The sequence below is a fragment of the Anomaloglossus baeobatrachus genome, chromosome 4, assembly GCF_048569485.1.
Source record: "Anomaloglossus baeobatrachus isolate aAnoBae1 chromosome 4, aAnoBae1.hap1, whole genome shotgun sequence".
Taxonomy (NCBI): Eukaryota; Metazoa; Chordata; class Amphibia; order Anura; family Aromobatidae; genus Anomaloglossus; species Anomaloglossus baeobatrachus.
The window spans coordinates 646,196,101-646,265,836 of NC_134356.1; the positions used below are offsets into that span (position 1 = coordinate 646,196,101).

At 40.3% G+C, this 69,736-nt stretch overlaps 20 non-coding genes across 20 annotated transcripts; all 20 read left to right on the forward strand.

Moving 5' to 3' along the window:
• Positions 1-227: 227 nt before the first annotated feature.
• On the forward strand, positions 228-299 carry TRNAE-CUC (transfer RNA glutamic acid (anticodon CUC)). Its single transcript has one exon. It is a non-coding gene; the product is annotated as a tRNA-Glu (tRNA).
• An 855-nt stretch (positions 300-1,154) lies between these two features.
• On the forward strand, positions 1,155-1,226 carry TRNAE-CUC (transfer RNA glutamic acid (anticodon CUC)). Its single transcript has one exon. It is a non-coding gene; the product is annotated as a tRNA-Glu (tRNA).
• Positions 1,227-2,089: 863 nt separating this feature from the next.
• Positions 2,090-2,161, forward strand: TRNAE-CUC (transfer RNA glutamic acid (anticodon CUC)). The gene has a single exon. It is a non-coding gene; the product is annotated as a tRNA-Glu (tRNA).
• Positions 2,162-3,015: 854 nt separating this feature from the next.
• On the forward strand, positions 3,016-3,087 carry TRNAE-CUC (transfer RNA glutamic acid (anticodon CUC)). Its single transcript has one exon. It is a non-coding gene; the product is annotated as a tRNA-Glu (tRNA).
• Positions 3,088-3,948: 861 nt separating this feature from the next.
• TRNAE-CUC (transfer RNA glutamic acid (anticodon CUC)) lies at positions 3,949-4,020 on the forward strand. Its single transcript has one exon. It is a non-coding gene; the product is annotated as a tRNA-Glu (tRNA).
• Positions 4,021-4,887: 867 nt separating this feature from the next.
• TRNAE-CUC (transfer RNA glutamic acid (anticodon CUC)) lies at positions 4,888-4,959 on the forward strand. The gene has a single exon. It is a non-coding gene; the product is annotated as a tRNA-Glu (tRNA).
• An 861-nt stretch (positions 4,960-5,820) lies between these two features.
• Positions 5,821-5,892, forward strand: TRNAE-CUC (transfer RNA glutamic acid (anticodon CUC)). The gene has a single exon. It is a non-coding gene; the product is annotated as a tRNA-Glu (tRNA).
• An 861-nt stretch (positions 5,893-6,753) lies between these two features.
• On the forward strand, positions 6,754-6,825 carry TRNAE-CUC (transfer RNA glutamic acid (anticodon CUC)). Its single transcript has one exon. It is a non-coding gene; the product is annotated as a tRNA-Glu (tRNA).
• An 854-nt stretch (positions 6,826-7,679) lies between these two features.
• Positions 7,680-7,751, forward strand: TRNAE-CUC (transfer RNA glutamic acid (anticodon CUC)). Its single transcript has one exon. It is a non-coding gene; the product is annotated as a tRNA-Glu (tRNA).
• A 1,794-nt stretch (positions 7,752-9,545) lies between these two features.
• Positions 9,546-9,617, forward strand: TRNAE-CUC (transfer RNA glutamic acid (anticodon CUC)). Its single transcript has one exon. It is a non-coding gene; the product is annotated as a tRNA-Glu (tRNA).
• A 5,532-nt stretch (positions 9,618-15,149) lies between these two features.
• TRNAE-CUC (transfer RNA glutamic acid (anticodon CUC)) lies at positions 15,150-15,221 on the forward strand. The gene has a single exon. It is a non-coding gene; the product is annotated as a tRNA-Glu (tRNA).
• Positions 15,222-18,884: 3,663 nt separating this feature from the next.
• On the forward strand, positions 18,885-18,956 carry TRNAE-CUC (transfer RNA glutamic acid (anticodon CUC)). Its single transcript has one exon. It is a non-coding gene; the product is annotated as a tRNA-Glu (tRNA).
• A 3,654-nt stretch (positions 18,957-22,610) lies between these two features.
• On the forward strand, positions 22,611-22,682 carry TRNAE-CUC (transfer RNA glutamic acid (anticodon CUC)). Its single transcript has one exon. It is a non-coding gene; the product is annotated as a tRNA-Glu (tRNA).
• A 1,799-nt stretch (positions 22,683-24,481) lies between these two features.
• TRNAE-CUC (transfer RNA glutamic acid (anticodon CUC)) lies at positions 24,482-24,553 on the forward strand. Its single transcript has one exon. It is a non-coding gene; the product is annotated as a tRNA-Glu (tRNA).
• Positions 24,554-27,282: 2,729 nt separating this feature from the next.
• TRNAE-CUC (transfer RNA glutamic acid (anticodon CUC)) lies at positions 27,283-27,354 on the forward strand. Its single transcript has one exon. It is a non-coding gene; the product is annotated as a tRNA-Glu (tRNA).
• A 5,515-nt stretch (positions 27,355-32,869) lies between these two features.
• On the forward strand, positions 32,870-32,941 carry TRNAE-CUC (transfer RNA glutamic acid (anticodon CUC)). The gene has a single exon. It is a non-coding gene; the product is annotated as a tRNA-Glu (tRNA).
• An 862-nt stretch (positions 32,942-33,803) lies between these two features.
• Positions 33,804-33,875, forward strand: TRNAE-CUC (transfer RNA glutamic acid (anticodon CUC)). The gene has a single exon. It is a non-coding gene; the product is annotated as a tRNA-Glu (tRNA).
• Positions 33,876-34,741: 866 nt separating this feature from the next.
• TRNAE-CUC (transfer RNA glutamic acid (anticodon CUC)) lies at positions 34,742-34,813 on the forward strand. Its single transcript has one exon. It is a non-coding gene; the product is annotated as a tRNA-Glu (tRNA).
• An 868-nt stretch (positions 34,814-35,681) lies between these two features.
• Positions 35,682-35,753, forward strand: TRNAE-CUC (transfer RNA glutamic acid (anticodon CUC)). Its single transcript has one exon. It is a non-coding gene; the product is annotated as a tRNA-Glu (tRNA).
• A 26,530-nt stretch (positions 35,754-62,283) lies between these two features.
• On the forward strand, positions 62,284-62,355 carry TRNAE-CUC (transfer RNA glutamic acid (anticodon CUC)). Its single transcript has one exon. It is a non-coding gene; the product is annotated as a tRNA-Glu (tRNA).
• The last annotated feature ends 7,381 nt before the right edge of the window (positions 62,356-69,736 follow it).

Here is a 69,736-nt window from a genome sequence, read left to right on the forward strand (position 1 = left end):
TTTTGATACTCAGTGGAAACAAATGTGGCTCTCTAGACAAGATGGAGACAAAATCTCCAAAGAAAAGTGCCACATGTGAGGATCACAATTATGACCTTAAGAGTTTGAGATTGACGCGCCACCTATTGTGCTAACAAGGAAAGCTTCTGTTGCAAACGTGCAGAAGTTGCTTACTCAAAGAATTAAAGTTCTTTTTTTCCACATCATCGACTACACAGCACAACATTTCCCATATGGTCTAGCGGTTAGGATTCCTGGTTCTCACCCAGGCGGCCCGGGTTCGACTCCCGGTATGGGAATGCAAATTTTTCTGTGCTTGTTTCGACATTCAAAGGCCGACGCAATTGGTTGGCCATTGTGGCCTGTCATTTGACCTAAAATTTCCTTACTTATCCATAGAATATTGGAACTGAATGGTAAAGTTTCTAGGCTCTCCTGCCAAAGATAATGAGTAAACTACATACCGTCTGAGGAAAAAACTTACAATCTTCAGTATATTGAATTGACCTGTTAACTCCAGCTCAAATGAGGCAGGATTCAACTACTAAAATGAAAAACAGCTTTTTAGTGAGGGCAACACTCTTTTTTTTTTTTAAACCCTATATGTTTTCTACAACTCTGTGGAATATCCCATATTAATTAGCAAGCAGTTTTCTTAGTTTACTGGTTCAATTCCCGATAGGGGAGTGCCACTTTTTTCTGCAATAGTTCCTGCATTCAAAGGTCGACACATACCTTGCAGACAAAGTTAGTTAAGATTAAAATTGCTCTTTGTAGCGAAAAATGCTGACCACAAGAGCTTTTAGCCATTCATTCCATTCTTTTGCACAAAAAGCCATTTGAGCTCATATCGGAAATCATTCTTACCTTCGACTTCCAAATACTTGGTGTCAAGAGACTCAAACCCCTCAATATATTATTGTTGATTTTTGATACTCAGTGGAAACAAATGTGGCTCTCTAGACAAGATGGAGACAAAATCTCCAAAGAAAAGTGCCACATGTGAGGATCACAATCATGACCTTAAGAGTTTGAGATTGATGCGCCACCTATTGTGCTAACAAGGAAAGCTTCTGTTGCAAACATGCAGAAGTTGCTTACTCAAAGAAATAAAGTTCTTTTTTTCCACATCATCGACTACACAGCACAACATTTCCCATATGGTCTAGCGGTTAGGATTCCTGGTTCTCACCCAGGCGGCCCGGGTTCGACTCCCGGTATGGGAATGCAAATTTTTCTGTGCTTGTTTCGACATTCAAAGGCCGACGCAATTGGTTGGCCATTGTGGCCTGTCATTTGACCTAAAATTTCCTTACTTATCCATAGAATATTGGAACTGAATGGTAAAGTTTCTAGGCTCTCCTGCCAAAATAATGAGTAAACTACATACCGTCTGAGGAAAAAACTTACAATCTTCAGTATATTGAATTGACCTGTTAACTCCAGCTCAAATGAGGCAGGATTCAACTACTAAAATGAAAAACAGCTTTTTAGTGAAGGCAACACTCTTTTTTTTTTTTTTTTTTTTAAAACCCTATATGTTTTCTGCAACTCTGTGGAATATCCCATATTAATTAGCAAGCAGTTTTCTTAGTTTACTGGTTCAATTCCTGATAGGGGAGTGCCACTTTTTTCTGCAATAGTTTCTGCATTCAAAGGTCGACACATACCTTGCAGACAAAGTTAGTTTAGATTAAAATTGCTCTTTGCAGCGAAAAATGCTGACCACAAGAGCTTTTAGCCATTCATTCCATTCTGTTGCACAAAAAGCCATTTGAGCTCATATCGGAAATCATTCTTACCTTCGACTTCCAAATACTTGGTGTCAAGAGACTCAAACCCCTCAATATATTATTGTTGATTTTTGATACTCAGTGGAAACAAATGTGGCTCTCTAGACAAGATGGAGACAAAATCTCCAAAGAAAAGTGCCACATGTGAGGATCACAATTATGACCTTAAGAGTTTGAGATTGACGCGCCACCTATTGTGCTAACAAGGAAAGCTTCTGTTGCAAACGTGCAGAAGTTGCTTACTCAAAGAATTAAAGTTCTTTTTTTCCACATCATCGACTACACAGCACAACATTTCCCATATGGTCTAGCGGTTAGGATTCCTGGTTCTCACCCAGGCGGCCCGGGTTCGATTCCCGGTATGGGAATGCAAATTTTTCTGTGCTTGTTTCGACATTCAAAGGCCGACGCAATTGGTTGGCCATTGTGGCCTGTCATTTGACCTAAAATTTACTTACTTATCCATAGAATATTGGAACTGAATGGTAAAGTTTCTAGGCTCTCCTGCCAAAGATAATGAGTAAACTACATACCGTCTGAGGAAAAAACTTACAATCTTCAGTATATTGAATTGACCTGTTAACTCCAGCTCAAATGAGTCAGGATTCAACTACTAAAATGAAAAACAGCTTTTTAGTGAAGGCAACACTCTTTTTTTTTTTAAACCCTATATGTTTTCTACAACTCTGTGGAATATCCCATTTTAATTAGCAAGCAGTTTTCTTAGTTTACTGGTTCAATTCCCGATAGGGGAGTGCCACTTTTTTCTGCAATAGTTCCTGCATTCAAAGGTCGACACATACCTTGCAGACAAAGTTAGTTTAGATTAAAATTGCTCTTTGCAGCGAAAAATGCTGACCACAAGAGCTTTTAGCCATTCATTCCATTCTTTTGCACAAAAAGCCCTTTGAGCTCATATCGGAAATCATTCTTACCTTCGACTTCCAAATACTTGGTGTCAAGAGACTCAAACCCCTCAATATATTATTGTTGATTTTTGATACTCAGTGGAAACAAATGTGGCTCTCTAGACAAGATGGAGACAAAATCTCCAAAGAAAAGTGCCACATGTGAGGATCACAATCATGACCTTAAGAGTTTGAGATTGACGCGCCACCTATTGTGCTAACAAGGAAAGCTTCTGTTGCAAACATGCAGAAGTTGCTTACTCAAAGAAATAAAGTTCTTTTTTTCCACATCATCGACTACACAGCACAACATTTCCCATATGGTCTAGCGGTTAGGATTCCTGGTTCTCACCCAGGCGGCCCGGGTTCGACTCCCGGTATGGGAATGCAAATTTTTCTGTGCTTGTTTCGACATTCAAAGGCCGACGCAATTGGTTGGCCATTGTGGCCTGTCATTTGACCTAAAATTTCCTTACTTATCCATAGAATATTGGAACTGAATGGTAAAGTTTCTAGGCTCTCCTTCCAAAATAATGAGTAAACTACATACTGTCTGAGGAAAAAACTTACAATCTTCAGTATATTGAATTGACCTGTTAACTCCAGCTCAAATGAGGCAGGATTCAACTACTAAAATGAAAAACAGCTTTTTAGTGAAGGCAACACTCTTTTTTTTTTTTTTTTTTTAAACCCTATATGTTTTCTGCAACTCTGTGGAATATCCCATATTAATTAGCAAGCAGTTTTCTTAGTTTACTGGTTCAATTCCCGATAGGGGAGTGCCACTTTTTTCTGCAATAGTTCCTGCATTCAAAGGTCGATACATACCTTGCAGACAAAGTTAGTTTAGATTAAAATTGTTCTTTGCAGCAAAAAATGCTGACCACAAGAGCTTTTAGCCATTCATTCCATTCTTTTGCACAAAAAGCCATTTGAGCTCATATCGGAAATCATTCTTACCTTCGACTTCCAAATACTTGGTGTCAAGAGACTCAAACCCCTCAATATATTATTGTTGATTTTTGATACTCAGTGGAAACAAATGTGGCTCTCTAGACAAGATGGAGACAAAATCTCCAAAGAAAAATGCCACATGTGAGGATCACAATCATGACCTTAAGAGTTTGAGATTGACGCGCCACCTATTGTGCTAACAAGGAAAGCTTCTGTTGCAAATGTGCAGAAGTTGCTTACTCAAAGAATTAAAGTTCTTTTTTTCCACATCATCGACTACACAGCACAACATTTCCCATATGGTCTAGCGGTTAGGATTCCTGGTTCTCACCCAGGCGGCCCGGGTTCGACTCCCGGTATGGGAATGCAAATTTTTCTGTGCTTGTTTCGACATTCAAAGGCCGACGCAATTGGTTGGCCATTGTGGCCTGTCATTTGACCTAAAATTTCCTTACTTATCCATAGAATATTGGAACTGAATGGTAAAATTTCTAGGCTCTCCTGCCAAAGATAATGAGTAAACTACATACCGTCTGAGGAAAAAACTTACAATCTTCAGTATATTGAATTGACCTGTTAACTCCAGCTCAAATGAGGCAGGATTCAACTACTAAAATGAAAAAAAGCTTTTTAGTGAAGGCAGCACTCTTTTTTTTTTTTTTCTTTTTTTTTAAACCCTATATGTTTTCTGCAACTCTGTGGAATATCCCATATTAATTAGCAAGCAGTTTTCTTAGTTTACTGGTTCAATTCCCGATAGGGGAGTGCCACTTTTTTCTGCAATAGTTCCTGCATTCAAAGGTCGACACATACCTTGCAGACAAAGTTAGTTTAGATTAAAATTGCTCTTTGCAGCGAAAAATGCTGACCACAAGAGCTTTTAGCCATTCATTCCATTCTTTTGCACAAAAAGCCATTTGAGCTCATATCGGAAATCATTCTTACCTTCGACTTCCAAATACTTGGTGTCAAGAGACTCAAACCCCTCAATATATTATTGTTGATTTTTGATACTCAGTGGAAACAAATGTGGCTCTCTAGACAAGATGGAGACACAATCTCCAAAGAAAAGTGCCACATGTGAGGATCACAATCATGACCTTAAGAGTTTGAGATTGACGCGCCACCTATTATGCTAACAAGGAAAGCTTCTGTTGCAAACGTGCAGAAGTTGCTTACTCAAAGAAATAAAGTTCTTTTTTTCCACATCATCGACTACACAGCACAACATTTCCCATATGGTCTAGCGGTTAGGATTCCTGGTTCTCACCCAGGCGGCCCGGGTTCGACTCCCGGTATGGGAATGCAAATTTTTCTGTGCTTGTTTCGACATTCAAAGGCCGACGCAATTGGTTGGCCATTGTGGCCTGTCATTTGACCTAAAATTTCCTTACTTATCCATAGAATATTGGAACTGAATGGTAAAGTTTCTAGGCTCTCCTGCCAAAATAATGAGTAAACTACATACCGTCTGAGGAAAAAACTTACAATCTTCAGTATATTGAATTGACCTGTTAACTCCAGCTCAAATGAGGCAGGATTCAACTACTAAAATGAAAAACAGCTTTTTAGTGAAGGCAACACTCTATTTTTTTTTTTTTTTAAAAACCCTATATGTTTTCTGCAACTCTGTGGAATATCCCATATTAATTAGCAAGCAGTTTTCTTAGTTTACTGGTTCAATTCCCGATAGGGGAGTGCCACCTTTTTCTGCAATAGTTCCTGCATTCAAAGGTCGACACATACCTTGCAGACAAAGTTAGTTTAGATTAAAATTGCTCTTTGCAGCGAAAAATGCTGACCACAAGAGCTTTTAGCCATTCATTCCATTCTTTTGCACAAAAAGCCATTTGAGCTCATATCGGAAATCATTCTTACCTTCGACTTCCAAATACTTGGTGTCAAGAGACTCAAACCCCTCAATATATTATTGTTGATTTTTGATACTCAGTGGAAACAAATGTGGCTCTCTAGACAAGATGGAGACACAATCTCCAAAGAAAAGTGCCACATGTGAGGATCACAATCATGACCTTAAGAGTTTGAGATTGACGCGCCACCTATTATGCTAACAAGGAAAGCTTCTGTTGCAAACGTGCAGAAGTTGCTTACTCAAAGAAATAAAGTTCTTTTTTTCCACATCATCGACTACACAGCGCAACATTTCCCATATGGTCTAGCGGTTAGGATTCCTGGTTCTCACCCAGGCGGCCCGGGTTCGACTCCCGGTATGGGAATGCAAATTTTTCTGTGCTTGTTTCGACATTCAAAGGCCGACGCAATTGGTTGGCCATTGTGGCCTGTCATTTGACCTAAAATTTCCTTACTTATCCATAGAATATTGGAACTGAATGGTAAAGTTTCTAGGCTCTCCTGCCAAAATAATGAGTAAACTACATACCGTCTGAGGAAAAAACTTACAATCTTCAGTATATTGAATTGACCTGTTAACTCCAGCTCAAATGAGGCAGGATTCAACTACTAAAATGAAAAACAGCTTTTTAGTGAAGGCAACACTCTTTTTTTTTTTTTTTTTAAAAACCCTATATGTTTTCTGCAACTCTGTGGAATATCCCATATTAATTAGCAAGCAGTTTTCTTAGTTTACTGGTTCAATTCCCGATAGGGGAGTGCCACTTTTTTCTGCAATAGTTCCTGCATTCAAAGGTCGACACATACCTTGCAGACAAAGTTAGTTTAGATTAAAATTGCTCTTTGCAGCGAAAAATGCTGACCACAAGAGCTTTTAGCCATTCATTCCATTCTTTTGCACAAAAAGCCATTTGAGCTCATATCGGAAATCATTCTTACCTTCGACTTCCAAATACTTGGTGTCAAGAGACTCAAACCCCTCAATATATTATTGTTGATTTTTGATACTCAGTGGAAACAAATGTGGCTCTCTAGACAAGATGGAGACAAAATCTCCAAAGAAAAGTGCCACATGTGAGGATCACAATTATGACCTTAAGAGTTTGAGATTGACGCGCCACCTATTGTGCTAACAAGGAAAGCTTCTGTTGCAAACGTGCAGAAGTTGCTTACTCAAAGAATTAAAGTTCTTTTTTTCCACATCATCGACTACACAGCACAACATTTCCCATATGGTCTAGCGGTTAGGATTCCTGGTTCTCACCCAGGCGGCCCGGGTTCGATTCCCGGTATGGGAATGCAAATTTTTCTGTGCTTGTTTCGACATTCAAAGGCCGACGCAATTGGTTGGCCATTGTGGCCTGTCATTTGACCTAAAATTTACTTACTTATCCATAGAATATTGGAACTGAATGGTAAAGTTTCTAGGCTCTCCTGCCAAAGATAATGAGTAAACTACATACCGTCTGAGGAAAAAACTTACAATCTTCAGTATATTGAATTGACCTGTTAACTCCAGCTCAAATGAGTCAGGATTCAACTACTAAAATGAAAAACAGCTTTTTAGTGAAGGCAACACTCTTTTTTTTTTTAAACCCTATATGTTTTCTACAACTCTGTGGAATATCCCATTTTAATTAGCAAGCAGTTTTCTTAGTTTACTGGTTCAATTCCCGATAGGGGAGTGCCACTTTTTTCTGCAATAGTTCCTGCATTCAAAGGTCGACACATACCTTGCAGACAAAGTTAGTTTAGATTAAAATTGCTCTTTGCAGCGAAAAATGCTGACCACAAGAGCTTTTAGCCATTCATTCCATTCTTTTGCACAAAAAGCCCTTTGAGCTCATATCGGAAATCATTCTTACCTTCGACTTCCAAATACTTGGTGTCAAGAGACTCAAACCCCTCAATATATTATTGTTGATTTTTGATACTCAGTGGAAACAAATGTGGCTCTCTAGACAAGATGGAGACAAAATCTCCAAAGAAAAGTGCCACATGTGAGGATCACAATCATGACCTTAAGAGTTTGAGATTGACGCGCCACCTATTGTGCTAACAAGGAAAGCTTCTGTTGCAAACATGCAGAAGTTGCTTACTCAAAGAAATAAAGTTCTTTTTTTCCACATCATCGACTACACAGCACAACATTTCCCATATGGTCTAGCGGTTAGGATTCCTGGTTCTCACCCAGGCGGCCCGGGTTCGACTCCCGGTATGGGAATGCAAATTTTTCTGTGCTTGTTTCGACATTCAAAGGCCGACGCAATTGGTTGGCCATTGTGGCCTGTCATTTGACCTAAAATTTCCTTACTTATCCATAGAATATTGGAACTGAATGGTAAAGTTTCTAGGCTCTCCTGCCAAAATAATGAGTAAACTACATACTGTCTGAGGAAAAAACTTACAATCTTCAGTATATTGAATTGACCTGTTAACTCCAGCTCAAATGAGGCAGGATTCAACTACTAAAATGAAAAACAGCTTTTTAGTGAAGGCAACACTCTTTTTTTTTTTTTTTTTTTTAAACCCTATATGTTTTCTGCAACTCTGTGGAATATCCCATATTAATTAGCAAGCAGTTTTCTTAGTTTACTGGTTCAATTCCCGATAGGGGAGTGCCACTTTTTTCTGCAATAGTTTCTGCATTCAAAGGTCGACACATACCTTGCAGACAAAGTTAGTTTAGATTAAAATTGCTCTTTGCAGCGAAAAATGCTGACCACAAGAGCTTTTAGCCATTCATTCCATTCTGTTGCACAAAAAGCCATTTGAGCTCATATCGGAAATCATTCTTACCTTCGACTTCCAAATACTTGGTGTCAAGAGACTCAAACCCCTCAATATATTATTGTTGATTTTTGATACTCAGTGGAAACAAATGTGGCTCTCTAGACAAGATGGAGACAAAATCTCCAAAGAAAAATGCCACATGTGAGGATCACAATCATGACCTTAAGAGTTTGAGATTGACGCGCCACCTATTGTGTTAACAAGGAAAGCTTCTGTTGCAAACGTGCAGAAGTTGCTTACTCAAAGAAATAAAGTTCTTTTTTTCCACATCATCGACTACACAGCACAACATTTCCCATATGGTCTAGCGGTTAGGATTCCTGGTTCTCACCCAGGCGGCCCGGGTTCGACTCCCAGTAAGGGAATGCAAATTTTTCTGTGCTTGTTTCGACATTCAAAGGCCGACGCAATTGGTTGGCCATTGTGGCCTGTCATTTGACCTAAAATTTCCTTACTTATCCATAGAATATTGGAACTGAATGGTAAAGTTTCTAGGCTCTCCTGCCAAAATAATGAGTAAACTACATACCGTCTGATGAAAAAACTTACAATCTTCAGTATATTGAATTGACCTGTTAACTCCAGCTCAAATGAGGCAGGATTCAACTACTAAAATGAAAAACAGCTTTTTAGTGAAGGCAACACTCTTTTTTTTTTTTTTTTTAAAAACCTATATGTTTTCTGCAACTCTGTGGAATATCCCATATTAATTAGCAAGCAGTTTTCTTAGTTTACTGGTTCAATTCCCGATAGGGGAGTGCCACTTTTTTCTGCAATAGTTTCTGCATTCAAAGGTCGACACATACCTTGCAGACAAAATTAGTTTAGATTAAAATTGCTCTTTGCAGCGAAAAATGCTGACCACAAGAGCTTTTAGCCATTCATTCCATTCTGTTGCACAAAAAGCCATTTGAGCTCATATCGGAAATCATTCTTACCTTCGACTTCCAAATACTTGGTGTCAAGAGACTCAAACCCCTCAATATATTATTGTTGATTTTTGATACTCAGTGGAAACAAATGTGGCTCTCTAGACAAGATGGAGACAAAATCTCCAAAGAAAAGTGCCACATGTGAGGATCACAATTATGACCTTAAGAGTTTGAGATTGACGCGCCACCTATTGTGCTAACAAGGAAAGCTTCTGTTGCAAACGTGCAGAAGTTGCTTACTCAAAGAATTAAAGTTCTTTTTTTCCACATCATCGACTACACAGCACAACATTTCCCATATGGTCTAGCGGTTAGGATTCCTGGTTCTCACCCAGGCGGCCCGGGTTCGACTCCCGGTATGGGAATGCAAATTTTTCTGTGCTTGTTTCGACATTCAAAGGCCGACGCAATTGGTTGGCCATTGTGGCCTGTCATTTGACCTAAAATTTCCTTACTTATCCATAGAATATTGGAACTGAATGGTAAAGTTTCTAGGCTCTCCTGCCAAAGGTAATGAGTAAACTACATACCGTCTGAGGAAAAAACTTACAATCTTCAGAAATATTGAATTGACCTGTTAACTCCAGCTCAAATGAGGCAGGATTCAACTACTAAAATGAAAAACAGCTTTTTAGTGAAGGCAACACTCTTTTTTTTTTTTTAAACCCTATATGTTTTCTGCAACTCTGTGGAATATCCCATATTAATTAGCAAGCAGTTTTCTTAGTTTACTGGTTCAATTCCCGATAGGGGAGTGCCACTTTTTTCTGCAATAGTTCCTGCATTCAAAGGTCGACACATACCTTGCAGACAAAGTTAGTTTAGATTAAAATTGCTCTTTGCAGCGAAAAATGCTGACCACAAGAGCTTTTAGCCATTCATTCCATTCTTTTGCACAAAAAGCCATTTGAGCTCATATCGGAAATCATTCTTACCTTCGACTTCCAAATACTTGGTGTCAAGAGACTCAAACCCCTCAATATATTATTGTTGATTTTTGATACTCAGTGGAAACAAATGTGGCTCTCTAGACAAGATGGAGACAAAATCTCCAAAGAAAAGTGCCACATGTGAGGATCACAATCATGACCTTAAAAGTTTGAGATTGACGCGCCACCTATTATGCTAACAAGGAAAGCTTCTGTTGCAAACGTGCAGAAGTTGCTTACTCAAAGAAATAAAGTTCTTTTTTTCCACATCATCGACTACACAGAACAACATTTCCCATATGGTCTAGCGGTTAGGATTCCTGGTTCTCACCCAGGCGGCCCGGGTTCGACTCCCGTTATGGGAATGCAAATTTTTCTGTGCTTGTTTCGACATTCAAAGGCCGACGCAATTGGTTGGCCATTGTGGCCTGTCATTTGACCTAAAATTTCCTTACTTATCCATAGAATATTGGAACTGAATGGTAAAGTTTCTAGGCTCTCCTGCCAAAGATAATGAGTAAACTACATACCGTCTGAGGAAAAAACTTACAATCTTCAGTATATTGAATTGACCTGTTAACTCCAGCTCAAATGAGGCAGGATTCAACTACTAAAATGAAAAACAGCTTTTTAGTGAAGGCAACACTCTTTTTTTTTTTTTTTTTTTTTTAAAACCCTATATGTTTTCTGCAACTCTGTGGAATATCCCATATTAATTAGCAAGCAGTTTTCTTAGTTTACTGGTTCAATTCCCGATAGGGGAGTGCCACTTTTTTCTGCAATAGTTCCTGCATTCAAAGGTCGACACATACCTTGCAGACAAAGTTAGTTTAGATTAAAATTGCTCTTTGCAGCGAAAAATGCTGACCACAAGAGCTTTTAGCCATTCATTCCATTCTTTTGCACAAAAAGCCATTTGAGCTCATATCGGAAATCATTCTTACCTTCGACTTCCAAATACTTGGTGTCAAGAGACTCAAACCCCTCAATATATTATTGTTGATTTTTGATACTCAGTGGAAACAAATGTGGCTCTCTAGACAAGATGGAGACAAAATCTCCAAAGAAAAGTGCCACATGTGAGGATCACAATCATGACCTTAAGAGTTTGAGATTGACGCGCCACCTATTATGCTAACAAGGAAAGCTTCTGTTGCAAACGTGCAGAAGTTGCTTACTCAAAGAAATAAAGTTCTTTTTTTCCACATCATCGACTACACAGAACAACATTTCCCATATGGTCTAGCGGTTAGGATTCCTGGTTCTCACCCAGGCGGCCCGGGTTCGACTCCCGTTATGGGAATGCAAATTTTTCTGTGCTTGTTTCGACATTCAAAGGCCGACGCAATTGGTTGGCCATTGTGGCCTGTCATTTGACCTAAAATTTCCTTACTTATCCATAGAATATTGGAACTGAATAGTAAAGTTTCTAGGCTCTCCTGCCAAAATAATGAGTAAACTACATACCGTCTGAGGAAAAAACTTACAATCTTCAGTATATTGAATTGACCTGTTAACTCCAGCTCAAATGAGGCAGGATTCAACTACTAAAATGAAAAACAGCTTTTTAGTGAAGGCAACACTCTTTTTTTTTTTTTTTTTAAAAACCTATATGTTTTCTGCAACTCTGTGGAATATCCCATATTAATTAGCAAGCAGTTTTCTTAGTTTACTGGTTCAATTCCCGATAGGGGAGTGCCACTTTTTTCTGCAATAGTTTCTGCATTCAAAGGTCGACACATACCTTGCAGACAAAATTAGTTTAGATTAAAATTGCTCTTTGCAGCGAAAAATGCTGACCACAAGAGCTTTTAGCCATTCATTCCATTCTGTTGCACAAAAAGCCATTTGAGCTCATATCGGAAATCATTCTTACCTTCGACTTCCAAATACTTGGTGTCAAGAGACTCAAACCCCTCAATATATTATTGTTGATTTTTGATACTCAGTGGAAACAAATGTGGCTCTCTAGACAAGATGGAGACAAAATCTCCAAAGAAAAGTGCCACATGTGAGGATCACAATTATGACCTTAAGAGTTTGAGATTGACGCGCCACCTATTGTGCTAACAAGGAAAGCTTCTGTTGCAAACGTGCAGAAGTTGCTTACTCAAAGAATTAAAGTTCTTTTTTTCCACATCATCGACTACACAGCACAACATTTCCCATATGGTCTAGCGGTTAGGATTCCTGGTTCTCACCCAGGCGGCCCGGGTTTGACTCCCGGTATGGGAATGCAAATTTTTCTGTGCTTGTTTCGACATTCAAAGGCCGACGCAATTGGTTGGCCATTGTGGCCTGTCATTTGACCTAAAATTTCCTTACTTATCCATAGAATATTGGAACTGAATGGTAAAGTTTCTAGGCTCTCCTGCCAAAGGTAATGAGTAAACTACATACCGTCTGAGGAAAAAACTTACAATCTTCAGAAATATTGAATTGACCTGTTAACTCCAGCTCAAATGAGGCAGGATTCAACTACTAAAATGAAAAACAGCTTTTTAGTGAAGGCAACACTCTTTTTTTTTTTTTAAACCCTATATGTTTTCTGCAACTCTGTGGAATATCCCATATTAATTAGCAAGCAGTTTTCTTAGTTTACTGGTTCAATTCCCGATAGGGGAGTGCCACTTTTTTCTGCAATAGTTCCTGCATTCAAAGGTCGACACATACCTTGCAGACAAAGTTAGTTTAGATTAAAATTGCTCTTTGCAGCGAAAAATGCTGACCACAAGAGCTTTTAGCCATTCATTCCATTCTTTTGCACAAAAAGCCATTTGAGCTCATATCGGAAATCATTCTTACCTTCGACTTCCAAATACTTGGTGTCAAGAGACTCAAACCCCTCAATATATTATTGTTGATTTTTGATACTCAGTGGAAACAAATGTGGCTCTCTAGACAAGATGGAGACAAAATCTCCAAAGAAAAGTGCCACATGTGAGGATCACAATCATGACCTTAAAAGTTTGAGATTGACGCGCCACCTATTATGCTAACAAGGAAAGCTTCTGTTGCAAACGTGCAGAAGTTGCTTACTCAAAGAAATAAAGTTCTTTTTTTCCACATCATCGACTACACAGAACAACATTTCCCATATGGTCTAGCGGTTAGGATTCCTGGTTCTCACCCAGGCGGCCCGGGTTCGACTCCCGTTATGGGAATGCAAATTTTTCTGTGCTTGTTTCGACATTCAAAGGCCGACGCAATTGGTTGGCCATTGTGGCCTGTCATTTGACCTAAAATTTCCTTACTTATCCATAGAATATTGGAACTGAATGGTAAAGTTTCTAGGCTCTCCTGCCAAAGATAATGAGTAAACTACATACCGTCTGAGGAAAAAACTTACAATCTTCAGTATATTGAATTGACCTGTTAACTCCAGCTCAAATGAGGCAGGATTCAACTACTAAAATGAAAAACAGCTTTTTAGTGAAGGCAACACTCTTTTTTTTTTTTTTTTTTTTTTAAAACCCTATATGTTTTCTGCAACTCTGTGGAATATCCCATATTAATTAGCAAGCAGTTTTCTTAGTTTACTGGTTCAATTCCCGATAGGGGAGTGCCACTTTTTTCTGCAATAGTTCCTGCATTCAAAGGTCGACACATACCTTGCAGACAAAGTTAGTTTAGATTAAAATTGCTCTTTGCAGCGAAAAATGCTGACCACAAGAGCTTTTAGCCATTCATTCCATTCTTTTGCACAAAAAGCCATTTGAGCTCATATCGGAAATCATTCTTACCTTCGACTTCCAAATACTTGGTGTCAAGAGACTCAAACCCCTCAATATATTATTGTTGATTTTTGATACTCAGTGGAAACAAATGTGGCTCTCTAGACAAGATGGAGACAAAATCTCCAAAGAAAAGTGCCACATGTGAGGATCACAATCATGACCTTAAGAGTTTGAGATTGACGCGCCACCTATTATGCTAACAAGGAAAGCTTCTGTTGCAAACGTGCAGAAGTTGCTTACTCAAAGAAATAAAGTTCTTTTTTTCCACATCATCGACTACACAGAACAACATTTCCCATATGGTCTAGCGGTTAGGATTCCTGGTTCTCACCCAGGCGGCCCGGGTTCGACTCCCGTTATGGGAATGCAAATTTTTCTGTGCTTGTTTCGACATTCAAAGGCCGACGCAATTGGTTGGCCATTGTGGCCTGTCATTTGACCTAAAATTTCCTTACTTATCCATAGAATATTGGAACTGAATAGTAAAGTTTCTAGGCTCTCCTGCCAAAATAATGAGTAAACTACATACCGTCTGAGGAAAAAACTTACAATCTTCAGTATATTGAATTGACCTGTTAACTCCAGCTCAAATGAGGCAGGATTCAACTACTAAAATGAAAAACAGCTTTTTAGTGAAGGCAACACTCTTTTTTTTTTTTTTTTTTTTTTTAAAACCCTATATGTTTTCTGCAACTCTGTGGAATATCCCATATTAATTAGCAAGCAGTTTTCTTAGTTTACTGGTTCAATTCCCGATAGGGGAGTGCCACTTTTTTCTGCAATAGTTTCTGCATTCAAAGGTCGACACATACCTTGCAGACAAAGTTAGTTTAGATTAAAATTGCTCTTTGCAGCGAAAAATGCTGACCACAAGAGCTTTTAGCCATTCATTCCATTCTGTTGCACAAAAAGCCATTTGAGCTCATATCGGAAATCATTCTTACCTTCGACTTCCAAATACTTGGTGTCAAGAGACTCAAACCCCTCAATATATTATTGTTGATTTTTGATACTCAGTGGAAACAAATGTGGCTCTCTAGACAAGATGGAGACAAAATCTCCAAAGAAAAGTGCCACATGTGAGGATCACAATTATGACCTTAAGAGTTTGAGATTGACGCGCCACCTATTGTGCTAACAAGGAAAGCTTCTGTTGCAAACGTGCAGAAGTTGCTTACTCAAAGAATTAAAGTTCTTTTTTTCCACATCATCGACTACACAGCACAACATTTCCCATATGGTCTAGCGGTTAGGATTCCTGGTTCTCACCCAGGCGGCCCGGGTTCGACTCCCGGTATGGGAATGCAAATTTTTCTGTGCTTGTTTCGACATTCAAAGGCCGACGCAATTGGTTGGCCATTGTGGCCTGTCATTTGACCTAAAATTTCCTTACTTATCCATAGAATATTGGAACTGAATGGTAAAGTTTCTAGGCTCTCCTGCCAAAGGTAATGAGTAAACTACATACCGTCTGAGGAAAAAACTTACAATCTTCAGAAATATTGAATTGACCTGTTAACTCCAGCTCAAATGAGGCAGGATTCAACTACTAAAATGAAAAACAGCTTTTTAGTGAAGGCAACACTCTTTTTTTTTTTTTAAACCCTATATGTTTTCTGCAACTCTGTGGAATATCCCATATTAATTAGCAAGCAGTTTTCTTAGTTTACTGGTTCAATTCCCGATAGGGGAGTGCCACTTTTTTCAGCAATAGTTCCTGCATTCAAAGGTCAACACATACCTTGCAGACAAAGTTAGTTTAGATTAAAATTGCTCTTTGCAGCGAAAAATGCTGACCACAAGAGCTTTTAGCCATTCATTCCATTCTTTTGCACAAAAAGCCATTTGAGCTCATATCGGAAATCATTCTTACCTTCGACTTCCAAATACTTGGTGTCAAGAGACTCAAACCCCTCAATATATTATTGTTGATTTTTGATACTCAGTGGAAACAAATGTGGCTCTCTAGACAAGATGGAGACAAAATCTCCAAAGAAAAGTGCCACATGTGAGGATCACAATCATGACCTTAAAAGTTTGAGATTGACGCGCCACCTATTATGCTAACAAGGAAAGCTTCTGTTGCAAACGTGCAGAAGTTGCTTACTCAAAGAAATAAAGTTCTTTTTTTCCACATCATCGACTACACAGAACAACATTTCCCATATGGTCTAGCGGTTAGGATTCCTGGTTCTCACCCAGGCGGCCCGGGTTCGACTCCCGTTATGGGAATGCAAATTTTTCTGTGCTTGTTTCGACATTCAAAGGCCGACGCAATTGGTTGGCCATTGTGGCCTGTCATTTGACCTAAAATTTCCTTACTTATCCATAGAATATTGGAACTGAATGGTAAAGTTTCTAGGCTCTCCTGCCAAAGATAATGAGTAAACTACATACCGTCTGAGGAAAAAACTTACAATCTTCAGTATATTGAATTGACCTGTTAACTCCAGCTCAAATGAGGCAGGATTCAACTACTAAAATGAAAAACAGCTTTTTAGTGAAGGCAACACTCTTTTTTTTTTTTTTTTTTTTTTTTTAAACCCTATATGTTTTCTGCAACTCTGTGGAATATCCCATATTATTTAGCAAGCAGTTTTCTTAGTTTACTGGTTCAATTCCCGATAGGGGAGTGCCACTTTTTTCTGCAATAGTTCCTGCATTCAAAGGTCGACACATACCTTGCAGACAAAGTTAGTTTAGATTAAAATTGCTCTTTGCAGCGAAAAATGCTGACCACAAGAGCTTTTAGCCATTCATTCCATTCTTTTGCACAAAAAGCCATTTGAGCTCATATCGGAAATCATTCTTACCTTCGACTTCCAAATACTTGGTGTCAAGAGACTCAAACCCCTCAATATATTATTGTTGATTTTTGATACTCAGTGGAAACAAATGTGGCTCTCTAGACAAGATGGAGACAAAATCTCCAAAGAAAAGTGCCACATGTGAGGATCACAATCATGACCTTAAGAGTTTGAGATTGACGCGCCACCTATTATGCTAACAAGGAAAGCTTCTGTTGCAAACGTGCAGAAGTTGCTTACTCAAAGAAATAAAGTTCTTTTTTTCCACATCATCGACTACACAGAACAACATTTCCCATATGGTCTAGCGGTTAGGATTCCTGGTTCTCACCCAGGCGGCCCGGGTTCGACTCCCGTTATGGGAATGCAAATTTTTCTGTGCTTGTTTCGACATTCAAAGGCCGACGCAATTGGTTGGCCATTGTGGCCTGTCATTTGACCTAAAATTTCCTTACTTATCCATAGAATATTGGAACTGAATAGTAAAGTTTCTAGGCTCTCCTACCAAAATAATGAGTAAACTACATACCGTCTGAGGAAAAAACTTACAATCTTCAGTATATTGAATTGACCTGTTAACTCCAGCTCAAATGAGGCAGGATTCAACTACTAAAATGAAAAACAGCTTTTTAGTGAAGGCAACACTCTTTTTTTTTTTTTTTTTTAAAACCCTATATGTTTTCTGCAACTCTGTGGAATATCCCATATTAATTAGCAAGCAGTTTTCTTAGTTTACTGGTTCAATTCCCGATAGGGGAGTGCACTTTTTTCTGCAATAGTTCCTGCATTCAAAGGTCGACACATACCTTGCAGACAAAGTTAGTTTAGATTAAAATTGCTCTTTGCAGCGAAAAATGCTGACCACAAGAGCTTTTAGCCATTCATTCCATTCTTTTGCACAAAAAGCCATTTGAGCTCATATCGGAAATCATTCTTACCTTCGACTTCCAAATACTTGGTGTCAAGAGACTCAAACCCCTCAATATATTATTGTTGATTTTTGATACTCAGTGGAAACAAATGTGGCTCTCTAGACAAGATGGAGACAAAATCTCCAAAGAAAAGTGCCACATGTGAGGATCACAATCATGACCTTAAGAGTTTGAGATTGACGCGCCACCTATTATGCTAACAAGGAAAGCTTCTGTTGCAAACGTGCAGAAGTTGCTTACTCAAAGAAATAAAGTTCTTTTTTTCCACATCATCGACTACACAGAACAACATTTCCCATATGGTCTAGCGGTTAGGATTCCTGGTTCTCACCCAGGCGGCCCGGGTTCGACTCCCGTTATGGGAATGCAAATTTTTCTGTGCTTGTTTCGACATTCAAAGGCCGAAGCAATTGGTTGGCCATTGTGGCCTGTCATTTGACCTAAAATTTCCTTACTTATCCATAGAATATTGGAACTGAATAGTAAAGTTTCTAGGCTCTCCTGCCAAAATAATGAGTAAACTACATACCGTCTGAGGAAAAAACTTACAATCTTCAGTATATTGAATTGACCTGTTAACTCCAGCTCAAATGAGGCAGGATTCAACTACTAAAATGAAAAACAGCTTTTTAGTGAAGGCAACACTCTTTTTTTTTTTTTTTTTTTAAAACCCTATATGTTTTCTGCAACTCTGTGGAATATCCCATATTAATTAGCAAGCAGTTTTCTTAGTTTACTGGTTCAATTCCCGATAGGGGAGTGCCACTTTTTTCTGCAATAGTTTCTGCATTCAAAGGTCGACACATACCTTGCAGACAAAGTTAGTTTAGATTAAAATTGCTCTTTGCAGCGAAAAATCCTGACCACAAGAGCTTTTAGCCATTCATTCCATTCTGTTGCACAAAAAGCCATTTGAGCTCATATCGGAAATCATTCTTACCTTCGACTTCCAAATACTTGGTGTCAAGAGACTCAAACCCCTCAATATATTATTGTTGATTTTTGATACTCAGTGGAAACAAATGTGGCTCTCTAGACAAGATGGAGACAAAATCTCCAAAGAAAAGTGCCACATGTGAGGATCACAATTATGACCTTAAGAGTTTGAGATTGACGCGCCACCTATTGTGCTAACAAGGAAAGCTTCTGTTGCAAACGTGCAGAAGTTGCTTACTCAAAGAATTAAAGTTCTTTTTTTCCACATCATCGACTACACAGCACAACATTTCCCATATGGTCTAGCGGTTAGGATTCCTGGTTCTCACCCAGGCGGCCCGGGTTCGACTCCCGGTATGGGAATGCAAGTTTTTCTGTGCTTGTTTCGACATTCAAAGGCCGACGCAATTGGTTGGCCATTGTGGCCTGTCATTTGACCTAAAATTTCCTTACTTATCCATAGAATATTGGAACTGAATGGTAAAGTTTCTAGGCTCTCCTGCCAAAGGTAATGAGTAAACTACATACCGTCTGAGGAAAAAACTTACAATCTTCAGTATATTGAATTGACCTGTTAACTCCAGCTCAAATGAGGCAGGATTCAACTACTAAAATGAAAAACAGCTTTTTAGTGAAGGCAACACTCTTTTTTTTTTTTTAAACCCTATATGTTTTCTGCAACTCTGTGGAATATCCCATATTAATTAGCAAGCAGTTTTCTTAGTTTACTGGTTCAATTCCCGATAGGGGAGTGCCACTTTTTTCTGCAATAGTTCCTGCATTCAAAGGTCGACACATACCTTGCAGACAAAGTTAGTTTAGATTAAAATTGCTCTTTGCAGCGAAAAATGCTGACCACAAGAGCTTTTAGCCATTCATTCCATTCTTTTGCACAAAAAGCCATTTGAGCTCATATCGGAAATCATTCTTACCTTCGACTTCCAAATACTTGGTGTCAAGAGACTCAAACCCCTCAATATATTATTGTTGATTTTTGATACTCAGTGGAAACAAATGTGGCTCTCTAGACAAGATGGAGACAAAATCTCCAAAGAAAAGTGCCACATGTGAGGATCACAATCATGACCTTAAGAGTTTGAGATTGACGCGCCACCTATTATGCTAACAAGGAAAGCTTCTGTTGCAAACGTGCAGAAGTTGCTTACTCAAAGAAATAAAGTTCTTTTTTTCCACATCATCGACTACACAGAACAACATTTCCCATATGGTCTAGCGGTTAGGATTCCTGGTTCTCACCCAGGCGGCCCGGGTTCGACTCCCGTTATGGGAATGCAAATTTTTCTGTGCTTGTTTCGACATTCAAAGGCCGACGCAATTGGTTGGCCATTGTGGCCTGTCATTTGACCTAAAATTTCCTTACTTATCCATAGAATATTGGAACTGAATAGTAAAGTTTCTAGGCTCTCCTGCCAAAATAATGAGTAAACTACATACCGTCTGAGGAAAAAACTTACAATCTTCAGTATATTGAATTGACCTGTTAACTCCAGCTCAAATGAGGCAGGATTCAACTACTAAAATGAAAAACAGCTTTTTAGTGAAGGCAACACTCTTTTTTTTTTTTTTTTTTTAAAACCCTATATGTTTTCTGCAACTCTGTGGAATATCCCATATTAATTAGCAAGCAGTTTTCTTAGTTTACTGGTTCAATTCCCGATAGGGGAGTGCCACTTTTTTCTGCAATAGTTTCTGCATTCAAAGGTCGACACATACCTTGCAGACAAAGTTAGTTTAGATTAAAATTGCTCTTTGCAGCGAAAAATGCTGACCACAAGAGCTTTTAGCCATTCATTCCATTCTGTTGCACAAAAAGCCATTTGAGCTCATATCGGAAATCATTCTTACCTTCGACTTCCAAATACTTGGTGTCAAGAGACTCAAACCCCTCAATATATTATTGTTGATTTTTGATACTCAGTGGAAACAAATGTGGCTCTCTAGACAAGATGGAGACAAAATCTCCAAAGAAAAGTGCCACATGTGAGGATCACAATCATGACCTTAAGAGTTTGAGATTGACGCGCCACCTATTATGCTAACAAGGAAAGCTTCTGTTGCAAACGTGCAGAAGTTGCTTACTCAAAGAAATAAAGTTCTTTTTTTCCACATCATCGACTACACAGAACAACATTTCCCATATGGTCTAGCGGTTAGGATTCCTGGTTCTCACCCAGGCGGCCCGGGTTCGACTCCCGTTATGGGAATGCAAATTTTTCTGTGCTTGTTTCGACATTCAAAGGCCGACGCAATTGGTTGGCCATTGTGGCCTGTCATTTGACCTAAAATTTCCTTACTTATCCATAGAATATTGGAACTGAATAGTAAAGTTTCTAGGCTCTCCTGCCAAAATAATGAGTAAACTACATACCGTCTGAGGAAAAAACTTACAATCTTCAGTATATTGAATTGACCTGTTAACTCCAGCTCAAATGAGGCAGGATTCAACTACTAAAATGAAAAACAGCTTTTTAGTGAAGGCAACACTCTTTTTTTTTTTTTTTTTTTTTTAAAACCCTATATGTTTTCTGCAACTCTGTGGAATATCCCATATTAATTAGCAAGCAGTTTTCTTAGTTTACTGGTTCAATTCCCGATAGGGGAGTGCCACTTTTTTCTGCAATAGTTTCTGCATTCAAAGGTCGACACATACCTTGCAGACAAAGTTAGTTTAGATTAAAATTGCTCTTTGCAGCGAAAAATGCTGACCACAAGAGCTTTTAGCCATTCATTCCATTCTTTTGCACAAAAAGCCATTTGAGCTCATATCGGAAATCATTCTTACCTTCGACTTCCAAATACTTGGTGTCAAGAGACTCAAACCCCTCAATATATTATTGTTGATTTTTGATACTCAGTGGAAACAAATGTGGCTCTCTAGACAAGATGGAGACAAAATCTCCAAAGAAAAGTGCCACATGTGAGGATCACAATCATGACCTTAAGAGTTTGAGATTGACGCGCCACCTATTATGCTAACAAGGAAAGCTTCTGTTGCAAACGTGCAGAAGTTGCTTACTCAAAGAAATAAAGTTCTTTTTTTCCACATCATCGACTACACAGAACAACATTTCCCATTTGGTCTAGCGGTTAGGATTCCTGGTTCTCACCCAGGCGGCCCGGGTTCGACTCCCGTTATTTTTCTGTGCTTGTTTCGACATTCAAAGGCCGACGCAATTGGTTGGCCATTGTGGCCTGTCATTTGACCTAAAATTTCCTTACTTATCCATAGAATATTGGAACTGAATAGTAAAGTTTCTAGGCTCTCCTGCCAAAATAATGAGTAAACTACATACCGTCTGAGGAAAAAACTTACAATCTTCAGTATATTGAATTGACCTGTTAACTCCAGCTCAAATGAGGCAGGATTCAACTACTAAAATGAAAAACAGCTTTTTAGTGAAGGCAACACTCTTTTTTTTTTTTTTTTTTTTTTTTAAAACCCTATATGTTTTCTGCAACTCTGTGGAATATCCCATATTAATTAGCAAGCAGTTTTCTTAGTTTACTGGTTCAATTCCCGATAGGGGAGTGCCTCTTTTTTCTGCAATAGTTTCTGCATTCAAAGGTCGACACATACCTTGCAGACAAAGTTAGTTTAGATTAAAATTGCTCTTTGCAGCGAAAAATGCTGACCACAAGAGCTTTTAGCCATTCATTCCATTCTGTTGCACAAAAAGCCATTTGAGCTCATATCGGAAATCATTCTTACCTTCGACTTCCAAATACTTGGTGTCAAGAGACTCAAACCCCTCAATATATTATTGTTGATTTTTGATACTCAGTGGAAACAAATGTGGCTCTCTAGACAAGATGGAGACAAAATCTCCAAAGAAAAGTGCCACATGTGAGGATCACAATCATGACCTTAAGAGTTTGAGATTGACGCGCCACCTATTATGCTAACAAGGAAAGCTTCTGTTGCAAACGTGCAGAAGTTGCTTACTCAAAGAATTAAAGTTCTTTTTTTCCACATCATCGACTACACAGCACAACATTTCCCATATGGTCTAGCGGTTAGGATTCCTGGTTCTCACCCAGGCGGCCCGGGTTCGACTCCCGGTATGGGAATGCAAATTTTTCTGTGCTTGTTTCGACATTCAAAGGCCGACGCAATTGGTTGGCCATTGTGGCCTGTCATTTGACCTAAAATTTCCTTACTTATCCATAGAATATTGGAACTGAATGGTAAAGTTTCTAGGCTCTCCTGCCAAAGGTAATGAGTAAACTACATACCGTCTGAGGAAAATACTTACAATCTTCAGTATATTGAATTGACCTGTTAACTCCAGCTCAAATGAGGCAGGATTCAACTACTAAAATGAAAAACAGCTTTTTAGTGAAGGCAACACTCTTTTTTTTTTTTTTTTTTAAAACCCTATATGTTTTCTGCAACTCTGTGGAATATCCCATATTAATTAGCAAGCAGTTTTCTTAGTTTACTGGTTCAATTCCCGATAGGGGAGTGCCACTTTTTTCTGCAATAGTTCCTGCATTCAAAGGTCGACACATACCTTGCAGACAAAGTTAGTTTAGATTAAAATTGCTCTTTGCAGCGAAAAATGCTGACCACAAGAGCTTTTAGCCATTCATTCCATTCTTTTGCACAAAAAGCCATTTGAGCTCATATCGGAAATCATTCTTACCTTCGACTTCCAAATACTTGGTGTCAAGAGACTCAAACCCCTCAATATATTATTGTTGATTTTTGATACTCAGTGGAAACAAATGTGGCTCTCTAGACAAGATGGAGACAAAATCTCCAAAGAAAAGTGCCACATGTGAGGATCACAATCATGACCTTAAGAGTTTGAGATTGACGCGCCACCTATTATGCTAACAAGGAAAGCTTCTGTTGCAAACGTGCAGAAGTTGCTTACTCAAAGAAATAAAGTTCTTTTTTTCCACATCATCGACTACACAGAACAACATTTCCCATATGGTCTAGCGGTTAGGATTCCTGGTTCTCACCCAGGCGGCCCGGGTTCGACTCCCGTTATGGGAATGCAAATTTTTCTGTGCTTGTTTCGACATTCAAAGGCCGACGCAATTGGTTGGCCATTGTGGCCTGTCATTTGACCTAAAATTTCCTTACTTATCCATAGAATATTGGAACTGAATAGTTAAGTTTCTAGGCTCTCCTGCCAAAATAATGAGTAAACTACATACCGTCTGAGGAAAAAACTTACAATCTTCAGTATATTGAATTGACCTGCTAACTCCAGCTCAAATGAGGCAGGATTCAACTACTAAAATGAAAAACAGCTTTTTAGTGAAGGCAACACTCTTTTTTTTTTTTTTTGTTTTTTAAAACACTATATGTTTTCTGCAACTCTGTGGAATATCCCATATTAATTAGCAAGCAGTTTTCTTAGTTTACTGGTTCAATTCCCGATAGGGGAGTGCCACTTTTTTCTGCAATAGTTTCTGCATTCAAAGGTCGACACATACCTTGCAGACAAAGTTAGTTTAGATTAAAATTGCTCTTTGCAGCGAAAAATGCTGACCACAAGAGCTTTTAGCCATTCATTCCATTCTGTTGCACAAAAAGCCATTTGAGCTCATATCGGAAATCATTCTTACCTTCGACTTCCAAATACTTGGTGTCAAGAGACTCAAACCCCTCAATATATTATTGTTGATTTTTGATACTCAGTGGAAACAAATGTGGCTCTCTAGACAAGATGGAGACAAAATCTCCAAAGAAAAGTGCCACATGTGAGGATCACAATTATGACCTTAAGAGTTTGAGATTGACGCGCCACCTATTGTGCTAACAAGGAAAGCTTCTGTTGCAAACGTGCAGAAGTTGCTTACTCAAAGAATTAAAGTTCTTTTTTTCCACATCATCGACTACACAGCACAACATTTCCCATATGGTCTAGCGGTTAGGATTCCTGGTTCTCACCCAGGCGGCCCGGGTTCGACTCCCGGTATGGGAATGCAAATTTTTCTGTGCTTGTTTCGACATTCAAAGGCCGACGCAATTGGTTGGCCATTGTGGCCTGTCATTTGACCTAAAATTTCCTTACTTATCCATAGAATATTGGAACTGAATGGTAAAGTTTCTAGGCTCTCCTGCCAAAGGTAATGAGTAAACTACATACCGTCTGAGGAAAAAACTTACAATCTTCAGTATATTGAATTGACCTGTTAACTCCAGCTCAAATGAGGCAGGATTCAACTACTAAAATGAAAAACAGCTTTTTAGTGAAGGCAACACTCTTTTTTTTTTTTTAAACCCTATATGTTTTCTGCAACTCTGTGGAATATCCCATATTAATTAGCAAGCAGTTTTCTTAGTTTACTGGTTCAATTCCCGATAGGGGAGTGCCACTTTTTTCTGCAATAGTTCCTGCATTCAAAGGTCGACACATACCTTGCAGACAAAGTTAGTTTAGATTAAAATTGCTCTTTGCAGCGAAAAATGCTGACCACAAGAGCTTTTAGCCATTCATTCCATTCTTTTGCACAAAAAGCCATTTGAGCTCATATCGGAAATCATTCTTACCTTCGACTTCCAAATACTTGGTGTCAAGAGACTCAAACCCCTCAATATATTATTGTTGATTTTTGATACTCAGTGGAAACAAATGTGGCTCTCTAGACAAGATGGAGACAAAATCTCCAAAGAAAAGTGCCACATGTGAGGATCACAATCATGACCTTAAAAGTTTGAGATTGACGCGCCACCTATTATGCTAACAAGGAAAGCTTCTGTTGCAAACGTGCAGAAGTTGCTTACTCAAAGAAATAAAGTTCTTTTTTTCCACATCATCGACTACACAGAACAACATTTCCCATATGGTCTAGCGGTTAGGATTCCTGGTTCTCACCCAGGCGGCCCGGGTTCGACTCCCGTTATGGGAATGCAAATTTTTCTGTGCTTGTTTCGACATTCAAAGGCCGAAGCAATTGGTTGGCCATTGTGGCCTGTCATTTGACCTAAAATTTCCTTACTTATCCATAGAATATTGGAACTGAATGGTAAAGTTTCTAGGCTCTCCTGCCAAAGATAATGAGTAAACTACATACCGTCTGAGGAAAAAACTTACAATCTTCAGTATATTGAATTGACCTGTTAACTCCAGCTCAAATGAGGCAGGATTCAACTACTAAAATGAAAAACAGCTTTTTAGTGAAGGCAACACTCTTTTTTTTTTTTTTTTTTTTTTTTAAACCCTATATGTTTTCTGCAACTCTGTGGAATATCCCATATTATTTAGCAAGCAGTTTTCTTAGTTTACTGGTTCAATTCCCGATAGGGGAGTGCCACTTTTTTCTGCAATAGTTCCTGCATTCAAAGGTCGACACATACCTTGCAGACAAAGTTAGTTTAGATTAAAATTGCTCTTTGCAGCGAAAAATGCTGACCACAAGAGCTTTTAGCCATTCATTCCATTCTTTTGCACAAAAAGCCATTTGAGCTCATATCGGAAATCATTCTTACCTTCGACTTCCAAATACTTGGTGTCAAGAGACTCAAACCCCTCAATATATTATTGTTGATTTTTGATACTCAGTGGAAACAAATGTGGCTCTCTAGACAAGATGGAGACAAAATCTCCAAAGAAAAGTGCCACATGTGAGGATCACAATCATGACCTTAAGAGTTTGAGATTGACGCGCCACCTATTATGCTAACAAGGAAAGCTTCTGTTGCAAACGTGCAGAAGTTGCTTACTCAAAGAAATAAAGTTCTTTTTTTCCACATCATCGACTACACAGAACAACATTTCCCATATGGTCTAGCGGTTAGGATTCCTGGTTCTCACCCAGGCGGCCCGGGTTCGACTCCCGTTATGGGAATGCAAATTTTTCTGTGCTTGTTTCGACATTCAAAGGCCGACGCAATTGGTTGGCCATTGTGGCCTGTCATTTGACCTAAAATTTCCTTACTTATCCATAGAATATTGGAACTGAATAGTAAAGTTTCTAGGCTCTCCTGCCAAAATAATGAGTAAACTACATACCGTCTGAGGAAAAAACTTACAATCTTCAGTATATTGAATTGACCTGTTAACTCCAGCTCAAATGAGGCAGGATTCAACTACTAAAATGAAAAACAGCTTTTTAGTGAAGGCAACACTCTTTTTTTTTTTTTTTTTTTAAAACCCTATATGTTTTCTGCAACTCTGTGGAATATCCCATATTAATTAGCAAGCAGTTTTCTTAGTTTACTGGTTCAATTCCCGATAGGGGAGTGCCACTTTTTTCTGCAATAGTTTCTGCATTCAAAGGTCGACACATACCTTGCAGACAAAGTTAGTTTAGATTAAAATTGCTCTTTGCAGCGAAAAATGCTGACCACAAGAGCTTTTAGCCATTCATTCCATTCTGTTGCACAAAAAGCCATTTGAGCTCATATCGGAAATCATTCTTACCTTCGACTTCCAAATACTTGGTGTCAAGAGACTCAAACCCCTCAATATATTATTGTTGATTTTTGATACTCAGTGGAAACAAATGTGGCTCTCTAGACAAGATGGAGACAAAATCTCCAAAGAAAAGTGCCACATGTGAGGATCACAATTATGACCTTAAGAGTTTGAGATTGACGTGCCACCTATTGTGCTAACAAGGAAAGCTTCTGTTGCAAACGTGCAGAAGTTGCTTACTCAAAGAATTAAAGTTCTTTTTTTCCACATCATCGACTACACAGCACAACATTTCCCATATGGTCTAGCGGTTAGGATTCCTGGTTCTCACCCAGGCGGCCCGGGTTCGACTCCCGGTATGGGAATGCAAATTTTTCTGTGCTTGTTTCGACATTCAAAGGCCGACGCAATTGGTTGGCCATTGTGGCCTGTCATTTGACCTAAAATTTCCTTACTTATCCATAGAATATTGGAACTGAATGGTAAAGTTTCTAGGCTCTCCTGCCAAAGGTAATGAGTAAACTACATACCGTCTGAGGAAAAAACTTACAATCTTCAGTATATTGAATTGACCTGTTAACTCCAGCTCAAATGAGGCAGGATTCAACTACTAAAATGAAAAACAGCTTTTTAGTGAAGGCAACACTCTTTTTTCTTTTTTTAAACCCTATATGTTTTCTGCAACTCTGTGGAATATCCCATATTAATTAGCAAGCAGTTTTCTTAGTTTACTGGTTCAATTACCGATAGGGGAGTGCCACTTTTTTCTGCAATAGTTCCTGCATTCAAAGGTCGACACATACCTTGCAGACAAAGTTAGTTTAGATTAAAATTGCTCTTTGCAGCGAAAAATGCTGACCACAAGAGCTTTTAGCCATTCATTCCATTCTTTTGCACAAAAAGCCATTTGAGCTCATATCGGAAATCATTCTTACCTTCGACTTCCAAATACTTGGTGTCAAGAGACTCAAACCCCTCAATATATTATTGTTGATTTTTGATACTCAGTGGAAACAAATGTGGCTCTCTAGACAAGATGGAGACAAAATCTCCAAAGAAAAGTGCCACATGTGAGGATCACAATCATGACCTTAAAAGTTTGAGATTGACGAGCCACCTATTATGCTAACAAGGAAAGCTTCTGTTGCAAACGTGCAGAAGTTGCTTACTCAAAGAAATAAAGTTATTTTTTTCCACATCATCGACTACACAGAACAACATTTCCCATATGGTCTAGCGGTTAGGATTCCTGGTTCTCACCCAGGCGGCCCGGGTTCGACTCCCGTTATGGGAATGCAAATTTTTCTGTGCTTGTTTCGACATTCAAAGGCCGACGCAATTGGTTGGCCATTGTGGCCTGTCATTTGACCTAAAATTTCCTTACTTATCCATAGAATATTGGAACTGAATGGTAAAGTTTCTAGGCTCTCCTGCCAAAATAATGAGTAAACTACATACCGTCTGAGGAAAAAACTTACAATCTTCAGTATATTGAATTGACCTGTTAACTCCAGCTCAAATGAGGCAGGATTCAACTACTAAAATGAAAATCAGCTTTTTAGTGAATGCAACACTCTTTTTTTTTTTTTTAAAACCCTATATGTTTTCTGCAACTCTGTGGAATATCCCATATTAATTAGCAAGCAGTTTTCTTAGTTTACTGGTTCAATTCCTGATAGGGGAGTGCCACTTTTTTCTGCAATAGTTTCTGCATTCAAAGGTCGACACATACCTTGCAGACAAAGTTAGTTTAGATTAAAATTGCTCTTTGCAGCGAAAAATGCTGACCACAAGAGCTTTTAGCCATTCATTCCATTCTGTTGCACAAAAAGCCATTTGAGCTCATATCGGAAATCATTCTTACCTTCGACTTCCAAATACTTGGTGTCAAGAGACTCAAACCCCTCAATATATTATTGTTGATTTTTGATACTCAGTGGAAACAAATGTGGCTCTCTAGACAAGATGGAGACAAAATCTCCAAAGAAAAGTGCCACATGTGAGGATCACAATTATGACCTTAAGAGTTTGAGATTGACGCGCCACCTATTGTGCTAACAAGGAAAGCTTCTGTTGCAAACGTGCAGAAGTTGCTTACTCAAAGAATTAAAGTTCTTTTTTTCCACATCATCGACTACACAGCACAACATTTCCCATGTGGTCTAGCGGTTAGGATTCCTGGTTCTCACCCAGGCGGCCCGGGTTCGACTCTCGGTATGGGAATGCAAATTTTCTGTGCTTGTTTCGACATTCAAAGGCCGACGCAATTGGTTGGCCATTGTGGCCTGTCATTTGACCTAAAATTTCCTTACTTATCCATAGAATATTTGAACTGAATGGTAAAGTTTCTAGGCTCTCCTGCCAAAGATAATGAGTAAACTACATACCGTCTGAGGAAAAAACTTACAATCTTCAGTATATTGAATTGACCTGTTAACTCCAGCTCAAATGAGGCAGGATTCAACTACTAAAATGAAAAACAGCTTTTTAGTGAAGGCAACACTCTTTTTTTTTTTTTTAAACCCTATATGTTTTCTGCAACTCTGTGGAATATCCCATATTAATTAGCAAGCAGTTTTCTTAGTTTACTGGTTCAATTCCCGATAGGGGAGTGCCACTTTTTTCTGCAATAGTTCCTGCATTCAAAGGTCGACACATACCTTGCAGACAAAGTTAGTTTAGATTAAAATTGCTCTTTGCAGCGAAAAATGCTGACCACAAGAGCTTTTAGCCATTCATTCCATTCTTTTGCACAAAAAGCCATTTGAGCTCATATCGGAAATCATTCTTACCTTCGACTTCCAAATACTTGGTGTCAAGAGACTCAAACCCCTCAATATATTATTGTTGATTTTTGATACTCAGTGGAAACAAATGTGGCTCTCTAGACAAGATGGAGACAAAATCTCCAAAGAAAAGTGCCACATGTGAGGATCACAATCATGACCTTAAGAGTTTGAGATTGACGCGCCACCTATTATGCTAACAAGGAAAGCTTCTGTTGCAAACGTGCAGAAGTTGCTTACTCAAAGAAATAAAGTTCTTTTTTTCCACATCATCGACTACACAGCACAACATTTCCCATATGGTCTAGCAGTTAGGATTCCTGGTTCTCACCCAGGCGGCCCGGGTTCGACTCCCGGTATGGAAATGCAAATTTTTCTGTGCTTGTTTCGACATTCAAAGGCCGACGCAATTGGTTGGCCATTGTGGCCTGTCATTTGACCTAAAATTTCCTTACTTATCCATAGAATATTGGAACTGAATGGTAAAGTTTCTAGGCTCTCCTGCCAAAATAATGAGTAAACTACATACCGTCTGAGGAAAAAACTTACAATCTTCAGTATATTGAATTGACCTGTTAACTCCAGCTCAAATGAGGCAGGATTCAACTACTAAAATGAAAAACAGCTTTTTAGTGAAGGCAACACTCTTTTTTTTTTTTTTTTTAAAACCCTATATGTTTTCTGCAACTCTGTGGAATATCCCATATTAATTAGCAAGCAGTTTTCTTAGTTTACTGATTCAATTCCTGATAGGGGAGTGCAACTTTTTTCTGCAATAGTTCCTGCATTCAAAGGTCGACACATACCTTGCAGACAAAGTTAGTTTAGATTAAAATTGCTCTTTGCAGCGAAAAATGCTGACCACAAGAGCTTTTAGCCATTCATTCCATTCTGTTGCACAAAAAGCCATTTGAGCTCATATCGGAAATCATTCTTACCTTCGACTTCCAAATACTTGGTGTCAAGAGACTCAAACCCCTCAATATATTATTGTTGATTTTTGATACTCAGTGGAAACAAATGTGGCTCTCTAGACATGATGGAGACAAAATCTCCAAAGAAAAGTGCCACGTGTGAGAATCACAATCATGACCTTAAGAGTTTGAGATTGACGCGCCACCTATTGTGCTAACAAGGAAAGCTTCTGTTGCAAACGTGCAGAAGTTGCTTACTCAAAGAAATAAAGTTCTTTTTTTCCACATCATCGACTACACAGCACAACATTTCCCATATGGTCTAGCGGTTAGGATTCCTGGTTCTCACCCAGGCGGCCCGGGTTCGACTCTCGGTATGGGAATGCAAATTTTTCTGTGCTTGTTTTGACATTCAAAGGCCGACGCAATTGGTTGGCCATTGTGGCCTGTCATTTGACCTAAAATTTCCTTACTTATCCATAGAATATTGGAACTGAATGGTAAAGTTTCTAGGCTCTCCTGCCAAAGATAATGAGTAAACTACATACCGTCTGAGGAAAAAACCTACAATCTTCCGTATATTGAATTGACCTGTTAACTCCAGCTCAAATGAGGCAGGATTCAACTACTAAAATGAAAAACAGCTTTTTAGTGAAGGCAACACTCTTTTTTTTTTTTTTTTTAAAAACCCTATATGTTTTCTGCAACTCTGTGGAATATCCCATATTAATTAGCAAGCAGTTTTCTTAGTTTACTGATTCAATTCCTGATAGGGGAGTGCCACTTTTTTCTGCAATAGTTCCTGCATTCAAAGGTCGACACATACCTTGCAGACAAAGTTAGTTTAGATTAAAATTGCTCTTTGCAGCGAAAAATGCTGACCACAAGAGCTTTTAGCCATTCATTCCATTCTTTTGCACAAAAAGCCATTTGAGCTCATATCGGAAATCATTCTTACCTTCGAGTTCCAAATACTTGGTGTCAAGAGACTCAAACCCCTCAATATATTATTGTTGATTTTTGGTACTCAGTGGAAACAAATGTGGCTCTCTAGACATGATGGAGACAAAATCTCCAAAGAAAAGTGCCACGTGTGAGAATCACAATCATGACCTTAAGAGTTTGAGATTGACGCGCCACCTATTGTGCTAACAAGGAAAGCTTCTGTTGCAAACGTGCAGAAGTTGCTTACTCAAAGAAATAAAGTTCTTTTTTCCACATCATCGACTACACAGCACAACATTTCCCATATGGTCTAGCAGTTAGGATTCCTGGTTCTCACCCAGGCGGCCCGGGTTCGACTCCCGGTATGGGAATGCAAATTTTTCTGTGCTTGTTTTGACATTCAAAGGCCGACGCAATTGGTTGGCCATTGTGGCCTGTCATTTGACCTAAAATTTCCTTACTTATCCATAGAATATTGGAACTGAATGGTAAAGTTTCTAGGCTCTACTGCCAAAGATAATGAGTAAACTACATACCGTCTGAGGAAAAAACCTACAATCTTCCGTATATTGAATTGACCTGTTAACTCCAGCTCAAATAAGGCAGGATTCAACTACTAAAATGAAAAACAGATTTTTAGTGAAGGCAACACTCTTTTTTTTTTTTTTTTTTTTAAAACCCTATATGTTTTCTGCAACTCTGTGGAATATCCCATATTAATTAGCAAGCAGTTTTCTTAGTTTACTGATTCAATTCCCGATAGGGGAGTGCCACTTTTTTCTGCAATAGTTCCTGCATTCAAAGGCCGACACATACCTTGCAGACAAAGTTAGTTTAGATTAAAATTGCTCTTTGCAGCGAAAAATGCTGACCACAAGAGCTTTTAGCCATTCATTCCATTCTGTTGCACAAAAAGCCATTTGAGCTCATATCGGAAATCATTCTTACCTTCGACTTCCAAATACTTGGTGTCAAGAGACTCAAACCCCTCAATATATTATTGTTGATTTTTGATACTCAGTGGAAACAAATGTGGCTCTCTAGACAAGATGGAGACAAAATCTCCAAAGAAAAGTGCCACATGTGAGGATCACAATCATGACCTTAAGAGTTTGAGATTGACGCGCCACCTATTGTGCTAACAAGGAAAGCTTCTGTTGCAAACGTGCAGAAGTTGCTTACTCAAAGAAATAAAGTTCTTTTTTTCCACATCATCGACTACACAGCACAACATTTCCCATATGGTCTAGCGGTTAGGATTCCTGGTTCTCACCCAGGCGGCCCGGGTTCGACTCCCGGTATGGGAATGCAAATTTTTCTGTGCTTGTTTTGACATTCAAAGGCCGACGCAATTGGTTGGCCATTGTGGCCTGTCATTTGACCTAAAATTTCCTTACTTATCCATAGAATATTGGAACTGAATGGTAAAGTTTCTAGGCTCTCCTGCCAAAGATAATGAGTAAACTACATACCGTCTGAGGAAAAAACCTACAATCTTCCGTATATTGAATTGACCTGTTAACTCCAGCTCAAATGAGGCAGGATTCAACTACTAAAATGAAAAACAGCTTTTTAGTGAAGGCAACACTCTTTTTTTTTTTTTTTTTTAAAACCCTATATGTTTTCTGCAACTCTGTGGAATATCCCATATTAATTAGCAAGCAGTTTTCTTAGTTTACTGATTCAATTCCTGATAGGGGAGTGCCACTTTTTTCTGCAATAGTTCCTGCATTCAAAGGTCGACACATACCTTGCAGACAAAGTTAGTTTAGATTAAAATTGCTCTTTGCAGTGAAAAATGCTGACCACAAGAGCTTTTAGCCATTCATTCCATTCTGTTGCACAAAAAGCCATTTGAGCTCATATCGGAAATCATTCTTACCTTCGACTTCCAAATACTTGGTGTCAAGAGACTCAAACCCCTCAATATATTATTGTTGATTTTTGATACTCAGTGGAAACAAATGTGGCTCTCTAGACAAGATGGAGACAAAATCTCCAAAGAAAAGTGCCACATGTGAGGATCACAATCATGACCTTAAGAGTTTGAGATTGACGCGCCACCTATTGTGCTAACAAGGAAAGCTTCTGTTGCAAACGTGCAGAAGTTGCTTACTCAAAGAAATAAAGTTCTTTTTTTCCACATCATCGACCTCACAGCACAACATTTCCCATATGGTCTAGCGGTTAGGATTCCTGGTTCTCACCCAGGCGGCCCGGGTTCGACTCCCGGTATGGGAATGCAAATTTTTTTGTGCTTGTTTCGACATTCAAAGGCCGACGCAATTGGTTGGCCATTGTGGCCTGTCATTTGACCTAAAATTTCCTTACTTATCCATAGAATATTGGAACTGAATGGTAAAGTTTCTAGGCTCTCCTGCCAAAGATAATGAGTAAACTACATACCGTCTGAGGAAAAAACTTACAATCTTCAGTATATTGAATTGACCTGTTAACTCCAGCTCAAATGAGGCAGGATTCAACTACTAAAATGAAAAACAGCTTTTTAGTGAAGGCAACACTCTTTTTTTTTTTTTTTTTTTTAAAAAACCCTATATGTTTTCTGCAACTCTGTGGAATATCCCATATTAATTAGCAAGCAGTTTTCTTAGTTTACTGGTTCAATTCCCGATAGGGGAGTGCCACTTTTTTCTGCAATAGTTCCTGCATTCAAAGGTCGACACATACCTTGCAGACAAAGTTAGTTTAGATTAAAATTGCTCTTTGCAGCGAAAAATGCTGACCACAAGAGCTTTTAGCCATTCATTCCATTCTGTTGCACAAAAAGCCATTTGAGCTCATATCGGAAATCATTCTTACCTTCGACTTCCAAATACTTGGTGTCAAGAGACTCAAACCCCTCAATATATTATTGTTGATTTTTGATACTCAGTGGAAACAAATGTGGCTCTCTAGACAAGATGGAGACAAAATCTCCAAAGAAAAGTGCCACATGTGAGGATCACAATCATGACCTTAAGAGTTTGAGATTGACGCGCCACCTATTGTGCTAACAAGGAAAGCTTCTGTTGCAAACGTGCAGAAGTTGCTTACTCAAAGAAATAAAGTTCTTTTTTTCCACATCATCAAATACACAGCACAACATTTCCCATATGGTCTAGCGGTTAGGATTCCTGGTTCTCACCCAGGCGGCCCGGGTTCGACTCCCGGTATGGGAATGCAAATTTTTCTGTGCTTGTTTCGACATTCAAAGGCCGACGCAATTGTTTGGCCATTGTGGCCTGTCATTTGACCTAAAATTTCCTTACTTATCCATAGAATATTGGAACTGAATGGTAAAGTTTCTAGGCTCTCCTGCCAAAGATAATGAGTAAACTACATAACGTCTGAGGAAAAAACTTACAATCTTCAGTATATTGAATTGACCTGTTAACTCCAGCTCAAATGAGGCAGGATTCAACTACTAAAATGAAAAATAGCTTTTTAGTGAAGGCAACACTCTTTTTTTTTTTTTTAAACCCTATATGTTTTCTGCAACTCTGTGGAATATCCCATATTAATTAGCAAGCAGTTTTCTTAGTTTACTGGTTCAATTCCTGATAGGGGAGTGCCACTTTTTTCTGCAATAGTTCCTGCATTCAAAGGTCGACACATAGCTTGCAGACAAAGTTAGTTTAGATTAAGATTGCTCTTTGCAGCGAAAAATGCTGACCACAAGAGCTTTTAGCCATTCATTCCATTCTGTTGCACAAAAAGCCATTTGAGCTCATATCGGAAATCATTCTTACCTTCGACTTCCAACTACTTGGTGTCAAGGGACTCAAACCCCTCAATATATAATTGTTGATTTTTGGTACTCAGTGGAAACAAATGTGGCTCTCTAGACAAGATGGAGACAAAATGGAGACAAAATCTCCAAAGAAAAGTGCCACATGTGAGGATCACAATCATGACCTTAAGAGTTTGAGATTGACGCGCCACCTATTGTGCTAACAAGGAAAGCTTCTGTTGCAAACGTGCAGAAGTTGCTTACTCAAAGAAATAAAGTTCTTTTTTTCCACATCATCGACTTCACAGCACAACGTTTCCCATATGGTCTAGCGGTTAGGATTCCTGGTTCTCACCCAGGCGGCCCGGGTTCGACTCCCGGTATGGGAATGCAAACTTTTCTGTGCTTGTTTCGACATTCAAAGGCCGACGCAATTGGTTGGCCATTGTGGCCTTTCATTTGACCTAAAATTTCCTTACTTATCCATACAATATTGAAACTGAATGGTAAAGTTTCTAGGCTCTCCTGCCAAAGATAATGAGTAAACTACATACCGTCTGAGGAAAAAACTTACAATCTTCAGTATATTGAATTGACCTGTTAACTCCAGCTCAAATGAGGCAAGATTCAACTACTAAAATGAAAAACAGCTTTTAAGTGAAGGCAACACTCTTTTTTTTTTTCTTTTTTTTTAAAACCCTATATGTTTTCTGCAACTCTGTGGAATATCCCATATTAATTAGCAAGCAGTTTTCTTAGTTTACGGGTTCAATTCCTGCTAGGGGAGTGCCACTTTTTTCTGCAATAGTTCCTGCATTCAAAGGTCGACACATACCTTGCAGACAAAGTTAGTTTAGTTTAAAATTGCTCTTTGCAGCGAAAAATGCTGACCACAAGAGCTTTTAGCCATTCATTCCATTCTTTTGCACAAAAAGCCATTTGAGCTCATATTGGAAATCATTCTTACCTTCGACTTCCAACTACTTGGTGTCAAGGGACTCAAACCCCTCAATATATTATTGTTGATTTTTGATACTCAGTGGAAACAAATGTGGCTCTCTAGACAAGATGGAGACAAAATCTCCAAAGAAAAGTGCCACATGTGAGGATCACAATCATGACCTTAAGAGTTTGAGATTGACGCGCCACCTATTGTGCTAACAAGGAAAGCTTCTGTTGCAAACGTGCAGAAGTTGCTTACTCAAAGAAATAAAGTTCTTTTTTTCCACATCATCGACTTCACAGTACAACATTTCGCATATGGTCTAGCGGTTAGGATTCCTGGTTCTCACCCAGGCGGCCCGTGTTCGACTCCCGGTATGGGAATGCAAATTTTTCTGTGCTTGTTTCGACATTCAAAGGCCGACGCAATTGGTTGGCCATTGTGGCCTGTCATTTGACCTAAAATTTCCTTACTTATCCATACAACATTGGAACTGAATGGTAAAGTTTCTAGGCTCTCCTGCCAAAGATAATGAGTAAACTACATACCGTCTGAGGAAAAAACTTACAATCTTCAGTATATTGAATTGACCTGTTAACTCCAGCTCAAATGAGGCAAGATTCAACTACTAAAATGAAAAACAGCTTTTTAGTGAAGGCAACACTCTTTTTTTTTTTAAAACCCTATATGTTTTCTGCAACTCTGTGGAATATCCCATATTAATTAGCAAGCAGTTTTCTTAGTTTACGGGTTCAATTCCTGCTAGGGGAGTGCCACTTTTTTCTGCAATAGTTCCTGCATTCAAAGGTCGACACTAGAGATGAGCGAACCGGTCCCGGTTCGGCTCGAGGCCGGTTCGCCGAACGGGGGTCCCGTTCGAGTTCGGTTCGTCGAACGGTCGACGAACCGAACTCGAACGTATAGGCTATAATGGGAGGCAATCACAAACACATAAAAATGCATTATAAATGTACACAAACAGTTAATAAACATTGCCATAACACTTACCGGTCCTCGCGATGTCCTTCTGCACTCTGTCTCCTGCCGCTATTCCATCCGATGATCGCTGAATCCTCCCGGTGACCTGCACTGCCAGCAGAGAAGCAGGACCTATCGTGACGTCAAAATAGCCATGTGACCAGTCACGTGGCTATTATCTCATTGGCTACAGACTGGTCACATGACTATGACACGTCATGTAGGACCTGCGAGTGCATCTCTCCGGTACACGGTGCACATATGTGTATCGCCGTGTACCGGCGACATGCTCTAGCACACGGTCGACTCCCCGTTCCGTTAGGGACCGGCTGACACAGCCGGTCATTAACGGAGATCACCGTTGCCATAGCAACGCAGTTAGCGGTGACGTCACCGCTAACCGCGGCTCCGGGAGCACCGTTGCTATGGTAACGCGTCTGTCAGCGTTACCGCTAGCAGCCAGCAGTGATCACTCACAGAGTGAAGGCTGCACGCTGCTTCCCGATTGTAGTGAGCATTGTAGTTAGGATGGAGGTTCCCCAGCCCCAAGTGATGCCCCTCACTACAATCGTCACTACTACTACACTAGAAAGAAAGAAGACAGAAGAGCAGGATCGTGGAGGGCTGACAGGGGGTAATAAAGATGGAGTCTCTAATGTGTCTGTGTATTTATTTCTATTAAAGTATTTTTTCTCTGTGTGGTGTCTTTTTTTTAACCCTTTATTGGAGATTCTTAATGGCCGGGTCAAACGTGCCTGACATTAAGAATCTCTGGCTTAATACTGGCTGGTAAAACAAAGCCAGTATTAACTCATGATTACCCAACAAGCCACCCGACTCCAGGGCTGTTGGAAGAGTTGGATACAGCGCCAGATGATGGCGCTTCTATGAGAGCGCCATTTTCTGGGACGGCTGCGGACTGAAATCCGCAGCAGAGGCGCCCACAAACCTCGGGCTAACCTGTGCTGCGGATTCCAATCCCCAGCTGCCTAGTTGTACCCGGCTGGACACAAAAATGGGGCGAAGCCCACGTCATTTGTTTTTTAATTATTTCATGAAATAAGTGAAATAATTAAAAAAAACGGGCTTCCCTATATTTTTGGTTCCCAGCCGGGTACAAATAGGCAACTGGGGGTTGGAGGCAGCCCGTGGCTGCCAGCTGTACCTGGCTAGCTTACAAAAATATGGCGAAGCCCACGTCATTTTTTTGGTGGGCAAAAAACTTCTGCATACAGTCCTGGATGGAGTATGCTGAGCCTTGTAGTTCTGCAGCTGCTGTCTGCTCTTCTCCATACAGACAGACAGCAGCTGCAGAACTACAAGGCTCAGCATACTCTATCCAGGACTGTATGCAGAAGTTTTTTGCCCCCTGAAAAAATTATGTGGGCTTCGCCATATTTTTGTATGCTAGCCAGGTACAGCAGGCAGGTACGGCTGCCCCCAACCCCCAGTTGCCTATTTGTACCCGGCTGGGAACCAAAAATAAAGGGAAGCCCTTTTTTTATTATTTCATGAATTTCATGAAATAATTAGAAAACAAATGACGTAGGCTTTGCCCCATTTTTGTGTCCAGCCAGGTACAACTAGGCAGCTGGGGATTGGAATCCGCACCACAGGTTGGCCTGAGCTTTCTGGGCCCCACTGCTGCGAATTGCAGTCTGCAGCCACCTCAGAAAATTTTCATAGAAGCGCCATCTTCTGGCGCTGTATCCAACTCTTCCAGCACCTGCCTGCTATACCTGGCTAGCATACAAAAATATGGCGAAGCTCACGTCCTTTTTTGTAGTTTTTTGGCAAAAAAAATAAAAAATGCTTCCCTGGATTTTCCATTGCCAGTGAAGGTAACACCAAGCAGTGGGGGTTAGCAGCCAGTAGCTGCTTGGATTACCCTTAGCTAGCAATACAAAAAATGCAGCGGGAGCCCATATATATTTTTTTTAATTATTTATTTAAATAACTAAAAATAAAATGGGCTTCCCTGTATTTTGATTGCTGGACATCACAGTGCTGTAAAAATAAATCTTTAAAAAAATGACGTAGCGCTCCGCGGTATTTTTGATTCTCAGCGCAGATAAAGCAGACAGCTATGGGTTGCCACCCCCATCTGCCTGCCGTTACCTTGGTTGGCAATCAAAATACAGGGAAGCCCATTAATTTTTTCTATTTAAAAAATAGTTAAAAAAAAAAATTACGTTGGGTCCCCCCATTTTTGATAGCCAGCTAGGGTAAAGCAGACGGCTGTAGCCTGAAAACCACAGCTGGCAGCTTTACCGTGGTTGGGGATCCAATGTGGAGGTCCCCTCAGGCTCCTTTTTATAATTATTTTATAAATATTAATAATTACACAATAAAAGTAGGGTCCCCCCCAAATTGGATCACCAGCCAAGGTAAAGCGGACAGCTGTGGTCTGGTATTCTCAGGGTGGGAAGGTCCATAGTTATTGGGCCTTCACAGCCTAAAAATAGCAGGCCGCAGGCACCCCAGACGTGGCGCATCCACTAGATGCGCCAATCCTGGCGCTTCACCCCAGCTCATCCGGTGCCCTAGTGCAGTGGCAAACGGGGTAATAAATCGGGTTGATACTAGCTGTAAAGTCACCTGAGATCAAGCCCAGCAGTTTGTGATGTCATGGCGTCTATTAGATACCCAACATCATAAACTGTCAGTACTAACAAAACAAAAAATCGACAAAAGAAATTTATTTGAAAAAACAGTCCCCAAAACATTTCCTCTTTCACCAATTTATTGTAAGAAAAAAAATAAAGGGGTCCCACGACGACTCTGGACCGTCTAGAATATGGGGGGGAGACACTCAGGGAACGTATCCCCCATTTTCTAGGAGTGCGGACCCTTCATGTGAGGAGTGTGGGTGCAATGAATCTGCACTCACTCTCCCCGGGTCCACAGCAGCAGAGTCCATGTCGTAATGGTTGCTACCAAAGCTGCAATGCCCTGCTCATGAGGTAAGGGCATGCCTAATCAGGAGAACTACTGTAGAGGAAACTCTGCTCACTGGTATATAGGTGCTCAGAGGTAATAATAGATAAAATTAGTGAGTAACCTCGGCACTCTAAATCTCCCAGACTAAGTCAGTAAGTCACAATGGATAGTAATGCAAAATCACTCTTTATTGGTCCATATTAAGAAAAAAATTTTTTCATAAGCATATATGTTTTTGTCCAAAACAAATTACAAATGACGTTTCGGCCTGAGCCTTCGTCAGATTGGACTTATCTGCATGTAATCATGAAAAATGACAATAATCAGTATCACATAAGAGTGAGAGAACAATAACATAAACTCGAACAATGTAGAGGTACAATTGGGATGCAGCAAAAAAATTGCAACACAGCAAGAAATGAAACACATGATACAAATGTCATAATACAGTACAAGGACAATATAGTAATGACAAATATGGGGTCAGAGTAGACTTAGACAGCTCTGGTACGAAAGAGATGTCAATCATAAAGTAACATGTGCAGTAGGTGTAAAGCTACAGTATGCATGGCAGAGCTAATGGGTAGACCGACCATAGAAAAAGAACGGAGAAAAAGTGGAGAAAAAGTGGAGCATAAGAGGAGAAAAAGAGGAGAAAAAAGTGGAGAAAAAGTGGAGAAAAAAGTGGAGAAAAAGTGGAGAAAAAATGGAGAAAAAGTGGAGAAAAAGTGGAGATTAAGAGGAGAAAAAGTGGAGAAAAAGTGGAGAAAAAGTGGAGAAAAAGTGGAGCATAAGAGGAGAAAAAGTGCAGAAAAAAATGGAGAAAAAGTGGAGCATAAGAGGAGAAAAAGTGGAGAAAAAGTGGAGCATAAGAGGAGAAAAAGTGGAGAAAAAGTGGAGAAAAAGTGGAGCATAAGAGGAGAAAAAGTGGAGAAAAAGTGGAGAAAAAGTAAAGCATAAGAGGAGAAAAAGTGGAGAAAAAGTGGAGCATAAGAGGAGAAAAAGTGGAGAAAAAAATGGAGAAAAAGTGGAGAAAAAGTGGAGAAAAAGTGGAGCATAAGAGGAGAAAAAGTGGAGAAAAAAGTGGAGAAAAAGTGGAGAAAAAAGTGGCGAAAAAGTGGAGAAAAAGTGGAGAAAAAGTGGAGATTAAGAGGAGAAAAAGTGGAGAAAAAGTGGAGCATAAGAGGAGAAAAAGTGGAGAAAAAGTGGAGAAAAAGTGGAGAAAAAGTGGAGCATAAGAGGAGAAAAAGTGGAGAAAAAAGTGGAGAAAAAAGTGGAGAAAAAGTGGAGCATAAGAGGAGAAAAAAAGGAGAAAAAGTGGAGAAAAAGTGGAGAAAAAGTGGAGCATAAGAGGAGAAAAAGTGGAGAAAAAAGTGGAGAAAAAGTGGAGAAAAAGTGGAGAAAAAATGGAGAAAAAGTGGAGCATAAGAGGAGAAAAAGTGGAGAAAAAAGTGGAGAAAAAGTGGAGAAAAAAGTGGAGAAAAAGTGGAGAAAAAGTGGAGAAAAAAGTGGAGAAAAAGTGGAGAAAAAAGTGGAGAAAAAGTGGAGAAAAAGTGGAAAAAAAGTGGAGAAAAAGTGGAGAAAAAGTGGAGATTAAGAGGAGAAAAAGTGGAGAAAAAGTGGAGCATAAGAGGAGAAAAAGTGGAGAAAAAGTGGAGAAAAAGTGGAGCATAAGAGGAGAAAAAGTGGAGAAAAAGTGGAGCATAAGAGGAGAAAAAGTGGAGAAAAAGTGGAGAAAAAGTGGAGCATAAGAGGAGAAAAAGTGGAGAAAAAGTGGAGAAAAAGTGGAGAAAAAGTGGAGCATAAGAGGAGAAAAAGTGGAGAAAAAAGTGGAGAAAAAGTGGAGAAAAAGTGGAGAAAAAGTGGAGCATAAGAGGAGAAAAAGTGGAGAAAAAAGTGGAGAAAAAAGTGGAGAAAAAGTGGAGCATAAGAGGAGAAAAAAAGGAGAAAAAGTGGAGAAAAAGGGGAGAAAAAGTGGAGCATAAGAGGAGAAAAAGTGGAGAAAAAAGTGGAGAAAAAGTGGAGAAAAAGTGGAGAAAAAATGGAGAAAAAGTGGAGCATAAGAGGAGAAAAAGTGGAGAAAAAAGTGGAGAAAAAGTGGAGAAAAAAGTGGAGAAAAAGTGGAGAAAAAGTGGAGAAAAAAGTGGAGAAAAAGTGGAGAAAAAAGTGGAGAAAAAGTGGAGAAAAAGTGGAAAAAAAGTGGAGAAAAAGTGGAGAAAAAGTGGAGATTAAGAGGAGAAAAAGTGGAGAAAAAGTGGAGCATAAGAGGAGAAAAAGTGGAGAAAAAGTGGAGAAAAAGTGGAGAAAAAATGGAGCATAAGAGGAGAAAAAGTGGAGAAAAAGTGGAGCATAAGAGGAGAAAAAGTGGAGAAAAAGTGGAGAAAAAGTGGAGCATAAGAGGAGAAAAAGTGGAGAAAAAGTGGAGAAAAAGTAAAGCATAAGAGGAGAAAAAGTGGAGAAAAAGTGGAGCATAAGAGGAGAAAAAGTGGAGAAAAAAATGGAGAAAAAGTGGAGAAAAAGTGGAGAAAAAGTGGAGAAAAAGTGGAGCATAAGAGGAGAAAAAGTGGAGAAAAAAGTGGAGAAAAAGTGGAGAAAAAAGTGGAGAAAAAGTGGAGCATAAGAGGAGAAAAAGTGGAGAAAAAAGTGGAGAAAAAAGTGGAGAAAAAGTGGAGCATAAGAGGAGAAAAAGTGGAGAAAAAGTGGAGAAAAAGTGGAGAAAAAGTGGAGCATAAGAGGAGAAAAAGTGGAGAAAAAAGTGGAGAAAAAGTGGAGAAAAAGTGGAGAAAAAGTGGAGCATAAGAGGAGAAAAAGTGGAGAAAAAAGTGGAGAAAAAGTGGAGAAAAAAGTGGAGAAAAAGTGGAGAAAAAGTGGAGAAAAAGTGGAGCATAAGAGGAGAAAAAGTGGAGAAAAAAGTGGAGAAAAAAGTGGAGAAAAAGTGGAGCATAAGAGGAGAAAAAGTGGAGAAAAAAGTGGAGAAAAAAGTGGAGAAAAAGTGGAGCATAAGAGGAGAAAAAGTGGAGAAAAAGTGGAGAAAAAGTGGAGAAAAAGTGGAGCATAAGAGGAGAAAAAGTGGAGAAAAAAGTGGAGAAAAAGTGGAGAAAAAGTGGAGAAAAAGTGGAGCATAAGAGGAGAAAAAGTGGAGAAAAAAGTGGAGAAAAAGTGGAGAAAAAAGTGGAGAAAAAGTGGAGAAAAAGTGGAGAAAAAAGTGGAGAAAAAGTGGAGAAAAAAGTGGAGAAAAAGTGGAGAAAAAGTGGAAAAAAAGTGGAGAAAAAGTGGAGAAAAAGTGGTGATTAAGAGGAGAAAAAGTGGAGAAAAAGTGGAGCATAAGAGGAGAAAAAGTAGAGAAAAAGTGGAGAAAAAGTGGAGAAAAAGTGGAGCATAAGAGGAGAAAAAGTGGAGAAAAAGTGGAGCATAAGAGGAGAAAAAGTGGAGAAAAAGTGGAGAAAAAGTGGAGCATAAGAGGAGAAAAAGTGGAGAAAAAGTGGAGAAAAAGTAAAGCATAAGAGGAGAAAAAGTGGAGAAAAAGTGGAGCATAAGAGGAGAAAAAGTGGAGAAAAAAATGGAGAAAAAGTGGAGAAAAAGTGGAGAAAAAGTGGAGCATAAGAGGAGAAAAAGTGGAGAAAAAAGTGGAGAAAAAGTGGAGAAAAAAGTGGCGAAAAAGTGGAGAAAAAGTGGAGAAAAAGTGGAGATTAAGAGGAGAAAAAGTGGAGAAAAAGTGGAGCATAAGAGGAGAAAAAGTGGAGAAAAAGTGGAGAAAAAGTGGAGAAAAAGTGGAGCATAAGAGGAGAAAAAGTGGAGAAAAAAGTGGAGAAAAAAGTGGAGAAAAAGTGGAGCATAAGAGGAGAAAAAAAGGAGAAAAAGTGGAGAAAAAGTGGAGAAAAAGTGGAGCATAAGAGGAGAAAAAGTGGAGAAAAAAGTGGAGAAAAAGTGGAGAAAAAGTGGAGAAAAAATGGAGAAAAAGTGGAGCATAAGAGGAGAAAAAGTGGAGAAAAAAGTGGAGAAAAAGTGGAGAAAAAAGTGGAGAAAAAGTGGAGAAAAAGTGGAGAAAAAAGTGGAGAAAAAGTGGAGAAAAAAGTGGAGAAAAAGTGGAGAAAAAGTGGAAAAAAAGTGGAGAAAAAGTGGAGAAAAAGTGGAGATTAAGAGGAGAAAAAGTGGAGAAAAAGTGGAGCATAAGAGGAGAAAAAGTGGAGAAAAAGTGGAGAAAAAGTGGAGCATAAGAGGAGAAAAAGTGGAGAAAAAGTGGAGCATAAGAGGAGAAAAAGTGGAGAAAAAGTGGAGAAAAAGTGGAGCATAAGAGGAGAAAAAGTGGAGAAAAAGTGGAGAAAAAGTGGAGAAAAAGTGGAGCATAAGAGGAGAAAAAGTGGAGAAAAAAGTGGAGAAAAAGTGGAGAAAAAGTGGAGAAAAAGTGGAGAAAAAGTGGAGCATAAGAGGAGAAAAAGTGGAGAAAAAAGTGGAGAAAAAAGTGGAGAAAAAGTGGAGCATAAGAGGAGAAAAAAAGGAGAAAAAGTGGAGAAAAAGGGGAGAAAAAGTGGAGCATAAGAGGAGAAAAAGTGGAGAAAAAAGTGGAGAAAAAGTGGAGAAAAAGTGGAGAAAAAATGGAGAAAAAGTGGAGCATAAGAGGAGAAAAAGTGGAGAAAAAAGTGGAGAAAAAGTGGAGAAAAAAGTGGAGAAAAAGTGGAGAAAAAGTGGAGAAAAAAGTGGAGAAAAAGTGGAGAAAAAAGTGGAGAAAAAGTGGAGAAAAAGTGGAAAAAAAGTGGAGAAAAAGTGGAGAAAAAGTGGATATTAAGAGGAGAAAAAGTGGAGAAAAAGTGGAGCATAAGAGGAGAAAAAGTGGAGAAAAAGTGGAGAAAAAGTGGAGAAAAAATGGAGCATAAGAGGAGAAAAAGTGGAGAAAAAGTGGAGCATAAGAGGAGAAAAAGTGGAGAAAAAGTGGAGAAAAAGTGGAGCATAAGAGGAGAAAAAGTGGAGAAAAAGTGGAGAAAAAGTAAAGCATAAGAGGAGAAAAAGTGGAGAAAAAGTGGAGCATAAGAGGAGAAAAAGTGGAGAAAAAAATGGAGAAAAAGTGGAGAAAAAGTGGAGAAAAAGTGGAGAAAAAGTGGAGCATAAGAGGAGAAAAAGTGGAGAAAAAAGTGGAGAAAAAGTGGAGAAAAAAGTGGAGAAAAAGTGGAGCATAAGAGGAGAAAAAGTGGAGAAAAAAGTGGAGAAAAAAGTGGAGAAAAAGTGGAGCATAAGAGGAGAAAAAGTGGAGAAAAAGTGGAGAAAAAGTGGAGAAAAAGTGGAGCATAAGAGGAGAAAAAGTGGAGAAAAAAGTGGAGAAAAAGTGGAGAAAAAGTGGAGAAAAAGTGGAGCATAAGAGGAGAAAAAGTGGAGAAAAAAGTGGAGAAAAAGTGGAGAAAAAAGTGGAGAAAAAGTGGAGAAAAAGTGGAGAAAAAAGTGGAGAAAAAGTGGAGAAAAAAGTGGAGAAAAAGTGGAGAAAAAGTGGAAAAAAAGTGGAGAAAAAGTGGAGAAAAAGTGGTGATTAAGAGGAGAAAAAGTGGAGAAAAAGTGGAGCATAAGAGGAGAAAAAGTAGAGAAAAAGTGGAGAAAAAGTGGAGCATAAGAGGAGAAAAAGTGGAGAAAAAGTGGAGAAAAAGTAAAGCATAAGAGGAGAAAAAGTGGAGAAAAAGTGGAGCATAAGAGGAGAAAAAGTGGAGAAAAAAATGGAGAAAAAGTGGAGAAAAAGTGGAGAAAAAGTGGAGAAAAAGTGGAGCATAAGAGGAGAAAAAGTGGAGAAAAAAGTGGAGAAAAAGTGGAGAAAAAAGTGGAGAAAAAGTGGAGCATAAGAGGAGAAAAAGTGGAGAAAAAAGTGGAGAAAAAAGTGGAGAAAAAGTGGAGCATAAGAGGAGAAAAAGTGGAGAAAAAGTGGAGAAAAAGTGGAGAAAAAGTGGAGCATAAGAGGAGAAAAAGTGGAGAAAAAAGTGGAGAAAAAGTGGAGAAAAAGTGGAGAAAAAGTGGAGAAAAAGTGGAGCATAAGAGGAGAAAAAGTGGAGAAAAAAGTGGAGAAAAAGTGGAGAAAAAAGTGGAGAAAAAGTGGAGAAAAAGTGGAGAAAAAAGTGGAGAAAAAGTGGAGAAAAAAGTGGAGAAAAAGTGGAGAAAAAGTGGAAAAAAAGTGGAGAAAAAGTGGAGAAAAAGTGGTGATTAAGAGGAGAAAAAGTGGAGAAAAAGTGGAGCATAAGAGGAGAAAAAGTAGAGAAAAAGTGGAGAAAAAGTGGAGAAAAAGTGGAGCATAAGAGGAGAAAAAGTGGAGAAAAAGTGGAGAAAAAGTGGAGAAAAAGTGGAGCATAAGAGGAGAAAAAGTGGAGAAAAAAGTGGAGAAAAAGTGGAGAAAAAAGTGGAGAAAAAGTGGAGAAAAAGTGGAAAAAAAGTGGAGAAAAAGTGGAGAAAAAGTGGAGATTAAGAGGAGAAAAAGTGGAGAAAAAGTGGAGCATAAGAGGAGAAAAAGTGGAGAAAAAGTGGAGAAAAAGTGGAGAAAAAGTGGAGAAAAAGTGGAGAAAAAGTGGAGAAAAAGTGGAGAAAAAAGTGGAGAAAAAGTGGAGAAAAAAGTGGAGAAAAAGTGGAGAAAAAGTGGAAAAAAAGTGGAGAAAAAGTGGAGAAAAAGTGGAGATTAAGAGGAGAAAAAGTGGAGAAAAAGTGGAGCATAAGAGGAGAAAAAGTGGAGAAAAAGTGGAGAAAAAGTGGAGCATAAGAGGAGAAAAAGTGGAGAAAAAGTGGAGCATAAGAGGAGAAAAAGTGGAGAAAAAGTGGAGAAAAAGTGGAGCATAAGAGGAGAAAAAGTGGAGAAAAAGTGGAGAAAAAGTGGAGAAAAAGTGGAGCATAAGAGGAGAAAAAGTGGAGAAAAAAGTGGAGAAAAAGTGGAGAAAAAGTGGAGAAAAAGTGGAGAAAAAGTGGAGCATAAGAGGAGAAAAAGTGGAGAAAAAAGTGGAGAAAAAAGTGGAGAAAAAAGTGGAGAAAAAGTGGAGCATAAGAGGAGAAAAAAAGGAGAAAAAGTGGAGAAAAAGGGGAGAAAAAGTGGAGCATAAGAGGAGAAAAAGTGGAGAAAAAAGTGGAGAAAAAGTGGAGAAAAAGTGGAGAAAAAATGGAGAAAAAGTGGAGCATAAGAGGAGAAAAAGTGGAGAAAAAAGTGGAGAAAAAGTGGAGAAAAAAGTGGAGAAAAAGTGGAGAAAAAGTGGAGAAAAAAGTGGAGAAAAAGTGGAGAAAAAAGTGGAGAAAAAGTGGAGAAAAAGTGGAAAAAAAGTGGAGAAAAAGTGGAGAAAAAGTGGAGATTAAGAGGAGAAAAAGTGGAGAAAAAGTGGAGCATAAGAGGAGAAAAAGTGGAGAAAAAGTGGAGAAAAAATGGAGCATAAGAGGAGAAAAAGTGGAGAAAAAGTGGAGCATAAGAGGAGAAAAAGTGGAGAAAAAGTGGAGAAAAAGTGGAGCATAAGAGGAGAAAAAGTGGAGAAAAAGTGGAGAAAAAGTAAAGCATAAGAGGAGAAAAAGTGGAGAAAAAGTGGAGCATAAGAGGAGAAAAAGTGGAGAAAAAAATGGAGAAAAAGTGGAGAAAAAGTGGAGAAAAAGTGGAGAAAAAGTGGAGCATAAGAGGAGAAAAAGTGGAGAAAAAAGTGGAGAAAAAGTGGAGAAAAAAGTGGAGAAAAGGTGGAGCATAAGAGGAGAAAAAGTGGAGAAAAAAGTGGAGAAAAAAGTGGAGAAAAAGTGGAGCATAAGAGGAGAAAAAGTGGAGAAAAAGTGGAGAAAAAGTGGAGAAAAAGTGGAGCATAAGAGGAGAAAAAGTGGAGAAAAAGTGGAGAAAAAGTGGAGAAAAAGTGGAGAAAAAGTGGAGCATAAGAGGAGAAAAAGTGGAGAAAAAAGTGGAGAAAAAGTGGAGAAAAAAGTGGAGAAAAAGTGGAGAAAAAGTGGAGAAAAAAGTGGAGAAAAAGTGGAGAGAAAAGTGGAGAAAAAGTGGAGAAAAAGTGGAAAAAAAGTGGAGAAAAAGTGGAGAAAAAGTGGTGATTAAGAGGAGAAAAAGTGGAGAAAAAGTGGAGCATAAGAGGAGAAAAAGTAGAGAAAAAGTGGAGAAAAAGTGGAGAAAAAGTGGAGCATAAGAGGAGAAAAAGTGGAGAAAAAGTGGAGAAAAAGTGGAGAAAAAGTGGAGCATAAGAGGAGAAAAAGTGGAGAAAAAAGTGGAGAAAAAAGTGGAGAAAAAGTGGAGCATAAGAGGAGAAAAAGTGGAGAAAAAGTGGAGAAAAAGTGGAGAAAAAGTGGAGCATAAGAGGAGAAAAAGTGGAGAAAAAAGTGGAGAAAAAGTGGAGAAAAAGTGGAGAAAAAGTGGAGAAAAAGTGGAGCATAAGAGGAGAAAAAGTGGAGAAAAAAGTGGAGAAAAAGTGGAGAAAAAAGTGGAGAAAAAGTGGAGAAAAAGTGGAGAAAAAAGTGGAGAAAAAGTGGAGAAAAAAGTGGAGAAAAAGTGGAGAAAAAGTGGAAAAAAAGTGGAGAAAAAGTGGAGAAAAAGTGGAGATTAAGAGGAGAAAAAGTGGAGAAAAAGTGGAGCATAAGAGGAGAAAAAGTGGAGAAAAAGTGGAGAAAAAGTGGAGAAAAAGTGGAGCATAAGAGGAGAAAAAGTGGAGAAAAAGTGGAGAAAAAGTGGAGAAAAAGTGGAGCATAAGAGGAGAAAAAGTGGAGAAAAAAGTGGAGAAAAAGTGGAGAAAAAGTGGAGCATAAGAGGAGAAAAAGTGGAGAAAAAAGTGGAGAAAAAGTGGAGAAAAAGTGGAGCATAAGAGGAGAAAAAGTGGAGAAAAAAGTGGAGAAAAAAAGTGGAGAAAAAAGTGGAGAAAAAAGTGGAGAAAAAGTGGAGAAAATGTGGAGAAAAAGTGGAGAAAAAAATGGAGAAAAAGTGGAGAAAAAAGTGGAGAAAAAGTGGAGAAAAAGTGGAGAAAAAGTGGAGAAAAAAATGGAGAAAAAGTGGAGAAAAAGTGGAGAAAAAGTGGAGATTAAGAGGAGAAAAAGTGGAGAAAAAGTGGAGCATAAGAGGAGAAAAAGTGGAGAAAAAGTGGAGAAAAAGTGGAGAAAAAGTGGAGAAAAAGTGGAGCATAAGAGGTGAAAAAGTGGAGAAAAAAGTGGAGAAAAAGTGGAGAAAAAGTGGAGCATAAGAGGAGAAAAAGTGGAGAAAAAAGTGGAGAAAAAAGTGGAGAAAAAAGTGGAGAAAAAGTGGAGAAGAAAATGGAGAAAAAGTGGAGAAAAAGTAGAGAAAAAGTGGAGATTAAGAGGAGAAAAAGTGGAGAAAAAGTGGAGCATAAGAGGAGAAAAAGTGGAGAAAAAGTGGAGAAAAAGTGGAGCATAAGAGGAGAAAAAGTGGAGAAAAAAGTGGAGAAAAAGTGGAGCATAAGAGGAGAAAAAGTGGAGAAAAAGTGGAGAAAAAGTGGAGAAAAAGTGGAGCATAAGAGGAGAAAAAGTGGAGAAAAAGTGGAGAAAAAGTGGAGAAAAAGTGGAGCATAAGAGGAGAAAAAGTGGAGAAAAAGTGGAGCATAAGAGGAGAAAAAGTGGAGATTAAGAGGAGAAAAAGTGGAGAAAAAGTGGAGCATAAGAGGAGAAAAAGTGGAGAAAAAGTGGAGAAAAAGTGGTGAAAAAGTGGAGCATAAGAGGAGAAAAAGTGGAGAAAAAAGTGGAGAAAAAGTGGAGAAAAAGTGGAGAAAAAGTGGAGATTAAGAGGAGAAAAAGTGGAGAAAAAGTGGAGCATAAGAGGAGAAAAAGTGGAGAAAAAAGTGGAGAAAAAAGTGGAGAAAAAAGTGGAGAAAAAGTGGAGAAAAAAATGGAGAAAAAGTGGAGCACCCTTTAGTACCTTTCATGTGGCACTAAGGGGTGCTTAGCTTTGTATTTAGCCAAAAAAGTGAAAAAAAAATGACGTACGGTTCCCCCTAGTTTTGTAGCCAGCTAGGGTAAAGCAGATGGCTGCAGCCTGCAGACCACAGCTGGCAACCTCACCTTGGCTGGTAATCCAAAACTGAGGGCACCCCACGCTGTTATTTTAAATTAAATAAATAATTTAAAAAAAAAAACACGTAGGGGTCCCCCAAAATTGGATCACCAGCCAAGGTAAAGCAGACAGCTGGGGCCTGATATTCTCAGACTAGGGAGGTCCATGGTTATTGGAATCTCCCCAGCCTAAAAATAGCAGGCCGCAGCCGCCCCAGAAGTGGCGCATCCATTAGATGCGCCAATCCTGGTGCTTCGCCCCAGCTCATCCCGCGCCCTGGTGCGGTGGCAAACGGGGTAATATATGGGGTTAATACCAGATGTGTAATGTCACCTGGCATCAAGCCCTGGGGTTGGTGAGGTCAGGCGTCTATCAGATACCCGACATCACCAACCCAGTCAGTAATAAAAAAAAATAGACGACAAACACATTTTATTTGAAAAAACACTCCCCAAAACATTCCCTCTTTAACCAATTTATTAGATTGAAAAACAAATCCAGGTCTGGTGTAATCCAAGGGGTTGCCATGACGATCCACACTGTCCCAGTCAATGAAGAGCAGGATGTTCCCCATTGGCTGGGAGAGCAATGCAGTGACCTGAGCTAACATCAATGGGTCAGCCCAGGTCACTGCAGGGGGCTGACAAGTGCTGCTGTCAGCGAGGTACATTACCTGCGCTGATCTCCAGCACACTGACAGCCCCTGTCACTGAAGTCAATGACCGGCGCCTTCACATCGAGTATCGCGAGAGGTCCGTGACGTCACCGCCAGTGTCAGTCTCGGGTCGGAAGCGATAGGTGATGTGACAAGCGGCGGCCATGGAGGACAGTGACAGCGCTGAGGTCGGGATGGCGGGACTTCATCACCGCAGGTAAGCCGAGCGGGGGGGCTGAGAGTGTGTGTGTGTGTGCGTGTGTGTATATGTATGTATACATGCCGCGGGCAGGAGGGGGCGGAGTGAGCTGAGCGGGAAGTGTGGGCTTCCTGCACGTAACTAAGATAAACATCGGGTTACTAACCAAAGCGCTTTGCTTGGATACCCGATGTTTACCTTGGTTACCAGCTTGTGGCAGGCTGCCAGCGATGGCTCCTGCACACTGTAGCTGGGAGGGGAAGGGGGGGTGCGTGAGTGAGAGTGTGTGTGTGTGTGTATATGTATGTATACATGCCGCGGGCAGGAGGGGGCGGAGTGAGCTGAGCGGGAAGTGTGGGCTTCCTGCACGTAACTAAGATAAACATCGGGTTACTAACCAAAGCGCTTTGCTTGGATACCCGATGTTTATCTTGGTTACCAGCTTGTGGCAGGCTGCCAGCGATGGCTCCTGCACACTGTAGCTGGGAGGGGGGGGGGGTGCGTGAGTGAGAGTGTGTGTGTGTGTGTATATGTATGTATACATGCCGCGGGCAGGAGGGGGCGGAGTGAGCTGAGCGGGAAGTGTGGGCTTCCTGCACGTAACTAAGATACACATCGGGTTACTAACCAAAGCGCTTTGCTTGGATACCCGATGTTTATCTTGGTTACCAGCTTGTGGCAGGCTGCCAGCGATGGCTCCTGCACACTGTAGCTATAAAAAGCCCTGCTTTTTGCTGCCAGAACCGTTCTCGAACGTATCTAGAACTATCGAGCTTTTGCAAAAAGCTCGAGTTCTAGTCCGATCTCGAACAGCCCCAAAAATCACTCGAGCTTAGAACTGGAGAACCTCGAACCGCGAACCGCGCTCAACTCTACTTGTCACATCACCTATCGCTTCCGACCCGAGACTGACACTGGCGGTGACGTCACGGACCTCTCGCGATACTTGATGTGAAGGCGCCGGTCATTGACCTCAGTGACAGGGGCTGTCGGCAGTGCTGGAGATCAGCGCAGGTAATGTACCTCGCTGACAGCAGCATTTGTCACCCCCCTGCAGTGACCTGGGCTGACCCATTGATGTTAGCTCAGGTCACTGCATTGCTCTCCCAGCCAATGGGGAACATCCTGCTCTTCATTGACTGGGACAGTGTGGATCGTCATGGCAACCCCTTGGATTACACCAGACCTGGATTTGTTTTTCAATCTAATAAATTGGTTAAAGAGAGAATGTTTTGGGGAGTGTTTTTTCAAATAAAAATGTGTTTGTCGTCTATTTTTTTTTATTACTGACTGGGTTGGTGATGTCGGGTATCTGATAGACGCCTGACCTCACCACCCCCAGGGCTTGATGCCAGGTGACATTACACATCTGGTATTAACCCCATATATTACCCCGTTTGCCACCGCACCAGGGTGCGGGATGAGCTGGGGCGAAGCACCAGGATTGGCGCATCTAATGGATGCGCCACTTCTGGGGCGGCTGCGGCCTGCTATTTTTAGGCTAGGGAGATTCCAATAACCATGGACCTCCCTAGTCTGAGAATATCAGGCCCCAGCTGTCTGCTTTACCTTGGCTGGTGATCCAATTTTGGGGGACCCCTACGTGTTTTTTTTTTTAATTATTTATTTAATTTAAAATAACAGCGTGGGGTGCCCTCAGTTTTGGATTACCAGCCAAGGTGAGGTTGCCAGCTGTGGTCTGCAGGCTGCAGCCGTCTGCTTTACCCTAGCTGGCTACAAAACTAGGGGGAACCCTACGTCATTTTTTTTTCATTTTTTTGGCTAAATACAAAGCTAAGCACCCCTTAGTGCCACATGAAAGGTACCAAAGGGTGCTCCACTTTTTCTCCATTTTTTTCTCCACTTTTTCTCCACTTTTTTCTCCACTTTTTTCTCCACTTTTTTCTCCACTTTTTCTCCTCTTATGCTCCACTTTTTCTTCACTTTTTCTCCTCTTAATCTCCACTTTTTTTCCACTTTTCTCCACTTTTTCTCCACTTTTTTCTCCACTTTTTCTCCTCTTATGCTCCACTTTTTCTCCACTTTTTCTCCACTTTTTCTCCACTTTTTCTCCTCTTATGCTCCACTTTTTCTCCACTTTTTCTCCTCTTAATCTCCACTTTTTCTCCTCTTATGCTCCACTTTTTCTCCACTTTTTCTCCACTTTTTCTCCTTTTATGCTTAACTTTTTCTCCACTTTTTCTCCTCTTATGCTCCACTTTTTCTTTACTTTTTTCTCCACTTTTTCTCCTCTTATGCTCCACTTTTTCTCCACTTTTTCTCCACTTTTTCTCCACTTTTTCTCCTCTTATGCTCCACTTTTTCTCCACTTTTTCTCCTCTTAATCTCCACTTTTTCTCCACTTTTTCTCCACTTTTTCTCCACTTTTTCTCTTCTTAATCTCCACTTTTTCTCCACTTTTTCTCCACTTTTTCTCCACTTTTTCTCCACTTTTTTCTCCACTTTTTTCTCCACTTTTTTCTCCACTTTTTTCTCCACTTTTTCTCCTCTTATGCTCCACTTTTTCTCCACTTTTTCTCCACTTTTTCTCCTCTTATGCTCCACTTTTTCTCCACTTTTTCTCCACTTTTTCTCCTCTTATGCTCCACTTTTTCTCCACTTTTTCTCCACTTTTTTCTCCACTTTTTCTCCTCTTATGCTCCACTTTTTCTCCACTTTTTCTCCACTTTTTCTCCTCTTATGCTCCACTTTTTCTCCACTTTTTCTCCTCTTAATCTCCACTTTTTCTCCACTTTTTCTCCACTTTTTTTCCACTTTTTCTCCACTTTTTCTCCACTTTTTTCTCCACTTTTTCTCCACTTTTTTCTCCACTTTTTCTCCTCTTATGCTCCACTTTTTCTCCACTTTTTCTCCACTTTTTCTCCTCTTATGCTCCACTTTTTCTCCCCTTTTTCTCCACTGTTTTTCTCCACTTTTTCTCCTCTTATGCTCCACTTTATCTCCACTTTTTCTTCTCTTATGCTTCACTTTTTCTCCACTTTTTCTCCACTTTTTCTCCACTTTTTCTCCACTTTTTCTCCTCTTATGCTCCACTTTTTCTCCACTTTTTCTCCTCTTAATCTCCACTTTTTCTCCACTTTTTTTCCACTTTTTCTCCACTTTTTCTCCACTTTTTTCTCCACTTTTTCTCCACTTTTTTCTCCACTTTTTCTCCTCTTATGCTCCACTTTTTCTCCACTTTTTCTCCTCTTATACTCCACTTTTTCTCCACTTTTTCTCCTCTTAATCTCCACTTTTTCTCCACTTTTTCTCCACTTTTTCTCCACTTTTTCTCCACTTTTTTCTCCACTTTTTCTTCTCTTATGCTCCACTTTTTCTCCACTTTTTCTCCATTTTTTCTCCACTTTTTCTCCTCTTATGCTCCACTTTTTCTCCACTTTTTCTCCACTTTTTCTCCACTTTTTCTCCTCTTATGCTCCACTTTTTCTCCACTTTTTCTCCACTTTTTTCCCAACTTTTTCTCCACTTTTTCTCCTCTTAATCTCCACTTTTTCTCCTCTTATGCTCCACTTTTTCTCCACTTTTTCTCCTCTTTATCTCCACTTTTTCTCCTCTTATGCTCCACTTTTTCTCCACTTTTTCTCCACTTTTTCTCCTCTTATGCTCCACTTTTTCTCCACTTTTTCTCCACTTTTTCTCCACTTTTTCTCCTCTTATGCTCCACTTTTTCTCCACTTTTTCTCCACTTTTTTCCCAACTTTTTCTCCACTTTTTCTCCTCTTATGCTCCACTTTTTCTCCACTTTTTCTCCGTTCTTTTTCTATGGTCGGTCTACCCATTAGCTCTGCCATGCATACTGTAGCTCTACACCTACTGCACATGTTACTTTATGATTGACATCTCTTTCGTACCAGAGCTGTCTAAGTCTACTCTGACCCCATATTTGTCATTACTATATTGTCCTTGTACTGTATTATGACATTTGTATCATGTGTTTCATTTCTTGCTGTGTTGCAATTTTTTTGCTGCATCCCAATTGTACCTCTACATTGTGTGAGTTTATGTTATTGTTCTCTCACTCTTATGTGATACTGATTATTGTCATTTTTCATGATTACATGCAGATAAGTCCAATCTGACGAAGGCTCAGGCCGAAACGTCATTTGTAACTTGTTTTGGACAAAAACATATATGCTTATGAAAAAAAAAATTTCTTAATATGGACCAATAAAGAGTGATTTTGCATTACTATCCATTGTGACTTACTGACTTAGTCTGGGAGATTTAGAGTGCCGAGGTTACTCACTAATTTTATCTATTATTACCTCTGAGCACCTATATACCAGTGAGCAGAGTTTCCTCTACAGTAGTTCTCCTGATTAGGCATGCCCTTACCTCATGAGCAGGGCGTTGCAGCTTTGGAAGCAACCATTACGACATGGACTCTGCTGCTGTGGACCCGGGGAGAGTGAGTGCAGATTCATTGCACCCACACTCCTCACATGAAGGGTCCGCACTCCTAGAAAATGGGGGATACGTTCCCTGAGTGTCTCCCCCCCATATTCTAGACGGTCCAGAGTCGTCGTGGGACCCCTTTATTTTTTTTCTTACAATAAATTGGTGAAAGAGGAAATGTTTTGGGGACTGTTTTTTCAAATAAATTTCTTTTGTCGATTTTTTGTTTTGTTAGTACTGACAGTTTATGATGTTGGGTATCTAATAGACGCCATGACATCACAAACTGCTGGGCTTGATCTCAGGTGACTTTACAGCTAGTATCAACCCGATTTATTACCCCGTTTGCCACTGCACTAGGGCACCGGATGAGCTGGGGTGAAGCGCCAGGATTGGCGCATCTAGTGGATGCGCCACGTCTGGGGTGCCTGCGGCCTGCTATTTTTAGGCTGTGAAGGCCCAATAACTATGGACCTTCCCACCCTGAGAATACCAGACCACAGCTGTCCGCTTTACCTTGGCTGGTGATCCAATTTGGGGGGGACCCTACTTTTATTGTGTAATTATTAATATTTATAAAATAATTATAAAAAAGAGCCTGAGGGGACCTCCACATTGGATCCCCAACCACGGTAAAGCTGCCAGCTGTGGTTTTCAGGCTACAGCCGTCTGCTTTACCCTAGCTGGCTATCAAAAATGGGGGGACCCAACGTAATTTTTTTTTTAACTATTTTTTAAATAGAAAAAATTAATGGGCTTCCCTGTATTTTGATTGCCAACCAAGGTAACGGCAGGCAGATGGGGGTGGAAACCCATAGCTGTCTGCTTTATCTGCACTGAGAATCAAAAATACCGCGGAGCGCTACGTCATTTTTTTAAAGATTTATTTTTACAGCACTGTGATGTCCAGCAATCAAAATACAGGGAAGCCCATTTTATTATTAGTTATTTAAATAAATAATTAAAAAAAATATATATGGGCTCCCGCTGCATTTTTTGTATTGCTAGCTAAGGGTAATCCAAGCAGCTACTGGCTGCTAACCCCCACTGCTTGGTGTTACCTTCACTGGCAATGGAAAATCCAGGGAAGCATTTTTTATTTTTTTTGCCAAAAAACTACAAAAAAAGGACGTGAGCTTCGCCATATTTTTGTATGCTAGCCAGGTATAGCAGGCAGGTGCTGGAAGAGTTGGATACAGCGCCAGAAGATGGCGCTTCTATGAAAATGCCATTTTCTGAGGTGGCTGCAGACTGCAATTCGCAGCAGTGGGGCCCAGAAAGCTCAGGCCAACCTGTGGTGCGGATTCCAATCCCCAGCTGCCTAGTTGTACCTGGCTGGACACAAAAATGGGGCAAAGCCTACGTCATTTGTTTTCTAATTATTTCATGAAATTCATGAAATAATAAAAAAAGGGCTTCCCTTTATTTTTGGTTCCCAGCCGGGTACAAATAGGCAACTGGGGGTTGGGGGCAGCCGTACCTGCCTGCTGTACCTGGCTAGCATACAAAAATATGGCGAAGCCCACATAATTTTTTCAGGGGGCAAAAAACTTCTGCATACAGTCCTGGATGGAGTATGCTGAGCCTTGTAGTTCTGCAGCTGCTGTCTGTCTGTATGGAGAAGAGCAGACAGCAGCTGCAGAACTACAAGGCTCAGCATACTCCATCCAGGACTGTATGCAGAAGTTTTTTGCCCACCAAAAAAATGACGTGGGCTTCGCCATATTTTTGTATGCTAGCCAGGTACAGCTGGCAGCCACGGGCTGCCTCCAACCCCCAGTTGCCTATTTGTACCCGGCTGGGAACCAAAAATATAGGGAAGCCCGTTTTTTTTAATTATTTCACTTATTTCATGAAATAATTAAAAAACAAATGACGTGGGCTTCGCCCCATTTTTGTGTCCAGCCGGGTACAACTAGGCAGCTGGGGATTGGAATCCGCAGTACAGGTTAGCCCGAGGTTTGTGGGCGCCTCTGCTGCGGATTTCAGTCCGCAGCCGTCCCAGAAAATGGCGCTCTCATAGAAGCGCCATCATCTGGCGCTGTATCCAACTCTTCCAACAGCCCTGGAGCCGGGTGGCTTGTTGGGTAATCATGAGTTAATACTGGCTTTGTTTTACCAGCCAGTATTAAGCCAGAGATTCTTAATGTCAGGCACGTTTGACCCGGCCATTAAGAATCTCCAATAAAGGGTTAAAAAAAAGACACCACACAGAGAAAAATTACTTTAATAGAAATAAATACACAGACACATTAGAGACTCCATCTTTATTACCCCCTGTCAGCCCTCCACGATCCTGCTCTTCTGTCTTCTTTCTTTCTAGTGTAGTAGTAGTGACGATTGTAGTGAGGATGAGATTCACCAGCTCATCACTTGGGGCTGGGGAACCTCCATCCTCACTACAATCATCACTAGTGTAGTAGTAGTGACGATTGTAGTGAGGAAGGATGAGATTCACCAGCTCATCACTTGGGGCTGGGGAACCTCCATCCTCACTACAATGCTCATTACAATCGTGCAGCAGCGTGCAGCCTTCACTCCATGAGTGATCACTGCTGGCTGCTAGCGGTAACGCTGACAGACGCGTTACCATAGCAACGGTGCTCTCGGAGCCGCGGTTAGCGGTGACGTCACCGCTAACTGCGTTGCTATGGCAATGGTGATCTCCGTTAATGAACGGCTGTGTCAGCCGGTCCCTAACGGAACGGGGAGTCGACCGTGTGCTAGAGCATGTCGCCGGTACACGGCGATACACATATGTGCACCGTGTACCGGAGAGATGTACTCGCAGGTCCTACATGACGTGTCATAGTCATGTGACCAGTCTGTAGCCAATGAGATAATAGCCACATGACTGGTCACATGGCTATTTTGACGTCACGATAGGTCCTGCATCTCTGCTGGCAGTGCAGGTCACCGGGAGGATTCAGCGATCATCGGATGGAATAGCGGCAGGAGACAGAGTGCAGAAGGGATCGCGAGGACCGGTAAGTGTTATGGCAATGTTTATTAACTGTTTGTGTACATTTATCATGCATTTTTATGTGTTTGTGATTGCCTCCCATTCTAGCCTATACGTTCGAGTTTGGTTCGTCGAACGTTCGACGAACCGAACTCGAACGGGACCCCCGTTCGGCGAATCGGCCTCGAGCCGAACCGGGACCAGTTCGCTCATCTCTACTTTTAGCCATTCATTCCATTCTTTTGCACAAAAAGCCATTTGAGCTCATATCGGAAATCATTCTTACCTTCGACTTCCAACTACTTGGTGTCAAGGGACTCAAACCCCTCAATATATAATTGTTGATTTTTGGTACTCAGTGGAAACAAATGTGGCTCTCTAGACAAGATGGAGACAAAATCTCCAAAGAAAAGTGCCACATGTGAGGATCACAATCATGACCTTAAGGCTATGTGCGCACTAGAGATGTGAAGTTTCTCAAGAAAATTTCCAGAGAAACTTCTGCCAGTGAAAGATTTCCGGACCTGCGGAAAAAATCCGCACCAAATCCGCATGCGGATTTGACGCGGATTAGCCGCGGAATTGCCACGGAATTGCCGCGATTTTCCCGCGGGTGATTCTCTGAGGATTTCTGCAGGCTGTACTGCCGAAATCCGCAAGGTACCTGCGGAAATAATGGACATGTTCATTTTCTCAAGAAAGTTTCTCGAGAAATTCTTCTCGCGGAAATTTCTTGAGAAAAATCCGCACCAGTGCGCACAGCTTTTTTTTTTTCCATAGAATTTGCTGGGAAATGTCTGCACAAAGATTGCAGACATTTCTCAAGAAATTTCCGCGGCAAATCTGCGGGTAAATCCGCGGGTGAAAAGCTCTAGTGCGCACATAGCCTTAGAGTTTGAGATTGACGCGCCACCTATTGTGCTAACAAGGAAAGCTTCTGTTGCAAACGTGCAGAAGTTGCTTACTCAAAGAAATAAAGTTCTTTTTTTCCACATCATCGACTTCACAGCACAACATTTCCCATATGGTCTAGCAGGTAGGATTCCTGGTTCTCACCCAGGCGACCCGGGTTCTACTCCCGGTATGGGAATGCAAATTTTTCTGTGCTTGTTTCGACATTCAAAGGCCGACGCAATTGGTTGGCCATTGTGGCCTGTCATTTGACCTAAAATTTCCTTACTTATCCATACAATATTTGAACTGAATGGTAAAGTTTCTAGGCTCTCCTGCCAAAGATAATGAGTAAACTACATACCGTCTGAGGAAAAAACTTACAATCTTCAGTATATTGAATTGACCTGTTAACTCCAGCTCAAATGAGGCAAGATTCAACTACAAAAATGAAAAACAGCTTTTTAGTGAAGGCAACAATCTTTTTTTTTTTTTTTTTTTTTTTTTTTTAAAACCCTATATGTTTTCTGCAACTCTGTGGAATATCCCATATTAATTAGCAAGCAGTTTTCTTAGTTTTCTGGTTCAATTCCTGATAGGGGAGTGCCACTTTTTTCTGCAATAGTTCCTGCATTCAAAGGTCGACACATACCTTGCAGACAAAGTTAGTTTAGTTTAAAATTGCTCTTTGCAGCGAAAAATGCTGACCACAAGAGCTTTTAGCCATTCATTCCATTCTTTTGCACAAAAAGCCATTTGAGCTCATATCGGAAATCATTCTTACCTTCGATTTCCAACTACTTGGTGTCAAGGGACTCAAACCCCTCAATATATAATTGTTGATTTTTGGTACTTAGTGGAAACAAATGTGGCTCTCTAGACAAGATGGAGACAAAATCTCCAAAGAAAAGTGCCACATGTGAGGATCACAATCATGACCTTAAGAGTTTGAGATTGACGCGCCACCTATTGTGCTAACAAGGAAAGCTTCTGTTGCAGACGTGCAGAAGTTGCTTACTCAAAGAAATAAAGTTCTTTTTTTCCACATCATCGACATTGCAGCCCAACATTTCCCATATGGTCTAGCAGTTAGGATTCCTGGTTCTCACCCAAGCGGCCCGGGTTCGACTCCTGGTATGGGAATGCAAATATTTCTGTGCTTGTTTCGACATTCAAAGGCCGATGCAATTGGTTGCCCATTGTGGCCTGTCATTTGACCTAAAATTTCCTTACTTATCCATAGAATATTGGAACTGATTGGTAAAGTTTCTAGGCTCTCCTGCCAAAAATAATGAGTAAACTACATACCATCTGAGGAAAAAACTTACAATCTTCAGTATATTGAGTTTACCTGTTAACTCCAGCTCAAATGAGGTAAGATTCAACTACTAAAATGAAAAACAGCTTTTTAGTGAAGGCAATACTCTTTTTTTCTTTTTTTTTTTTGTTTTTAAAACCCTATGTGTTTTCTCCAACTATGTGGAATATCCCATATTAATTAGCAAGCAGTTTTCTTAGTTTACTGGTTCAATTCCTGATAGGGGAGTGCCACTTGTTTCTGCAAAGTTCCTGCATTCAAAGGTCGACAAATAACTTGCAGACAAAGTTAGTTTAGTTTAAAATTGCTCTTTGCAGCGAAAAATGCTGACCACAAGAGCTTTTAGCCATTCATTCCATTATTTTGCACAAAAAGCCATTTGAGCTCATATCGGAAATCATTCTTACCTTCGACTTCCAAATACTTGGTGTCAAGAGACTCAAACCCCTCAATATATTATTGTTGATTTTTGGTACTCAGTGGAAACAAATGTGGCTCTCTAGACAAGATGGAGACAAAATCTCCAAAGAAAAGTGCCACATGTGAGGATCACAATCATGACCTTAATAGTTTGAGATTGACACGCCACCTATTGTGCTAACAAGGAAAGCTTCTGTTGCAAACGTGCACAAGTTGCTTACTCAAAGAAATAAAGTTCTTTTTTTCCACATCATCGACTACACAGCACAACATTTCCCATATGGTCTAGCGGTTAGGATTACTGGTTCTCACCCAGGCGGCCCGTGTTCGACTCCCGGTATGGGAATGCAAATTTTTCTGTGCTTGTTTCGACATTCAAAGGCCGACGCAATTGGTTGGCCATTGTGGCCTGTCATTTGACCTAAAATTTCCTTACTTATCCATAGAATATTGGAACTGAATGGTAAAGTTTCTAGGCTCTCCTGCCAAAGATAATGAGTAAACTACATACCGTCTGAGGAAAAAACTTACAATCTTCAGTATATTGAATTGACCTGTTAACTCCAGCTCAAATGAGGTAAGATTCAACTACTAAAATGAAAAACAGCTTTTTAGTGAAGGCAATACTCTTTTTTTCTTTTTTTTTTTTGTTTTTAAAACCCTATGTGTTTTCTCCAACTCTGTGGAATATCCCATATTAATTAGCAAGCAGTTTTCTTAGTTTACTGGTTCAATTCCTGATAGGGGAGTGCCACTTTTTTCTGCAAAGTTCCTGCATTCAAAGGTCGACAAATAACTTGCAGACAAAGTTAGTTTAGTTTAAAATTGCTCTTTGCAGCGAAAAATGCTGACCACAAGAGCTTTTAGCCATTCATTCCATTCTTTTGCACAAAAAGCCATTTAAGCTCATATCGGAAATCATTCTTACCTTCGACTTCCAACTACTTGGTGTCAAGAGACTCAAACCCCTTAATATATAATTGTTGATTTTTGGTACTCAGTGGAAACAAATGTGGCTCTCTAGACAAGATGGAGACAAAATCTCCAAAGGAAAGTGCCACATGTGAGGATCACAATCATGACCTTAAGAGTTTGAGATTGACGCGCCACCTATTGTGCTAACAAGGAAAGCTTCTGTTGCAAATGTGCAGAAGTTGCTTACTCAAAGAAATAAAGTTCTTTTTTTCCACATCATCGACTACACAGCACGACATTTCCCATATGGTCTAGCGGTTAGGATTCCTGGTTCTCACCCAGGCGGCCCGGGTTCGACTCCCGGTATGGGAATGCAAATTTTTCTGTGCTTGTTTCGACATTCAAAGGCCGACGCAATTGGTTGGCCATTGTGGCCTGTCATTTGACCTAAAATTTCCTTACTTATCCATAGAATATTAGAACTGAATGGTAAAGTTTCCAGGCTCTCCTGCCAAAGATAATGAGTAAACTACATACCGTCTGAGGAAAAAACTTACAATCTTCAGTATATTGAGTTGACCTGTTAACTCCAGCTCAAATGAGGCAAGATTCGACTACTAAAATGAAAAACAGCTTTTTATTGAAGGCAACACTCTTTTTTTTTTTTTAAAACCCTATATGTTTTCTGCAACTCTGTGGAATATCCCATATTAATTAGCAAGCAGTTTTCTTAGTTTACTGGTTCAATTCCTGATAGGGGAGTGCCACTTTTTTCTGCAATAGTTCCTGCATTCAAAGGTCGACACATACCTTGCAGACAAAGTTAGTTTAGTTTAAAATTGCTCTTTGCAGCGAAAAATGCTGACCACAAGAGCTTTTAGCCATTCATTCCATTCTTTTGCACAAAAAGCCATTTGAGCTCATATCGGAAATCATTCTTACCTTCGACTTCCAACTACTTGGTGTCAAGGGACTCAAACCCCTCAATATATAGTTGTTGATTTTTGGTACTCAGTGGAAACAAATGTGGCTCTCTAGACAAGATGGAGACAAAATCTCCAAAGAAAAGTGCCACATGTGAGGATCACAATCATGACCTTAAGAGTTTGAGATTGACGCGCTACCTATTGTGCTAACAAGGAAAGCTTCTGTTGCAAACGTGCAGAAGTTGCTTACTCAAAGAAATAAAGTTATTTTTTTCCACATCATCAACTACACAGCACAGCATTTCCCATATGGTCTAACGGTTAGGATTCCTGGTTCTCACCCAGGCGTCCCTGGTTCGACTCCCGGTATGGGAATGCAAATTTTTCAGTCCTTGTTTCGACATTCAAAGGCCGACGCAATTGGTTGGCCATTGTGGCCTGTCATTTGACCTAAAATTTCCTTACTTATCCATAGAATATTGGAACTGAATGGTAAAGTTTCTAGGCTCTCCTGCCAAAGATAATGAGTAAACTACATACCGTCTGAGGAAAAAACTTACAATCTTCAGTATATTGAATTGACCTGTTAACTCCAGCTCAAATGAGGCAAGATTCAACTACTAAAATGAAAAACAGCTTTTTAGTGAAGGCAACACTCTTTTTTTCTTTTTTTTTTTTTTAAAACCCTATATGTTTTCTGCAACTCTGTGGAATATCCCATATTAATTAGCAAGCAGTTTTCTTAGTTTACTGGTTCAATTCCTGATAGGGGAGTGCCACTTTTTTCTGCAATAGTTTCTGCATTCAAAGGTCGACACATACCTTGCAGACAAAGTTAGTTTAGTTTAAAATTGCTCTTTGCAGCGAAAAATGCTGACCACAAGAGCTTTTAGCCATTCATTCCATTCTTTTGCACAAAAAGCCATTTGAGCTCATATCGGAAATCATTCTTACCTTCGACTTCCAACTATTTGGTGTCAAGGGACTCAAACCCCTCAATATATAATTGTTGATTTTTGGTACTCAGTGGAAACAAATGTGGCTCTCTAGACAAGATGGAGACAAAATCTCCAAAGTAAAGTGCCACATGTGAGGATCACAATCATGACCTTAAGAGTTTGAGATTGACGCGCCACCTATTGTGCTAACAAAGAAAGCTTCTGTTGCAAACGTGCAGAAGTTGCTTACTCAAAGAAATAAAGTTTTTTTTTTCCACATCATCGACTACACAGCACAACATTTCCCATATGGTTTAGCGGTTAGGATTCTTGTTTCTCAACCAGATGGCCCGGGTTCTCTCCCGGTATGGGAATGCAAATTTTTCTGTGCTTGTTTCGACATTCAAAGGCCGACGCAATTGGTTGGCCATTATGGCCTTTCATTTGACCTCCAATTTCCTTACTTATCCATAGAATATTGGAACTGAATGGTAAAGTTTCTAGGCTCTCCTGCCAAAGATAATGAGTAAACTACATACCGTCTGAGGAAAAAACTTACAATCTTCAGTATATTGAGTTGACCTGTTAACTCCAGCTCAAATGAGGCAAGATTCGACTACTAAAATGAAAAACAGCTTTTTAGTGAAGGCAACACTCTTTTTTTTTTCTTAAAACCCTATATGTTTTCTGCAACTCTGTGGAATATCCCATATTAATTAGCAAGCAGTTTTCTTAGTTTACTGGTTCAATTCCTGCTAGGGGAGTGCCACTTTTTTCTGCAATAGTTCCTGCATTCAAAGGTCGACACATACCTTGCAGACAAAGTTAGTTTAGTTTAAAATTGCTCTTTGCAGCGAAAAATGCTGACCACAAGAGCTTTTAGCCATTCATTCCATTCTTTTGCACAAAAAGCCATTTGAGCTCATATCGGAAATCATTCTTACCTTCGACTTCCAACTATTTGGTGTCAAGGGACTCAAACCCCTCAATATATAATTGTTGATTTTTGGTACTCAGTGGAAACAAATGTGGCTCTCTAGACAAGATGGAGACAAAATCTCCAAAGTAAAGTGCCACATGTGAGGATCACAATCATGACCTTAAGAGTTTGAGATTGACGCGCCACCTATTGTGCTAACAAAGAAAGCTTCTGTTGCAAACGTGCAGAAGTTGCTTACTCAAAGAAATAAAGTTTTTTTTTTCCACATCATCGACTACACAGCACAACATTTCCCATATGGTTTAGCGGTTAGGATTCTTGTTTCTCAACCAGATGGCCCGGGTTCTCTCCCGGTATGGGAATGCAAATTTTTCTGTGCTTGTTTCGACATTCAAAGGCCGACGCAATTGGTTGGCCATTATGGCCTTTCATTTGACCTCCAATTTCCTTACTTATCCATAGAATATTGGAACTGAATGGTAAAGTTTCTAGGCTCTCCTGCCAAAGATAATGAGTAAACTACATACCGTCTGAGGAAAAAACTTACAATCTTCAGTATATTGAGTTGACCTGTTAACTCCAGCTCAAATGAGGCAAGATTCGACTACTAAAATGAAAAACAGCTTTTTAGTGAAGGCAACACTCTTTTTTTTTTCTTAAAACCCTATATGTTTTCTGCAACTCTGTGGAATATCCCATATTAATTAGCAAGCAGTTTTCTTAGTTTACTGGTTCAATTCCTGCTAGGGGAGTGCCACTTTTTTCTGCAATAGTTCCTGCATTCAAAGGTCGACACATACCTTGCAGACAAAGTTAGTTTAGTTTAAAATTGCTCTTTGCAGCGAAAAATGCTGACCACAAGAGCTTTTAGCCATTCATTCCATTCTTTTGCACAAAAAGCCATTTGAGCTCATATCGGAAATCAATCTTACCTTCGACTTCCAACTACTTGGTGTCAAGGGACTCAAACCCCTCAATATATAATTGTTGATTTTTGGTACTCAGTGGAAACAAATGTGGCTCTCTAGACAAGATGGAGACAAAATCTCCAAAGAAAAGTTCCACATGTGAGGATCACAATCATGACCTTAAGAGTTTGAGATTGACGCGCCACCTATTGTGCTAACAAGGAAAGCTTCTGTTGCAAACGTGCAGAAGTTGCTTACTCAAAGAAATAAAGTTCTTTTTTTCCACATCATCAACTACACAGCACAACATTTTCCATATGGTCTAGCGGTTAGGATTTCTGTTCTCACCCAGGCGTCCCGGGTTCGACTCCCGGTATGGGAATGCAAATTTTTCTGTGCTTGTTTCGACATTCAAAGGCCGACGCAATTGGTTGGCCATTATAGCCTTTCATTTGACCTCCAATTTCCTTACTTATCCATAGAATATTGGAACTGAATGGTAAAGTTTCTAGGCTCTCTTGCCAAAGATAATGAGTAAACTACATACCGTCTCAGGAAGAAACTTACAATCTTCAGTATATTGAATTGACCTGTTATCTAGAGATGAGCGAACCGGTCGCTGTTCGGCTCGAGGTCGGTTCGCCGAACGGAGCTCCCGTTCGAGTTCGGTTCGACGAACCGAACTCGAACTGCATAGGAAACAATGGCAGGCAATCACAAACACATAAAAACACCTAGAAAACACCCTCAAAGGTGTCCAAAAGGTGATAAACAACTCACAACACAAAACAAACACATGGGAAAGTGACAAGGACATATACGCATGCGAAAACAAAAGAGCTTGACAAGGAAAAAGAGGAGGAGACACATATATGAGTATATGCAAGGAAACATCGATGCCATTACTGTGCAAATTGAGCCCTGCTCATTTTAGGCTTCCAATCTGGATAAATTGCCTGAGCTCGACACGTACGCCTTGGGGATCTTGTCGTGTCCTGCAGCCAGCGTTCTCTCGGAACCTGTCTTCAGTGCAGCTGGGGGTCTGCTGGAAGATAAGCACACGTGTCTGTCCACTGACAATGTGGACATGGCTCTCAGAGGACTTTTCTTCCCCTGGGTCAGCCAGGGGACGGGAAAGGCACGCGTATTTTTGAGAGTGCTTCATGCAAAGCATCTTTTTCAAAAGGGGGGTCAACTGATGCCAGTCAAGTGGGGTGTGCGTGGCCCAATTAGTGGCAACGAGGGAGACTGTGTTTGGAGTCCTCTCGCTGTGTTTCTAAAAGAACCAAGATGAACAAGTCATGGCTCTCAGAGGACTTTTCTTCCCCTCGGTCAGCCAGGGGACGGGAAAGGCATGCGTATTTTTGAGAGTGCTTCATGCAAATCATCTTTTTCATCTTGAAAATTGGGTCAACTGATGCCAGTCAAGTGGGGTGTGTGTGGCCCAGTTAGTGGAAACGAGGGAGACTGTGGTTGGAGTCCCCTCGCTGTGTTTCTAAAAGAACCAAGATGAACAAGTCATTTCTCTCAGAGGACTTTTCTTCCCCTGGGTCAGCCAGGGGACGGGAAAGGCACGCGTATTTTTAAAAGTGCTTCATGCAAAGAATCTTTTTCATCTTGAAAATTGGGTCAACTGATGCCAGTCAAGTGGGGTGTGTGTGGCCCAGTTAGTGGAAACGAGGGAGACTGTGGTTGGAGTCCCCTCGCTGTGTTTCTAAAAGAACCAAGATGAACAAGTCATGGCTCTCAGAGGACTTTTCTTCCCCTGGGTCAGCCAGGGGACGGGAAAGGCGCGCGTATTTTATGAGAGTGCTTCATGCAAAGCATCTTTTTCATCTTGAAAATTGGGTCAACTGATGCCAGTCAAGTGGGGTGTGTGTGGCCCAATTAGTGGCATGAGGGAGACTGTGGTTGGAGTCCCCTCGCTGTGTTTCTAAAAGAACCAAGATGAACAAGTCATGGCTCTCAGAGGACTTTTCTTCCCCTGGCTCAGCCAGGGGAGGCGAAAGGCATGCGTATTTTTGATAGTGCTTCATGCAAAGCATCTTTGTAAGCTTGAAAATGGGGGTCAACTGATGCCAGTCAAGTGGGGCGTGTGTGGCCCAATTTTTGGAAACAAGGGAGACTGTGGTTGGAGTCCCCTTACTGTGTTTTACATGCTTTTAGAAGGGCATGACATGGCTTAGAGGTTGACTTTCAGCATCTGGAAACTGTTGGCTACCAAAATGCTGCCTTTCCAATCTTTTTAACTGAGGATTTTCGAGACCTTATGCCCATCGCAGTGCCCCAAGAGCCGATGCCCAGGCGCCACTCCTTCTTCAACAAAGGCGTGCACGCGCTACACCAGCATGTCTCACTAAACATCACTGATTCCTTGAGAAACTCTGTGTGACAGGGTGCATTTCACCACAGATAATTGGCCCAGTAAGCATGGACAGGGGCGTTACATGTCGCTGACTGGGCAATGGGTTACTGTGGGGAGAGATGGAGAAGGGTCTGCTGTACAAGTCTTGCCGTCCCCACGAGTTGTGTCAATCCTTCTTCTGTATGTAGAAGTTAATACACTGCTTCTGCCTCTTCAACCTCGTGTGGGTCCTCCACCTTGGCGCAAACCCTGTGTGGTCAGGCCACCCTTCCTTGTAACTGCGCACAAGGAATACCACACACCTCCTTACTATGCTGGCAGCAGAGCTCAATGCCATCAGGCGGTCAAAGGTTTACTTTGAAATGTATGGGAAATGTGAGTCACACCGCTGAGAAGTTGTGGACGGTTAGCTCTGGAGACCGAGTTTCATCAATGGTTGTCTCCACTCAACCAGCAGCCAGGGAAGGCCGGGTGCGACAATGATGCAAACATGGGTGCGGCCCTTCGCTGTGACAATGTGACACACGTGCCTTGTGTGGTTCACGTGTTGAACCTGGTTGTCCAGCAATTTTTAAAGCACTATCCTGGCCCACATGGCCTTCTGCAGAGAGCACGGTGTAACGCCTTCCTTGATCCACACACTCAGATGGGCTGTAAATGATAGGCTAGAGGGAAGCCACTCACCAAGCAGGACCCCTAGAACCCTGAAACCCTTTAACCCCTATACAGGGATTAGGAATTACACAGGGCCCAAGGTGATCAATACCTGTGGAAGGCTGAAGTTCCAGAGAATAGTAGTCAGGCAGGGTCAAAACATTAATTGAGGAACAGGAACAGAATGGGACGGCCAAGACTTATTCAGAAAACAAGCAGAGGTGAAATGCGGATCGGCCAAAAAGGTACATAAACAGCAAGCAGGAAAAGTAGTCAGGTAACAAGCACACAAAATCATAAAACTGAACTGGGGGTAAAAGTAACCAGAGGTTCATAGCTATGTCTGGCAGTGGTCTGCAGACAGGATGGGCATAAAAAAGGGTGTGTTGTCTTCCCATTGGTTGTAGCTGAATGATGGTATTTCATCTGTGAGATACCCACCAGCTACATTCAGCCAGAGATTCTGCAACTGTCAAGGTAATGCAGCCCAGTGGGTGAGAATAACCTGCGTCCACCTGCGCCGCTGGCATCGACTCCTCTCCCATCATCAGCACTATGCATGAAAGGAACACGTTGTCACCTGGCGACCGGAGTACAAATTGACGGAGCGGACTCCGTTGGTGACTTAACAGCCGTGTGCGGCAATGATGCAAACCTGGCTGCGGGCCATCGTCAGGACAATGTGACACACGTGCCTTGTATGGCTCACGTGTTGAACCTAATTCTCCAGCAATTTTTAAAACACCATCCCGGCCTACATGGCCTTGTGCAGCGGGCACGCTCGCTATGTGCTCACTTCCATCGTGCGCACACAGCAGCTCAACAACTTTCGTCGCTACAGAAGTCTTTAGGTCTGGTGGTTAAACGCCTGAAATGCGATGTGCCGACACGCAGGAATTTGAATCTGCACATGTTGCAGCGTTTGTGGCAGCACCGCCGAACCCTGCTGCAATACGTTATGACATATAGCCTGGGATAACTTGATCCAGAGGTGGTGCAGATCACGCTGCTGGAGTGGTGTC